Source organism: Olea europaea, unplaced genomic scaffold (genome assembly GCF_002742605.1).
Source record: "Olea europaea var. sylvestris unplaced genomic scaffold, O_europaea_v1 scaffold3229, whole genome shotgun sequence".
In the NCBI taxonomy this organism is placed as follows: domain Eukaryota; kingdom Viridiplantae; phylum Streptophyta; class Magnoliopsida; order Lamiales; family Oleaceae; genus Olea; species Olea europaea.
This window is the reverse complement of record NW_019251153.1, coordinates 1-52,045: the sequence shown is the minus strand read 5'-3', so window position 1 is coordinate 52,045 and position 52,045 is coordinate 1. Positions and strand designations below refer to the sequence as shown.

Sequence of the window (52,045 nt, the reverse complement as noted above, 5' to 3'; positions counted from 1 at the left end):
TGGATGAAAAAGATTGTTTCCACTATGAAAAGTTCATATAGACACGTCAATGTTAAGATTCAAACTATAGGTCCAAATTCCATAGATCAGCAAGCTGGGCAAAACTTCTGAATCGAATCGGACCCCAACCGAACTGAACCAAACCAAATGGTTCTTCTTAAATTAAACATTTGAATGAGTATCTGAATCAAGAACCGAATCCGTCGATTCTCGATTCTAGATCAAGAACCGAAAAACCAAATAAGAATCGAATCTCCCTAATTTTTTCATTTATTTTAAATAAGCCAAATTATTTTATTTTTGCTAAATAAATTTGTTAATCCAAAAATATGATTTTTCTTATTTTTAATTTTCAGTCAAAGCCTAACTTAATCAAATTGGTCTAAGTTTTATCCAAATATGTTATTCTATTGTAGAGCCGTTTCTACCATTCTGGAGAAATCGAATTGAAGCTCGATAGTGCCTCTCTTAATTGTTGTAAGCTCACTATCGTCCTCCTCCTATGATTTTCACAATCAAATCTACGAAGAACTTATCAAAGAGAGAAACAAACGATACATAAGATTGAACTACGTTACTTTTTATGAGCTAAGATTGAACATGTCATTAGTTAAATTAATGTAGTTTTGTAAATGTTAAAACAATTAATTATAATACAGAATTTGGGAACCGAACCGAACCAAAACGGTTCTGTAATTAAATTTGGACCTGACGATTTCACTTACTAAATACCAAAAAATTTCTGGTCCCGAAATCGAACCTAACCGGACCATACTTAGCCCTAAAAAGAATGAAGACCATTTCTGTAGAAACAACCATTCCCCTTTTTCACTACCAAATTCTCAAATCGATTATAGGCTTCATAGTGGGCTTTTTGCCCTATTTAAATGTCATTCTTACTTTTTCTTCATAATTACAGAGTATTTTGCATATTGGTAGTTACTTGTTTAATTTGCAATGGCCGAGTCAAGATGATTCTCTTCAAACTATTAGTCTGCAATTGAATACATCATCCATAGATTCACTCATGTTTGAGCATTTTCAGAATTTTCTAACAACATAGTTGCATACAACGCTGCCACATGCAGTATCTGCCTCTCCTATGGGTTTATCATCTTCTAGTTCTTCAACTATATCATCCTCTTTGTGGATCTTAGATTTTGGGACTTATTATCATGTGTCACCTAATTTATCATCCTTCGTTTCATTCTCTCCCAAGTCTCTTATGTCAGTTGTGATTGCTAATAATACTCTTATGTCTATAGCACGTGCTAGTTCTATTGATAAACATTTTGTCTCTCAATGACGTCTATCCTATTCATGGTCTTACTTTAAATTTTGTTTCTATTAGTCAATTATGTGAATGTGGACATTTAGTATCCTTTTCTTCTTCAATTTACTATGTGCAGGACCCGTAATCTCATAAGCTGATTGGGATCGACCATAGGTAGGGAAACTCTATGTTTTGGATAGTCTTAAAGTGTTTAGATTGCAGCTTCTAGTATTGATTTGTCATAAATTCATTTGAGTCATTTGTCTTTTATTTATGGCATTCTCGGTTTGGTCATGTTTCAGCATCTCATTTAAAGTTCTCAGTTTCTAGAGGAAATTTAAAAACAAATGATATTTCTGATTATATTGGATGTAAATTTGCAAAATTTTCTACGTTACCTTTTAATAAAAGTATATCTGTTTCCATTGCCCATTTGTTCTTGTTCATTCTGATCTTGTTTAAAATGGCTTATTGAATGGAGATTTTCCCTCTCATGGTGTTTTTCATCAACCCGGTGAAGGTTAACATTTCAAAAAGCTCTTTATGGTCTCAAATAGGCATCTCGAGCTTGGTCTAAAAAGTCTTCTACTGTGATTACTTCAATTGGTTTGCATTCTAGTCATCATGATTTGGTTTTATTTCATGGATGTAGAAACATCGGTCATGTTTTGCTCTCTTTATATGTTGATAATATAATTATTACTGGTGATGATACCGATGAGGGTTGCAGCATTAAAGGTTCTTTTTTATAATGAAAGATTTGGATTTACTCCATTACTTTTGGATATTGAAATTGCATCTTTTAAAAGGTTATCTTCTTTATAGTCAAAGTAGCTGATATATTTTAGCGCACTTGTCTTACTGATAATGAGACCGTTAATATGCTTCGTAAGCTTAATGCTCGATATTCTTCTTCTAACAGTTCTCCATTATCATAACATAGTTTATATCATATTGTTGTTGGTAGCTTGATTTATCTCACCATCACTCATCCATATACACATTCTGCTTATATAATTAGTCAGTTTGTTAACTCGCCTCTACAGTTCATTGTGATGCCGTTCTTCGCATTTTGAGGTTTCTTCAGGGTACTCAATTTTAGAGTCTTTTACTTTCCTCTACTTCTTCATTGGAATTGCGATCATATTGGTGGGAATGATGTAAGAAAAGACACGTTCTATCATGATATCGATCACCAAAGAGTTCGACCTCAATGTCATCTCCTTGGGATCCTGGTTGGTAAGCAAATGGATGTCAGTGGGTTAGACAAACGCTAAAGTTTTTACGATCTTTATGTGGTAAGTGCCAAACATTTTAGCCTAAGGCATCATTCTGTTCCAGCGATACTAGATACATAAAAGTTAGTGATAATAGTTTAAACTTCAATTAAATTAGATTAGACAAATTTTTCCTTGGAGAAAATTAGTTATTGAACATGTTTTCTATTAAAAAATAACATAAGCAATAAACATCTGTGTACTTTTTAATTAAAATTTTTCATACAAGTGACTAAGAAGAAACTCAAATTTGTTTGCTTTCTCAAATCATGACCGATTTCAATAAAGAAAAATTTTGATTTTGATTTGTTAGCCTACATATATACCAAACACTTACTTTCAACTAAACAAACTCGTATTTCCTCCAACACATTTCCACCAAATAAGCCAGGGGTACGATTACCCCTCTCAGATGTAAAACCACTCATAGATGCACGATTTTACAATGATCAAAGGTAGTCAGACCATAGAACGTTAGTAGATTGGTGGTTGAGAAGATCAATGTTGACTCAGAAGTTGTGGCTACAACCACATTAGGAGGGTGGTGTTTGTGGTTGTGATTGTGGTGGTGACTATTTGCAAACGATGGCGACGTTGGCAATTTAGAGTACTGAGTTGTAGATTGAGGTTTATTCTCTGTGTGTTCTCTTCTTTTGTTACATTGAATATATGAAATTTTCATTTTTTTGGGTTTTAGTCCAACGGGCTTATGCTTGGATAAAATTTTATGGATATTTCCTTTTTCTTTTCCTTTTGAAAAATAAGAATAGTAAAAATGAAAAATGAAAATGGTAATGAATGGATCGATGAACTACGGTGGGAATCTTGAGTAGGTTTTGATAATGACAAATAATAGTAATTCTGAAATTGAAAATGATGTTACACCCCATCCAATATGACTTCGAGTATTGATCATGTGACAACCAATTAGCAAGATAATTAAACTCGCACTCGTGTCACTCTTTTTCCTAGCCTAACTACCCTAACTGAGGCCATATAATATAGGTAGTCGAAATGATGCACCACCTTTCCTCATATGCCATGTAGAGGTCGATCTTTCATGGTTTAGACAAGGTGTCGTAATTTGTTGCGGAGTAAATTCGAGATTATTAGCCTCTCAATGACATCTTCTTATTTCATCTCTTTCAAGGGATTTTTCGTACAAGATCTCCTAAATAATATACTGGTGTAATATCTCTACTGCAGTCCCTCACAATTAACTTGTCAATTTACTTTTTAGAGGTGAGACCTAAGTTATAGGATGACTAATTTTTAGAATCATTAACTTGTAAATTTATTTTTCAGTGGATTTTGAATAGATGTTCTTTGGTTACTTCATATGCTTCTCTAAACTTCTCTCGACATGAATAGCCATAGTTTTTGCACCACATCACAATTTTCGAATACATGTTTTTGATCACTTTTTTTAAATTGTACATTCAAACTTGAAACATAGAATACATTAGGCATGCAGTCACAAATATGATAGGTCACAGTCATAAAATGAAATAAGTAACAATTACACTGAAAATTGTAATAAGTCACAATTAGAAAGTTATAATTGGTCTCACTCATGTCTGACCTCCCTATAATAGGCCAACGTTAATATAGACCATTGCTGTAAAAATACCAAAAGAATAGTAAGTCACCAACAAACATTATAATTTGAGTCACAATCACAAGAATTTTACAGGTCACTTGAATGTATATGCTTAGGTCCTAATTAGATAACATAACTGATCATAGTCACACGATATCATATATCACATTTATATAGCATAACATGTCATAGAATAACAAATTCATAGGTAACAAGGTAATAAATTTCTAGATAAAGCTCACAGTAAAATAAAGTAAGTCACAGTCCACACTAAAGCAAACTAATAGATCACATATAAATTAGGTCACAATCAGTCATCGTGTTAAGTTACAATCACATTATTTATAGAACACAATCATTTATCGAAACATGTCATAGTAACATAAATTCATATGTCACAATTAAAGAACATGACATTAGGTCTTATTAAATTGACGAAGATATTGTGACTTTGAAGGTGGAAAATTGATTACATTCATGTGATAATATCAACGGGAAGTGGAAAATTGTGAAAATCTGTTGGAGGTGACAGAAGATTGATTATATTCATGTGACTTTGATATCGTAATTTTGAAAGTCAAAAATTGTTGATGGTGAAAGAAATCGTAAACAGTTAAAATAAAAATTTATTGCTATATTTTTTGATATGATAATATCTTAAATTAGCCTATAATATTTCAAAATTTAATTCATAATAATATATGTTATAAATTCATATATAAATTATATATGAATTTATGCAAATACAATTTATTACGACTTTTGAAATTCTTACAAGTATGTTAAATTTGAAATTATATTTTTTTAGACTATTATGAAATTTTCCCTTGTAATAAGTTACTATAGTACAATTAACATGATAATCAAATTGCATGGATACGTGAATATAGTATGGACTTGTTTTAGGAAAAAAATAATTAACGATCTATCTAAGTGTATTGGTTAATATTCTCCATGATTTTAGAGATTGACAAAGTGGTTACAATGGGATAAAAATAAATGACTAAAATCCTTAGCTTAGTTCATGTTTCTTAGTTGTGAAATAGACTCTTTACTCCACACAAATTCTTAAATATTTTCTATTTTCTATATTTAGTACTAAATATATAATGCTTTGGTGTATTAAAGTAGTCTTAATCGTAGTTATTCATCAATTTAATTTTGTGGTCTTTCTTTCTTGTGTTAGTATTTCTTGTGCAAGATTGAATTAAAATATATATTGATTGTTACTTTGATGAAAATTTATGTTCAGTTGCTATCGTGGTTAAAAAAAAAATTACATTTATGATAATATGTAATGCAACAGTAATTATAGACGAATATTCGTGAAACATTGGCCGTAATGGTTGCAAATTAAGCATAGAGGTGAAATAACTGTATTTTGTAGTAGACTTGCACTGAATTTAATTTTACATTGATTGTTATTTGCTTATTTTCCTTGACCCGCTGGTTGTCAAAATAGAATCAAATCTGTAATCCAGTTGTCTTAGTTCCCTTAAATAACTAGACAATGTTATTTAAGTCGATGAGGCTGTCAAAGCCAGAGCATTCTTTTCAAATCATTGAGTTTTGCATTTATATTTCAGACTAAGACCCTGCTTGATGGCCATTATTTCAAAAAATTAATATTTTGAATATTGATTTTTTTCAAAGAATATGAGATTAAAAAGTATCAAAAATTTTGAATTTATGTATAAGAAATTTTATTGTGTAAATATGTGAGTGAATTGAATAAGAGAATTAAAGAATTCTGGAATAATGATCGTCAAACAGAGGTGTGTTGTGGGGTAAATTGAGACGGCTATGGACGAAAACGACTGTTTCCACAATGAAAAGTTCGTTTAGGCACGTCAATACCAAGATTCAAACTATAGGTCCGAATTACACATACCGGCAAAAGAGTAGGGACCATTTGTGAGTAAAGCAAAATTTAGTTCCCTTTCCACTTCCAAATTCTCAAACCAGTTATGGGCTTAACATACACTAAATCACCTTCATTGAAGTGGACATCTTTGCGATGTTGATTGCCCATCGTCTCATCTTATTTTGGGCCCTCAACATATGAGACTTCAATTCCTCCAACATGGCTTCTCGATCTAACAGCTCTACACTCAATACATTGGTTGTTATACCCCACCTGATTTTAGACAAAGTCAAGCAAAGTAATTGGTCAAAGTCAAAGTCAGTAAGGACTTATATTGAACAAATGATTTTCTTGGGACCTAAATTGTAATTACAATTATTTGAGGGTTAGAAATGATATATATAATAAAGAAACATAGGGATTTAGTTTCTATTATTGGAACATTAAGGGTCAAAGGTAGAATTGTATTAATTTAATTGTCTGATTTTAATTTGGGTAATTATACCGTTATTTCAGGTATGGACATGAAAGCTTGGGATGACTCGTCAATTTAGCCAGATTTCTATCCATGGATTTGTGGGTGGAAAAATATAAATATTTTAAAAGTATTTATGAATTAAATATATTATCAAAGTATGTGCAATTATGTATTCGAATTATATGGTTATTAGGAAATATCTTTTATTATGATACATGTGAGATTTCAAAGATTATATACGATACATTGTCAATTGGAATATGAGATATGATTTTGAGATCGACCAGAAAAGTACCCGTGATTATATATTTCTTCTAGTTCACTGAGGGACCTTGGCCTTATTTTATACTACATTGAAAGGTCGACTGGGGATGAAGGGGTCGTGACTGTGTACATATAGTTTACTGAGGGGCCTTGACTGTATTCTAAAATTGATTATTAGAGGTCTTTGAGACTCCCTTTGTTCACAGAGGAGGGCCAAAGGCCTGTGGCCAAAGTACTTGGCCTGAGGGGCAGAATTCAGATTTTAGTCAAAGGGTACATTTTTTTGTGGATCACATTTGATGTGACAAGATTATGAGATAGATATCAACAAATGACGATATCGTGATTATGAGATGATATTTATAGTGTTATGAGAATGTCTCAATTCTTGTCTATATGTGTATGGGTCTATCATGTAAATATTCTGTTGATAAAAATGTTTAAATGAGAAACTATAATTATTTTCAAATTTTTCCATTCACTGAGCTGTTAACTCATATATTTTCCACGATTTTCCTACAGGTAGCAATTGATTCCTCTTAGTTGGAAGAGACTAATGATTTCGGAATGAGATTCACACGATATGTTGAGTGTTATAACTCATATTGATGAAGTACCAAGTAAATAATTTGGCCCATCACATTATGTTTTACATAAGCATTTGATTTTGATACATTTTTTGAAGTAACTCCTAGTCAGTCTTGGCGATAGATTTGACATATAGTCAAAATCTATCATCAGCGCACATCACGTTTCGGATCCACTCGTGTGATTTGGGACAGGTCGTGTAAAAGTGGTATCAGAGCATAATTTTGAAAATTTTTATGGTTCATTGATTTGTATATCATGCATGTTCAGTGGGTATGATCAGATGTCGTGTTGGCAGAAATCACAAGCTCTTTAGCTCGAATGTATAGAACCGAAAATGATTGAAAAGTATTTTTATCAGATCCAGAAATGACTAGTATGTGAGTATGATATTTGCAATGATATGGTGGTTGAAAATGTTATTAGTTGTTGGGTTGGAACTATGGTGTATGTAACATATTAAGATTTGAATAGATCTTGATATATAGGAAAATTTTAGTTATAGCTTGCACAATAAATCCTGGGAATCGATATAATGTGTGTAATTGTGATAATCAGTGAAGGATTTTAATTATTTTGGAGAGCTAAATGGACGTTACTGCTATCGAAAATTGCGGCCACTTGGTTGAGATGAGAATAGAAAACATGTTGGTGTATACTTATTCTATAAGATAAGAATTTGTTGGAGGACAAAATGATAATATTATGTAGATTGTTGATTAATAAAATACAATGTTTTATTATGTATATTATGCATTGAGGAGATTAACATGCATCTGTACTTCGAGAAAAATCTAGGATAGGATTATGACTGCCTTAACCAATTAAATGATGTGTTACAAAATGAGAAAGATTAGTCATAAATGAGGTTGGAGAAGAAAAAAAATTAACTCGGTGGGTTACTTATTGGCGTGGAACTTGGGGTCAAGGAGATAGAAAATGATTATTTAAAGAGAATATGAAATGTTGGATGAAGTGGAATTATGTATGGCAGTACCGCAGTTACGGAAAATGGTGAAAAAAAATAGAGGGAAGGATTAAAGTTTCATTCAAGGAAATAAAATTTTGATAGGGATATATATTTGGGGATATGTGTGGTCGGAAGTGAATGAGAATAGAAAGATAAGAGTAGGAATTAGTGTTAAATTATTGTGTATAGGTTATATGCAATAGTAGCATAAATTTAAGGATAGGAGGAAGAAATGGCATTGGGTTTTGTATAAGTAGGTGTATTTATCGAAAGAATGAGAAAGGAAAGAAAACAATAAAGAGAGATGCATGGATATCCATTAAGGTTGTTAATTGGGTCTACAATGTTATCGATATTCGATCGCTAAATATGGGTACAAGGATTTTCAGTTAGTAAAGGTCAACCAGATAAGTACAATGAATCATTTTGTTCAACTTGGGAGATGAGACATGATTAAATTTTGTGGCCATGTGATACGATGATGTTCACTTAATAAGGCTATTTTATTATGAGAGTCATGTGAATAGTGATAAACAAAAGATATGACAGTTTGATGTAAACATTATAATGTTATAGTACAAGTTAAAATGTGAATTGTTTTTTCTCTACCCATCATTGGGTTTATTGTGTTGGTTTATAATTTATCGAGGACGACGTGTTAAATTGGAGTCAGTAAGGACATATCATCACATTGTACTATAAGGAAGATGGAATGCTAGTTATGGTAAACAAGTTAGGTGGTTGAGATGATGCACGATAAAAAAGAAAAAAAGAGAAGGAAATAGAGAGAAAGTCTAGGTGTTGTGTTTTTCTTTCTTTATTTAAGAAATGGGTAAGCTTAAGTTTCTTAATTTAGTACGGCTAAGCACATTTGGAATTGTGCAAAACTTTGAATTCTCTTTACATACAGATGTAGTAGGGCTTGAAGGAATTAAATTAACAATGAAACTTTGAAGCACGGAAAGAAACGAATGAGGAACGCATTGTATATGGGCATAATTGAAAAGTGAAATTAGAAGAGGAGAAGAGGATAAGCAGAATATGTATATAGGTATTACAGAGGGTGAATATTTATAGAGAAGAAGAAATGTGAAATGTAAGCTGAAAAGTTGAGAATATTATATATTGATTCTTAGGAAAGTTATTCAAAGTATGGGTGAGGAAATAATGAACTTTGGGCTTAGTTAAAGGTTGTTGAAGAAATCATTCATTATTTTTGCTTCATTTTCTAATATGTTCGAACTCTAGTAGAATGAATTTCGAGGACGAAAGTCTTTGAAGGGGGCAAGATTGTTATACCCCACCCAATTTTAGTCAAAGTCAAGCAAAGTAATTGGTCAAAGTCAAAGTCAATAAATACTTAAATTGAACAAATGAATTAAATTGGGACTTAAATTGTAATTACAATTATTTGAGGGTTAGAAATGATATATATAATAAAGAAACTTAGGGATTTAGTTTCTATTATTGGAACATTAAGGGTCAAATGTCATCTTACATAAAGAGGGGTGACATGACTTGCAATTAACCAATAGTTATCCATTTAAATTAAACATATCCATTCACTTTCTCATATTTCTGGGATGAAACTGACAGGAGAAGCTGAGAACGAAGTGGGGGAAAGAGGAAAGAGAAAAAGAAAAAAAATGAAGGAAGAGGTAGGTGCCCATTTTTCGAGTTTGTGTTCTCAATTTCTCCTTGTATTCAATAGGTGAGTGAAAGATTTTAATTAAATCTTTAGGGTTTATGAAATAGATATTTATTCATTGATTTTCTTGGAATTATATGATGTCAAGCATTTCTACACCACCATAAAAGAGAGAATGAGGGTTTATTGTTCATTTTTGTCACACTCGTTTTCACACTTAACTGGTTTGGGAACAGGAAGAATTCTATTAAAAAACACTGTATGTATGTTTTTGCACGCCATTTGACTGCAATATTTCTGTGAATCTGATACACAATGCTATGATATTTTATATTTTAAATAGAAATAAAGAATCACTTTTATATAAAATAAAATTATTTCAACAAACATGGTTGATAGTTGATAGCATGAGAAAATGGAGAAAGAGCATGATGTGTCAGATTCAAAGCAAGGAAAAAATATAATTTTAATAGTAATAAATAATTTTTTTTTCAATAAATTTTTTTTGACATAAAAGTGATTCTTTATTTCTATCTAAAGTATAAAAAGTTACTTATAATTAAAAAAATCGCCTTGGACTAACAATAAGATGAAAAATATTTCTTAAATATAAAAAATTACTTATATATAGGTAAAAAAATTGCTTAAAGTTATAAAATATAAAAAGTTACTTATAATTAAAAAAATCACCTTTGACTAGTAACAAGATAAAAAATATTTCTAAAATGTAAAAAATTACTTATATATAGGCAAAAAATTTGCTTAAAGTTATTTAAAAGTAAAAATAACTTGTAATTGTAAAAGCTACTTGTAAACGAAAAATATTAACTCCAAATTTTTAATATATTTCTAAAATGTAAAGAGTTAGTACAAAATTTGCTTAAAATTATTTTTGAAAGTAAAAAACAAAATAGAAATTTGCAAAAAAAAAATTAAATAAAATAAAAATATAGAAGACTCCGTGCATGGAATTCGAGTCTCCGTTTATAGGTGAAAAATATTAACTTCAAGTTTTAAGTATATTTCTAAAATGTAAAGAGTGACAGGTAAAAAATTTGTTTCAAGTTATTTAAAAGTAAAAAAAATTAAAATAAAAAAAATAAAAAAAGCCTTCATGCACGGAGTCAAGTCTCCGTGCACGGAGCAAAATTGTTTCGTGCACCGAGCTCAAGTAAATTTTATTATTATTATTATTATTTTTACTTATGTTTTTGTTTTCATTTTAAGGCTCATTATGGAACATCAAACGAAGTCGAAATATTACATTCTTAATATCACTTTGAAGTACTCACAGCGTAGTACTATACGTCGTTAACGGTGCACAAAACGACCATTCGTAGCAAATATTACGGGGCGTCAAAATAGTTATTTTGAAACTATTATTTCGAGAATTTTGACAATGATCTAACTTTAAAAATTCATTGATGATTGTACGGTAGTGAAATCCATAAATCTTCTATATTATCTTGAAGCTCATTTCGAGAACTACATCATAGACACATCGAATGATTTAAATGAATATCGAAAATAGTTAAACGTACATCAAATGTGAGGGTTAAGAAATGTATATAACTCGTGTTTTTTCTTTAAAAAAATCAAATATTTTATTGATGTTTATTATTTTTCGAGACAATTTTCTTAATATAATCTGTTTTTTTTTTTACTTTTAAATAACTTGAAATGAATTTTTATTTATAAGTAACTTTTTACATTCTAGTTAGTGTAATCTTTTTATTAATATTTAATTAAAAAATAAAATATATCAAAATATTTATACTTAAAAAATTTAAGTTAATATTTTTTACTTATAAATATTTCTAAAATGAAAAAAATTGCTTATAGGTAAAAAAAAATTGCTTAAAGTTATTTAAAAGTAAAAATAACTTATAGTTGTAAAAGCTACTTATAAGCGAAAAATATTAACTTCAAGTTTTAAGTATATTTCTAAAATGTAAGAAGTATATTTCTAAAATGTAAGGAGTGACATGTAAAAAAATTGTTTCAAGTTATTTAAAAGAAAAAAAAATGAAAATTGCAAAAAATAAAAAATAAAAAAGCCTCCGTGCACAGAGCTCAAGTCTCCGTGCACGAAGACGTCAAACTCTGTGCACTGAGCAAAATTGCTCCGTGCGCGAAGCTCAAGCAAATTTAACTTTTTTTTTTACTTATATTTTTGTTTTCATTTTAATACTTATTATGGAATTTCAAACGAAGTGAAAATATTACATTCTTAATATCATTTTGAATTACTCACGGCATAGTACTATACGTCGTTAACGGTGCACGAAACGGCCATTTGTAGCAAATGTTACGATGCGTCAAAATAGGTATTTCCTAACTATTATTTCGAGAATTTCGATAAAGAGCTAATTATAAAAATTCATCGATGATTACACGATAGTCGAATCCATAAATCTTCTATATTCTCTCGAAGCTCATTTCTAGAACTATATCCCAGACACATCGAATAATTTAAATGAATATCAAAAATAGTTAAATGTATATCAAACGTGAGGGTCAAGAAATGCGTATAACTCATTTTTTCTTTTAAAAAAATCAAATATTTTATTGATGTTTATTATTTTTTCACGACAATTCTCTCAATATAATCTGTTTTTATTACTTTTAAATAACTTCAAATGATTTTTTACCTATAAGTAACTTCTTATATTCTAGATAGTGAAATCTTTTTATTAATTTTTAATTAAAAAACTAAATATATTAAATATTTATACGTAATAAAATTTAAGTTAATATTTTTTAATCATAAGTAGAAACGGTCAATCGTAGCAAATTTTACGGAGTGTCAAAATAGGCATTCTTCGATTTTTAAGTATATATTTGTAAAATGTAAGTATACTTACGTGTAAAAAATTTGCTCCAAATTATTGATGAGAAAAAAAATGATGAAATCTGAAAAAGAAAAAAAAATATCGTCGAAACCTCCGTGCACGGAGCTCAAGTCTCCATGCACGGAGGCGTGCAGGCAGACCGTGCACAGACCTTGCAAGTCCTCTGCACGGGCCGTGCAAGCTTCGTGCACGGAATTTTTTTCTTTTTTTTTTTTAAATTTAAATTGTGTTTTCATTTTCAATCTTGGGGCTCATTATGCAATATTAAATTAAATGAAATCGAAATATTATTTTATTAATATCGTTTTGAAGTACTCACAGCATGGTACATCATGTCGTTGATGGTGCATGAAACAGTTAATCGTAGCAAATGTTACGGAGTGTCAAAATAGGCATTTTGAAATTATTATTTCATGAATTTCGACAACAAGCCAATTCAAAAAAAGCGTCGACGATTGTACGGTGTTCGAATTGAGAAATGTTTTATGCTGTCTAGAAGTTCATTTCGAGAAGTATATTATAAACATATCGAATGGTTGAAACATCGAAAATAGTCAAACGTACCTCATACGCTTTGTTAAAAAATGCATTTATAGAGATTAAAGAGATAAAAAAATTTGCTTTTTCTTTCCATGGAAGAAGAAATTTCTTTTATTTTCAATTTTGTCAATATTTATAAAAAAAAATTCAACTTTTTTAGAAAATTTACGTTTTTTTTCCCATTCTTTGCCCTTTATTTATGGTTCACTTTAAATCTTTCAATCACTGCCTTTATCACCGTGAAAAGAGATTCTCTTTTTAAAATATTTTAAATTTAAATTTATTCTTTGTATAAATTTTTTTCATCCTTTTTTTATTATTTGTGAATTGCTCGATTAAAATGATTTCAATTTAAATTATTTGTATTTATTATATTTTTTACTTTTTTTTCCGGTGGATTGGTGGAAATTTTATTGCTTTTTATTACAAAAAAAAAAAGGTCAAAATGATATTTTTGTCATGTACGTTTTCACATTGAACTGGTTTGAAATGGGTTTGGTTAAAATGGTTTGTCTTTTTTATTAACATAAATAAAATGAGATATAAAAAAATATATAAAGTAATGTAGCATCTATCACTTTCTCAAGTCATCCATTTTCTTTCCTTCCTTCAATTGGATTGATTTGTCTCCAAAAGCTTCAAGCTTCCGTCTACGAAAGAACTTTCCATATTCTTGTTTCGTAAAACTTTCGATGTTCTTGTTTCCTTCCGTAGGAAAAAATTCGTGTAGTTCTCATCTAAATCTTGGAGAAGAAAATCATGAAATTTGCAACAATTATGTTTGGGTATGTTCTGTCAAATTTTGATTTTTCTTTGTGCTTTTTATTTTTTAGTTTTTCAGATTTATTTAACGTATATGTTGTTTTTTATCCTGTGTACAGATGAAAATTTTACTTCCCTCATCTTTTTCTACGTAGATGTGACGTTTATTATTGTTTTTGTATATACATGAAAATCTAACTAAAAATTTTCTTTATTTGTTGGATATGGCTATGAAGTCTTTTCATTTTTATTTTTTATGTTTGCTTTCATATGTATTTAAATTTCTTATTTTTTTTCAGCTTTAACTAATGTAATATAATTTTTTTGTTTTGTGTATAAAACTTGTCTACATCTTTCTTTCTTTATCGTTATCTACATGAGAAGTTTAAGTTTTTCGATCATTATTTTTTATATTTAATGAAGATTACAACAGTTTGTTGTATGAATGTTTGGTTGTTATGATCCAGTTAGTACTGTTTATAATTCTTTTCTTACCTGCTTTTCTAAAGAGGATTGTTGATTTGCGAAAAGTTTCTTAACATGTATTTGAATTCATTAAATTTAGTTTATAATGTGTTAAATCTAATATTATCATTATTTGTTGGTTTTTAATTAAATTAATAATTTCTTCTATTATTGAAATTAGAGGTCAGTTCATTGTTTTCATGGATTCTTTCGGAAAAATCTATGAATGAAGAGCCTGATCGTTTTGACCTTCAAACTTTGTCCTAAAGCACAAGTCAATCATATAATGCTTTTATTCCCCAACAACAAAATCGAAGGCAGGCAGATAGGAGATATCGACATGAAACTGTAAGTATTGATCGTCGTAAAAGAATAAATGATCGTATGTTATCTACAAATAATACTTCTGAAATTGATTATGTGCATGCATATATAATACATTCCGAGGCATCTACTTCGAATGAAGAAACGACAAATATTTTTTATTCTGAATTACATGGAAGTTCTAATTTTTTAAGTGTACCAGCAACTGCATATATATTACCAACTTGTACTTAATGTAAGCATTGAGGTGCAGACAAATTGTATAGAGAAACTAAAGGTTTTTGTTGCTCTGATGGAAAGGTGATACTTTTTATGCCCAATTTATCGGATGAATTGTATACTTTATTTACGTCTAAAGAGCCTGTATGTATGGAATTTAAAAAATATGCACGTGGATATAATAATCACTTTACGTTCACTTCATTTGGTGTAAAGTGTGACAAAGAATTGTCCAAAGCATACAAATGTATCTACACATTTAGAGTTCAAGGACAAATATATCATTATGTAAATCAATTTATGCCAGATAATAATACGCCTTGTTATATGCAATTATATTTTTATGATATAGCTAATGAACTAGAAAATCATATGAAAACTTCTGAACACCTGGTAGAATCTATTTTATTTATTCCAATCGAAATCTTGAAGGTAAATCCGTATAGTAAATTTTTTAGGCCTTTAAGCAATATAACTGATCTGCATGAGCATAAAATTCAAATAAGATGTCACCCAGGACTCGATCAGATAGTCTTTAATACTCCGTCGACGTCTCAAGTAGCTGCTATATGGGTCGATGATGATGAAAATGCAAATATTCGCGTTCGTGATATTACTATATATGGTCATTCTGGTGATTCGCATAGGGTTCATTATTATTATGGTTGTTATGATCCTCTACAATATCCTTTGCTCTTCCCATTTGGTGAATGTGGTTGGATGAAGGCATTCTAAGATACGAACAAACATCTTCTCGACTCGTACAGTTTGTAGACCATGTTGCTAATCCTAATGTGATAAATTCTACAGCTCAAATTATCGAAAAAGAGGCTGCAAGTTTGCTTATATACTTCCTTGTGTCTATTATAGCTCTACAAATGTGATATTGAAAGTAAATATAAAATTTTATTCATTTTCGCTTATGTAGTGTTGAAGGATACGAAGAAAAGGTCTCAGGTATCATGTCGTGAGTACTACTCATACAAGTTACAGATTAGGCCTTCTGTTAAGTTTGTGTTGCTTCACTCTGGTAGACTTTTCCAACAATATGTTATGGATATGTATGTTAAAATAGAGACATCCATATTAGATTATTTTTGCAGTAATCAAAAACAAATTCGTGCTGAACTTTATCAAGGTATTGTAGACAATATACATAATGGAGAAACAAGATGGTACAAAATTGGAAAAAAATTTGTTTTACCACAATCCTTTACATGTGGACCTAGAGTTATGTTAAGGAGGTACTTAGATGCTATGACTCTTGTCCAACGTTATGAAAAACCATATTTATTAATAACTATAACATCTAATCCAAATTGGCCAGAAATTAAGTAAGAATTAAAACATAATGATGAGGTTCAAAATCGACCAAATCTAATTGTACGTGTATTTAGAGCAAAATTAGAAGAGCTTAAAAATGACTTATACAAGAGAAATATTTTTGGTCCTATTATTGCTCATATATACGTGATTGAATTTCAAAAAAGAGGTCTCCCTCATGCACATCTATTGTTGATTTTTAACTCTGACCATAAAATTTCTTCCACTAAACAAGTTGATAGGATAGTCTCTTGTGAAATTCCTAATAAAAATATACATCCTTATCTTCATTCAGTTATTGTAAAGCACAACATGCACGGTCCTTGTGGAAATCTAAATCCTAAAAACACATGCACGGAGAAAAATAGTTGTTGTAAAAATAAATATCCAAAGGATTATTGTAATAGTACTATGTTTGAAGATAATTCGTACCCACTGTATAGGTAGCGTAATAATGGTATTTATGTTAAGGTGAGAGGTCAAATGTTAGACAATCAATGGGTTTTGCCATATAATCCTTATTTAAGTACAAAATTCGACTGTCATATCAATGTTGAGTATGTTCTTCTATTAAAGCTATCAAATATTTATATAAATATGTATACAAAGGACACGATCGTATTAATTTTTTGGTCGGCAAAAATAACATAGACAAAGACATTGATGAAATTTCTACTTACCAATCTGCTAGATGGATATCTCCACCTAAAGCTATGTAGAGGATTTTTGCTTTTAATTTATCAGAAATCTATCCAGTTGTTTGTGCTTTACAACTTCATATTGAAGCTCATCAATGTGTAACTTATAAAAATATGGACAATTTATTTTCTGTTATTGAGAATGAAAATATGAGAAAAACAATGTTAACTGAGTTTTTTCGAGTGAATAAAGTAAATGAATTTGCTCGAATGCTTTTGTATCGAGATTTCCCCATACATTTTGTTTGGAATGCATATAACAAAACATGGACTCCTAGAAAGAAGTAGATTGTTGTAGGACGAATTGTCTCGATAAATACATCTGAAGAAGAACAATATTTTCTTCGTCTTCTTCTTAATCATATTAAAGGCCCAACATCGTTCGATGATTTAAAGACTTTCAATGGGGTAAATGTTGGTACATTTTGTGAAGTTACGCTTCTACGTGGTTTATTAAATGGAGATACTCGTTGTGAAGAATGTTTATCTAAAGCTATTATTTATGAAATGTCTTCTTCTTTAAGACGTCTTTTTGCTACGCTTCTTACAATGTGCAATCCAAATAATCCTAAGTTACTGTGGGATGAATTTAAGCCTTATATGACTGATGGTTATGTAAATTAAAATATGCCAGTTGAAATTGTTGAAGTACGAGTTTTAGAGGATATAAGTTCTATTTTAGAATCATTATGGAATCGTGTTATTTAACGTAAAAATAAACGATCATGAAAGATTGATGAGAATGTTTGCAGAGGAAACAACCAATTTGGATATTGAAAGGAGCTTTAGTTGTGCAACGACGTTAAATAAAGAACAACAATTTGCATATAATACAATTATGGAAAGAGTACAAGTTGAATCAAGTGCAATTTTTTTTATCAATGGTCTAGGTAGGACAGGAAAGACTTTTTTATATAGAGCACTTTTGGCTGCTGTCAGATATCGATATTTCATAGCTTTAGCAACTGCATCGTTTTGAGTGGCTGCATCTTTATTGCCCGGAGGTCAAACTGCTCGTTCGAGATTTAAAATCCCTTTAGAAACTATAGGTGAAGTCAACTGCTCTATTAGCAAGCAATCGGTCTTAGGAACTTTGTTGAAAATGTGCAGGCTAATAATTTGGGATGAAGCACCCATGGTAAATTGTTGTGCTATAGAAGCTGCAGACAAAATGTTTAGAGACATTACTGATTGTAACTTGCCTTTTGGTGGAAAAGTAGTAGTTTTAGAATGAGATTTCAGACAGATTCTACCAGTTGTACCTAAGGGAAACAAAGAAAACATAGAAAATGCTAGCATGATTTACTCGTATTTGTGGCCTTTTTTTGTACATTTGGCACTGGTTGAAAATATGAGAGCGAAGTCGATCCCAGGTTTTGTGAATACTTACTTAGAATTGGAGGTGGAACAGAACAAGGACATACTTGTAATTGTATTAAGCTACCAAATAGTATAGCTCTACCATTCGAAGATGAAATTACGTCTTTAAAAAATTGATACATTGTGTGTTTCCCAATATAGACACATATGCCGATCATTTATATACGATGGTCAATCGTGTTATTCTTGCGCCTACAAATGAATGTGTTGACTACATTAGTGGACTTTTGCTTGAACAAATTCCTGCTCAAAGTATCACATACTATAGTTTTGATGTAGCAATTGAGAAATTAGAACAAAGCTTACAGGAAGACTTCTTGAATACTTTGACACCAAATAATATTCCACCTAATGAGTTGAAACTAAAGGTCAATTGTCCCGTAATGTTATTACGAAATATTAATCCTTCCAAGGGATTATGCAATGGAACACATCTTACTTGTCGAAAATTTGAGAGAAATGTTATTCTTGCTGAAATCACAACTGGTGAATATCGTGGAAAACAAGTTTTCTTACCTAGGATCCCTTTCATACCTCTTAAAACTGATCGAACTATGATTCCATTTAAAATGACTCAATTCCCAATTAGACCATGCTTTACAATGACCATAAATAAAGCACAGGGTCAGAGACTTGATTTCGTGGGTTTATATCTTCCAGAACCAGTTTTCTGCCATGGTCAATTATATGTAGCATTGTCAAGAGCAAAAACAAGTAGATCTATTGAAGTTCTGCTCAAACCATCCAACGAAGATCATACGCACAACTCGTGTACTAAAAATGTTGTGTACAAGGAGGTTCTTTCGTTCATACATTCATAGAACTGCACCTTCTTTATAGGTATATTTTCGATTTATTGCAATTTATTTCTTTGTCTGTGACTTTTCTGTCGGCTATGCTAAATGAAATACTTCTTTTTTCAACTAATGTAAATGTCAGATTATTTTAACTAAGTTTTATCCACTATCTTTTATGAAATTTCACATTTTATTAAGTTCCAATATAATATTATGATTGTACAATTGTTTTTAATGACTCATACTTTACATATTGCAATGACTATCAGTGAGAATTTAGGTGAGACAACCTAATATATCTTTAGTTGTGATGTGATTCGGGATGCCCCAGAAATGGCCAAAGCATTAATGGTTGATGAAGGGAGATTTAGGCCAATTTGTGAGCATAATTGGAGGCTAAAAAGGGCGTTAAAGCTGACTATTATTTGTTCCAATATTCATATGGAAACGAATCCAAAGATTGAGCTAAGTCCAAGACTTCGAAGAGTTAATAAAGCTGGTTACTTTTATGCTCCAACCAAGAAGTCCAGCATGTTAAAAATGACGAGCCAAGAATCAAGTTATAAGTTGAAGATTACAAGCCAAAATTCCAAGATTGATATTTGGGTTGAAGGCCAATTTAACTTGCTGCAACCAGCTGGAAAACAAAGGCAAATGAGGTGGAGGAACTTGGTTGTAGGAAATGGAATGAAATCAATAAATGATGATTGAAGAGAGCCAGATCAACCTAAGGCAAACCACAAGATCTGGGGAGCTTGGGACAAGCTTAAGGGCTAAGTTACAAAAAATTTATTTGCCATTATTTGCCTCATTTTGAAAGAGGGCATGGCCCCATGTGCCATACCGTTCATGCTGCACTCCTACTTTTACAAAGAATTACCCATTGCACTATTTTTTCGCATGTATTTGCATTATTCAACCTTCTTTTTAAATTTGGTGGGGTCCATCTCTGCAATGTACCTTACACTTTACAGAGATTCTTTTTCCAAAGCCAAATGTTGGGCGAAAAGGATGAAGAAACCCTCTTGTTTTTTTCACTACATCGGACAAAGAGAGGGGGGGTAAGATCGTCATTTTGTGCTGCATTAATGACTGCACGTTCCACTGACACGGCAACAATGTCTGAATTACATGCTCCATGCAGAGAGTGTTCTTATTCTGTGTATTTCGTGTCTAAAGTGACATATCTTCTTTTTTATTCAATTTTTTTATTCATTTTTTGTTATTAATATTTTATTTGAAAATAATTTATTTGCAAAAATGAAATATGTATGAATATTTACTTAAAAATATTTATGTTCATTCTTTTACTACAAGTAACTTTTACAATTATAAGTTTTTGTTATTACTTTTAAATAAACTGAAATAATTTTTTTCTTATAAGTTACTCTTTACATTCGAGATAGTGTAATTTTTTATCACTATTTAGTTTGAAAGATAAAACATATTTAGATATTTATACTTCAAAAAATTTACGTTCGTATTCTTTTAAGTATAAGACAAAAACAATTATCGGAATTTTTACTATTTTTAAAATTTTGTTTAAAAAAAACTAAGAATATGCAAATATTTATATTTAATTCAATAAATTAAATATATTCAAATATTTGAACTGTACGTAGCCTTTACAATTAAAAATTAATTTTTTCTTCTAAATAACTTTATGTGAATTTTATACTTATAAGTACTTTTTACGTTTTATAAATCAATTTTATTTCGTTATCAGTATTTTCAGTTTTTCAGACTCTTGTTTGAAAAACTAAATTATTTTTTTAGTTATAAAAAACTTTTTATATTTTAGAAATAAAAAAATCACTTTTCTTTAAAAAAAAAATATTATTACTAATAAAATTATGTAATCTAATTCACAGTTGATAATGTGAAAAATGGAGAAAAAGTACACATTCAACTGTTTTGAAGTTGGGTTTGCCAACAGCCAATTTTTCTCACGCCATTTCAGTTTACTGTCATCTCCACTGTAATATTGATCCATTAATTTGTCTATTTCTATCTAAAATATTAAAAGTTACGTGTAACTAAAAAAATCACGACTAATAATGAGATAAATTTAATTTATAAAATGTACAAAAATGAGCTATACACCAAAATTTTTTGTTAGATTTCCTTAAGATTAAGAAAAATTATAATTGTAAAAGCAACATATAGGTAAAAAAAATTTATTTAGTATGACGTCATTTTGGTTTTGATGTTATTTTAACAGTTTATTTTCATTTTTTTTCGTAATTTCAACATGAATATTAGGGATTCTCAAAATATTGAACAGTGGCTACCAAAATTACATAACACTTGAATAAAATACATTCTTTACAGTCATTAAATGACTACATTCTATTACTCGATTATAATCTGGCAAATTACATTACTCCATTACAATCACGAAGACAGAAGTGGATGAAGGAAATATTCATTATTTAAAATATCAATTGCAATTTTTCGTCTATATAAACATCATGTCTGGTGAAGCCGATTCTATCGAATATCCTAGAACAAAGCATTCTATATATTTAAGCACGAAAACTCCACAGTTTGGCTTGTAAAAAAAATTCTTTTTTTGTAATTAGTACGTACGAATAAATATCTATTATAGTAAACAAGAATTATTTTCAATGATTACTCATTGTTTGCACAGGGTAGATATGGTATAATCTCTAGTTTTATTTCTTTATTTTTGTATTTGCTTATATCCCGTCTCCCTGCAAAACCTTTGTCGAACAGTAAAGAATTAATCACAATAATTGTTGCATTCGCATGTGCCTTCACTTAATCTGGTGTATGCTCATTATGGCTGCAATCATATATCTGAAATTTTCACTCCGAAATATTGACCAAAAAAAGGTACCAATTATTTCCGAAAAATGAACATGGAATTAATAAGTACTTACACCCTACCCATGGACGACTCTTTATAAGCATTTTGCCGTTCACATGTTTGTTTAGAAGAGTTCCATCTGGTTGAGCTTTAATAATTCTCGCCTTTCGCTTTGCCAAGTCATCATGTTAGCCACTCATTTTCAAATTCAAAGTCCACGATTGCATATTCTTTAGACACGCGGGTGCAACCATTAATAATTAATCATCTCAACAACTTCAACTCCAACTCAACTGCCTGATGGAATAAATTGATAAAATTTAAATATGTTTAGTATGAAATAAAATTGATTGTAATGGCTAAACTGTACTCACCGTAATATTTATATCTTTTGTTCTATCCAATAAAGTTTTCAACTAATCTCTTCCATAGACGTTCCCAATGGCATCTTCCAAATATGCACGGCATAGCATCGTTAAAATTAGCACTGAATAAATCGAAATAAAATTGTAGTGTTTAAACCAATAATAAAAAATCATCTTTGTAACCCTGATTCGTTCTCCACTATTTAGTCTCTAATAGTCAAGTATTTTTGCATAGAATAGTCTTCCAAAGGATGTCTTTAAGACGACGAAGGTTGTATTTGTTTTTCCTTCTTTTTCTTCTCTCTTTCTGATGTTTCAGAACTTTCGACTTGTTGAGACGTTAATGCATCCTTCGGTTGATCATCGGGAATTGGACCTGTACCAATAGGAATGTCTTCTTGCGTACAACTAATAACGGCTGCCATGTTTGATTTCTATTCAAATAATTTCTGCAGCATATTCGTATTTTGTTCATCAACATAATATCGCATAGAATCTAAACTAATATCTACATAAGAGAGCATGGTCCGGTAATGGTCTTCTTGCCATTTTTTTTGTTGTTGGAATAATTGTTCATCTTTCTCCAAATGTGTATTCAAAAAACTTGATAATGAGTTATCCATGTAGAAACGCATACTAGATTGATGTAATCCTCCTGCCATTTTTGGTGTTGTTCGAACAACTGTCTTTGATTATCATAAACTTCTGTTCTCGAGTTGCTACATATATCAAACACCTCTTTTATTATGTCTTGCTTCTGGACACCCAGGAGTTCGATCATCTTGTCTTCAGTTACATAATTAGAGGTGCTAGATCCAGAATTAGGCCCCATTACTGGTTAAGTTCTTGACGTACTAGGAATGGTCGTCTCTGGCACATATATATTATCCCTTTCTTCCTCAAAAGTATTATCTGGGATTTGTCGTGCCACATTATCTAATTCTTCACTGACGATGCCATCTAATACACTATGTTCATTGTCAGCTGGCAGTGAAAGATTTATATACCAAGATGTCTCCAATTCTTCCTCCGTAGGATGTAACGTTGAAATAACCTGAATCTGTAATTTTAATAAAATATCAAAATATTTTTTTCATTTTTGTTTTGAAATAATTAAACACAAATGTAGTTATATATTCATTAAAAGAAATCGCACCTTTCGAACAGCTAGAAAGTGCTTAATCATTTTTTCAGCCAACAGTTTATTAGGCCTCCACTTATACATTCGTGGACACTGTGCTGTTTTGTGTCAACGCCGTCCAAATTTTTGTCCAATTTCTGGAAATGCCTCATATATCCAATACTACATCGTAATTACAAATTACAATTATTCTTCTTTTACAAATAAATTAAGTCAACAAAAGAAAACAAAATATGAATAAAATACCTGAAATGCAAGTGGATACCCTCGTAGTGCATACTTACAATCTATTTGTTCGTTGTGTTGTACTCTTTTTGCTTTTTGTAATTGTGGTTCTTATAGTGAATTTAACAAAACAAAATATCCTTTTCGACCCCAAGGATATCCAAGAAATTCATCAAGGTGCTCGACCATACCAAGAGTTTTGTAATCAATAATTCTTCCAACTGGTTTTATAACACACTCCACCAACATAACTAATCCCAACTTAAATTTATCTACTTCGTCTTCACATTCATGGAAAACTTCAAATAGCATTCTCATGGTAATTCTTTGACTACCACTGAAATAATGATTTCTAAGACGATTATTGCTATGATCAATCTCCATGACCGATTCATGACAAGGTAGTCCAGCGATAAGACAAAATTCTTACATACCAAATCTAGCAATACGATCATCAAATTTTACCCATACTTCATTATTTTTGTTATAGTCTATAAGCTGCATTATAAATTCATGTACCAATCTACTACTAAATAACTCATCCTCTCCTCTATAAATAATTTCAGAATAAAATCCATAAAAATTAATGCACATCATAGAACATTGTTGATTTGCATCTATAAATTCTATAAATTCTTTAAGCTATTTCTGATTTGGGTATTGACTAATAGTAGCAGAAAACCATTGATTTGGAGAGAGTATATATTCTAAAGATATCTGCACAAATAATTTGAAAACAAAATATTATTTAACAATTCTAAACAAGCAGAAAACTAATATTTATACAGATTCAAAAATACATGAACAGCAGAAAAATTTAAATCTTCGTGCATAGAAATCCAAGGCTCAGGTTGCCACGCACGAAAAATGAAGGATCTCCGCACGGAGACCTTGAAAAAAGGCCTCCATGCATGGAGGTGTGAGGTTCACAATGGTTTAGACCTCCGTGCAAGGAAGTTATAAACCTCCGTGCACGGAGGTTATAGACATCCGTGTATGGAAATTATAAAACCTCCGTGCACGGGTTTCTTAGCTCCCGTTGCCGGAATCCTCCGTGCACGAAGGTTTAAGTAAGGCAAAAATCAACTATATTTCTCAAGTAAATACTTGCCTTGGTTTGCTATGGATGGTGCTTGCTTCACTGTAGTTGGCTTTGATTTTAGGTAGAGGATGAATATTTTGGGATATGAAAGGAATGGTATAGATAAGGATAAGATATCAATTATATGTGTGATAGTAAAAAGTCTTCTAGACAAATAAAATAATTTTTTTCACTATTTATTATACATATGCATATTTGTCTATTTATATATTATTTAAATTAAATGAATTAATTTATAGCATGATTTCTTTGTTCTACAAATAATTATAAAATGTATATATTTCTTTCGATGTACTTTAAACTAAATATTATCTTCATTAAAACAATTCAAAACAATTTTTATACTATAAGTAAAACTTCAATTTTTCATGTTATATATTAAACGTCCGAGTACTCTTCATATGTTTGTCTATTCCAAACTGTCACACTTTTAATTTTAATAAAATAAAATAGTAAGAACTAAGAAAATAATCCTATATTCCATTGCAGCCGTATTTGTACTATAAGTGAAATTTCAAAGCAAACTCCATATCTTATGCCAGTGATTTCACAGTAAAATATGGCTATTTAGATAATAAGGTATGACTATTGATGAGATTTTACAATGTAAATAATTTTATTTGTTTTTTTAGTTTATCCCATCTATGCTTCCTTTTTTACAATTGACACATGGACACATAAATACTTTAACATCGTCCTTCCAACATCGTCTACCCAACATTAAAATATTTATTAAGCCACTATGTCTCAGTTTTTATTTTATAAATAGGCTAACACAAAGTTTCAATTTCACATCTGCAAAATCTGCAAAAGCACAAAAATTATCGTTACGAGTTACAGCTTCCATACTGTAAGAAATTCTAACTTCTATTCATACCGTCTTCTTCTTCTTCTTCTTCTTCCAACATATCAACAATTGCTATACTTATTTACACTCTAACTTATCGCTCATATCATTTACAGATAACAAAATGGTTGTACCTCATAAATTCATTCCACAAATTTCAGCTTTAGAAACCAATTCGTTAGCAAAAGTTATCCTCGCAGGAAAACAATCCACAAAGACTGCTCAAAATTCCAATAGTCGTTACCAAAATCCTACTCTCATGGATTTAGAGGTACAAATATAACTCTCGTTTCAATAAATTTTTACCTGTCACTATACTTGTATACTTTCTAAATGTTTTCATCTTTTTCTAATTTTCAACAGGGAAATAAAATCATAGCAACAATGTATAATGCCAATACCACCGCACTAAACGATGAGTTCGAACTTGGAAAAACATACATTGTGTCAAATGCAATAGTTAAAGATTTCAAAAGTAAATTTCAGAGTTCTCATGGACAAAAAATGTGGAATATAACAAGAAGAACAAAGGTTCAAGAATTAAATGAACAAAATTTGAACTTACTGCATTTGATCAACTAGAGAGGCATACGGACAAAAATACAGACATAAGTAAGATTTCTACTGCATTAAATTTAAACAAATCATTTCATATAACATTTCATAATTCATTTTTACGTTCAAATTTATTGCATGCAAAATGACATATAAAATATTTCATCATTTATTTTTACGTTCAAATTTATTGCATGCAAAATGACATACAAAAAATTTACGTAACCTTGTAGGCGTGATCGATGTTGCTATCGCTGTTCGACAGAAACGCCTTATTCAAACTAACTTTGGTACACAAGCTTATCTACAAGATGTAGTCTTGATAGATAAAGAATTCAAAAATGTGATACTGACATTATGGGATACCTTTGTCGAAAGAGAATGTACTTCAATAATTGAACATCTTCCAAATAGACTCGTGATATGGGCTACAAATCTCAAAGTTTCTTCGTTCAATGGTAAATTTCTTTTACAAATACAGTTCCATGTATAATATTATTCTTTTTTTTTCCAACAAAAATAATAATCATGTATGATATTCCTAATTTCTTTTATACAAGCATCACACTTTCGACCAAAGTAAATAACAGTTTTTTCATTAATGTCCAACTACAGGCTGTTGCAGAGTACAAAGAATGGAAATACAACATACCTAATATACATATTGCTTATTTACGTACCTTTCATACAAAAAAACAAACGTTCTATTTTATAACTAAATATATCATTATCTCTTGTAGGGTGGAAGCTAACAAAGAAACGCTTGAAAAACTGACGGAAAATAAACCTTTTGTTACTGTCAGCCCACCGAAACTTTCTCCTCCTACTGATAAAGAATTGACACCGATTGAGGATTTAGTAGGGGTGTATCTAACGGTACTTCTATACTACTGAACTAAATATAATTAACAGAAATACATGAGCTCTAATTTCACAATAAATATTATAGTAACATCACTCATTTTCCTCGGTACTATCTTTTTATCTAATTACATGAAATATCTCCTATAACAGAAAAAATTCTATTGGGTGAATGCACGCTAGAAAATAGCATAAAAAAATCAGAATTTTTGGTATATGTCTTGCAGCAACTGCAAGAAAACTTACAACGCGAACTTTGGAGAAATTCATAAATATTGATTCTGCAAATACGAACACTCAAAAGCTATCCCAAGATAATTTCTTCCATTAAACATAAGATCAAAAATTTACTAATTATTACTTCAGGAACATGGTACATAGTACATAGCTAAAAAAACACATTCTTTAGGATAAATGCTTTTGTACAACTTGAAGACAAATCTTGTTCGTTAGATGCAACTGTCATAGGAGATGCAGCAGAAGTGTTACTGGAAAGTAGCGCTAATGACTTAATGAACCATCTTCAAAAGGTAAAACATCATTTTCAACATCCTTCGACAATGCTTTCTTTCTTCACAACAAAGATGCCACTCTATTGAAATATATTTTGTCGACCACAGGAAGGAAATAAATAACTCAATAACATTGTGAAATTGGAAAGTGATATAGAGCTACGCTTTTACCTAAAGGCAACAGAAAAACGCTACGATCCACCTGAGTATCGCTTTGAAATCATATTTGTGTTCAACTCCTCCACATCAAATGAAATAGATTCCTCAATTATTACAGAAGATGCAAACAAGCAAATTGAAATGGAAAAAAGTTCCAACAACAAAGATGTAAAAGGCAAGAACAACGTGTTCGGCCGACCTGTCAACATTTCCATCACCACTGAAGAAATCAATCCACCGAATGAAAAAAATGTCTCTTTTCCAACCATCAAATGTACCTATTGAATTAGATTCAAAACCCAAAAAAAAAAGACTCACACAGGCTCCAAAACTGATGAACGAACCACTGCGATCACCTCAAAAGAAAAACATGAATGAATAACATCTATATTACTTTTGTGACAATAGACAGTAATCAAATGTTTTATTTTGTAGTTCTAGAAAAAGTAAAATAATCTATCTATATCTTTGTCTATGTACACGACCCTAATCGTATGCCTTCGGGGTAAAGAACTACTATTAAGGTTCCACCGAATAGCAATAAATTACTACTTTTGAAATTAGAAGTTTATTGTACGCGTCTTATTGTTATCTTTTCAAACCAAATAGTGAAGAACATGGTGGTGGTGATTCTTTTATTGATGGAGGGTTCTCAAATTGGAAAAAGAAAGGAAGGCTTCAAACTCTTGTCGGGAAAAGTGGTAGTGCACACAATCGAGCTCGGATTAAGTATGAGGCTTTTGTGAATTAGAAACAAAATATTGATTGTGTTCTCTTTAAGAAGTCGAAAAAAAACAAAAGATAAGTATCAAATTCATTTGAATGCGTCAATTGATTATGTTCGATTACTTCTACGACAAGGGCTTTCATTTCGTTGACATGATGAATTAGAAAATTCAAGAAATCAAGGAAATTTTCTTGAATTTTTGCAGTGGTTATGTGATCATAATAAAGAGATTAAGGATGTTTATTTGAGTAATGCTCCTGAAATCCTTCAATCAACATCACCTAAAATTTAAAAGGATATTGTAAGTGTTATTGCATTTGAAACACTTGATGTTATTATGAGGGATATCGGTGATAGGTTATTTTCCATTCTTGTTGATGAATTTCGTGATGTATCAGTGAAGGAGCAAATGTCCGTTGTTCTACGTTATGTGAATTAGAAAGGACAAGTAACAGAACGTTTTATTGGAGTAGAACATGTCTCTAGTACCACAACTCTCTCACTTAAGGATTCTATTGATCACTTATTCTCTCGATTTAACTTAAGTATATCTAGTTTAAGAGGTCAAGGTTATGATGGGGCAAGCAACATGTGAGGTGAGTACAATGGTCTTAAAGCACTTATTTTGAAAGAGAATCCAAGTGCTTTTTATATACACTGTTTTGCTCATCAACTACAATTAGCTCTTGTAGCTGTGGCAAGCAAGCATGCAGAAATTGAAACATTTTTTACTTTAGTGAATAAAGTGGTAAATGTTGTTGGTGGATCGACTAAGCGATGTGATCTTCTTCGAGAGAAGAAGAGGCTTGAAGTTGTTGAATCATTAAATCTTGGTGAAATCTCAAGTGGAAAGGGCCTTAATCAAGAAACTACTCTTAAGCGACCTGGTGATACTCGTTGGGGCTCTCCCTATAATTCTTTACTTAACTAGATTATCATGTTTTCTGCTATAGTTGATGTCGTTGAGATGATTGCCACGGATGATACTAGTTGTGGAAAGCGAGGGGAAGCACGTATTTTGTTGGGATCTATGTTGACATTTGATTTTGTATTCCGTTTTCATCTCATGAAAAAGGTATTGGGTATTTCAGATGAATTGTCAAAATCATTACAAAGGAGAGATCAAGATATTGTCAACGCTATGAAATTAGTGAAAATAAGTAAAGAATGACTTCAAGCAACGAGGGACAATGAATGGGAATCATTTTTAAGAACAGTTTCCTGCTTTTGCGAAAGGTACAATATTGATGTTCCCAATATGGACGATATGTTTATACCTCTAGGCCGTTCACGGCGTAACACTCAAGAAATTACAAATCTACATCATTTTCGTGTGGATTTCTTCTATGCTATCATTGATATGCAAATTCAAGAATTGAATGATCGTTTCTCTGAGGTAAATAGTGATTTACTCCTTTGTGTTGCATGCTTGTGTCCGGATAATTCATTCTCTGCTTTCAACAAGGATAAGTTAATTCAATTGTGTGAGTATTATCCCAAAGATTTTAAACCAATAGAGATCTTGGCACTTGAAGAACAAATTCAGACATAGATTATTCATATGCGCTCTCACAAAGATATTGAAAGGTTACAAGGCCTTAATGATCTTGCAGAAACCTTGGTTGTGACGAAAAAACATGAGGTGTACCCATTAGTTTACAGGCTTGTAACATTGGCTTTAATTCTTCCAGTTGCAACTGCTATGGTAGAAAGAGTATTTTCTGCAATGAAGATTGTCAAGAATCGACTGCGTAATCGAATGGGAGATCAATGGTTAAGTGATAGTTTGGTTGCATATATTGAGAACGATGTACTTGAAGATATTGATAATGATGTAATTATACGACGTTTTCAAAGTATGAAAACGCGTAGGCTACAATTGTAGTAGCATATGAATTTATTTTCATTAATGATACGTTGTTCGAAAAAAAATTCTTTTTTGACCCCACAATCCGAAGTCTCTGGGTCCGCCCCTGTGCATGGTGGACAAGCTACTTGGTTATTGTTGTGGATGGCAGTCTCCAAAATATTGATCCTGAGGTTTCATTAGTTTGGCTACTCCGCAGGAAAATGGTGTCCAATATTAAGTTTATTCCTATACAACTTATTGAATTTCCATTTGACACAAATGCATTGAACTCCCATTCCCTGTATTATTTGGCATGGTAATGGTGCTCAATGCATTTATTAGAATAAGACGAACAATGGCAAAGGTCTATAGTGAGGTCCTACAGTTTTTGCAGGACTCTCACAAATTAGAGCTATAGATTTTGTTCCAAAAATGTAAACTTCTAGGTCCAGTTAACATAGAATCAAATATTCCCAAATAAAGTGTATATTTTATTCCAAGTAAATAGTAAACAATGATTAAACTTTTCTTTTTCTTGTTGATTGCACACCATTTCCTGTCTATATGTTATTAGATGAACAAGGATCAATAGCTATTAACACCAAGAATTCATGCTCCTTGATTGCACTCAGTTCGCTATGTTTTTTAGCTACATAAGAAGGGCGTTGAACCTCTGTTCTAAATTCTAAGAAAACAAAAAATGGCAGGGAGGAAAAAGGTTGAATTTGATGTGGAAACTGTTTGCGAGGTTGTTCACGGTCCAAATCAGTTTTAAAGTGATATTGGGGTAGCGTCTTTCTCAATTGTTTACAAGTGTGTGCGCCCTGCCATTTTGGCAAACTTGCACTCTATTTGGTAGCATGGAATAGAGTATCACATTCTACTAAAGTTTTTGAAGTTCATGGAATTCAATATTCTTTAAGGTTATGCTTATTTCATCTAATTCAAAAAAAAAAAAAAAAGCTATGCTTACTTACAACAAGATGTTAATTTTATTTGTTAATGATATTTTCAGTATTAAATTATCGAATTACGAGCTAGTCTTTTTCTATTGAGTTCCTAAGCATGCAATCGTACACATACTTACTCTAGCATTTATGTCATGATTCCAGTATAAAAATGCTCACTCTCTCTCAACATATAATAGTTTATACATGCGATTACATAACAAGTAAAAAAATGTAATTGAAAATCGTATATTGTACCTCGAGATTTTCTGAAAAGACATATTGGCAGTCTTCAAAGATATTTTTTTTACAACATAAACTTTTTTGTCCAACTTATTTTTGCATTCTGCCACAACACCAAAGCCATCAGACCCTGCAAAAAATATACTCAAGAATCACAAAACTAATTTAGGACTGTGAAGAAAAAGAGATTGTTGCACACAAAAAAAATGTAAATTATTACCTATAGGATGAAGCTCAGTAAAGTTTGTCTGATATCTCGACTCTTCTCCATTAAGTAGCTTAATTGAAGCTCATATCATGTCCCCATTATTAGGACATAATATGTCGGAGCTTAATGATGAAGACATCTACACACGAATTCATTATAAAAGTTTCAGTGTTTCATAGAGCTCAAATTACCCGTTTTAAGAGTTATATTGTCAAAAACCATTTAACTTGTATATGTAAACTCAAAGTGAATCCCATTCAAGACCTAGTTCTCGTAATAGATTATTACATATCCATTGCAATAAGTTCTAGAGTAAAAAATTCTAGCACAAGAGAAATTCAGAGGGAGCCAGAAGTTCAATCATAATGCTATACTATTATAGTTTCAACTAACAAAACAGAATCACCCAGACAAGTTAGAGACTTAGAGTCTCTTAAAAAGACCTCCTTGTAAAGAAAATTGTACAACATTGGAGGGAGGCTGTTTCAGAGGTAAGTTGTTTGACCAGATTGATAGCCAAAATCTGCCCCTAAAAAACCATAAGGACCTTCTATCATTTTATTATGGATACCGTAAGTTCTCCAGGAAAGTGATTGGCAATAAATTCAATAGACGGTTCTTGGAACTTCACTGGCGAAAATTGAAAATAATGTTTGTCTTTAGCAAATAACTTCTATTGTGGAACAGAGTATGGCTCAACTATTTTCCAATAGAAATGAAGAGGAGAAAAAGAAAGGGCAATGTTATTTGAAACCTAATAAGTTCACACTCAACAAATTACTCAGTCATGTTATAAGTATAATAGAAAATGGACAATCCTGTAATCATTGATGCAGAGAATTCTACCAAATCTACATTCTGGACACCCCTCATTTGGGCTCTTTTGTAACCTGAATTTTATGTAAGTTTAAACTTCGGGGGTTTTTGCAGGGGCGATTTGTGGTTTTTACGGTTGCGGTTGCGATTGTAGTTTGGCGGCGTTTGCGGTTGCAAATTACGATGTTTGGTGGCTATTCGGTAATTGTTGTTGGTTGCGATTAGGGTTTGGTAGGGTTTGATAGTGTTTTTAGTGGTATTTTTCGGCGTCTGTTGGCTTTGAATCTACATCGTGGTGGTTGTGGGAGGGTAATATTTCTACCTTTTTCCGGCTGTTTTTGGTGAAGGAAGATGTGGCGACGTTCACTGTTGTTGATTGGCAATAGTCGCTGTTATTTCACTATGGTGGTTTCCTGGTGTTTGGGAGCGGTAGTGCTTACATCGGCGATTGTGGTGGTGGCTGGCTGCACAAGGCGGCGATCAACGATCTAGAGTTTGGTACTAAACTGATTTGGGCTGGTCTGCGGGCCGAAATTTGGGTTAGGGTTTATTTCTGGTGTTTGCATTTCTGTTCTTTTGTTTGGCTAAGATATGATATGGAGTAGGTTTTGGGTCTTAAAAGGATGATTTTTTTTTCAGTTTTTGGGCTTTAGTTTAATGGGCTTCTGCGTGGACTGAATTTTATGGATTTTTTTATTTATATTTTTTTTATAAGAAATAAGAAGCATAAAAGAGGTAAACTGAAATAATTCAAGTGTTTATGACCGAACTAATTTTGAGTAGTTTTAGGAGCCATTTATAAAATAGTCCAATTCGTGCTTGTGGGTTTGTTATCCATTGGTATTGAAAGCTTTTTAAAATGAATAAAATTTCAACTATGTTCCTTAGTGAAATTTTCAATTTATAGTTTCTTGCATGAAATTTTTTTACTCATAAGTGATATTTTACTTATAGAAATTTTTTTTACATATAAGTTAATATTTAACTTTAAAAGTTAAATAAAATTAATTTAATTAAATTTTAAATTATTATTTTTACTTATAAGAGAAGTCTATAGTTATAAGTTAGTTTTGTATTTTTAAATAATTTTCAAGTGAATTATTTTTCTAATTAAGAGTTTACAAACAAATTTTTTAATTAGAGTGATTTTTTTTCCTAATAAGTAACCTCTTATATATTTTTTTAAAGTGAAATTTTTCTTATTAGCAGTATTTTCATTTTATATTTTTTAAATAAAAGTGATTTTTGTCATATAAGTATTTTTTAATTATAACGTAATTTTTTTTATAAATAATTTTTTAGTTAATTTACTTTTATTTATAATTTAGTTTTGAACCAAATATGTTGTTTGTAAAAAATTAATTTATTAAGTAAATTTAGAAGAAAATATAAGAAATGGTTGACAATCATTGATACGGTGAGTTGAGAGAATCGATCAAAATTACACTATATCGATTTTGGGTTATAAAAAATTAATGCCCTAAATGAAAAACAAGTATCGATTTTATCAACTTCTCATAAATGTCCAAAATCAGTCAATATCGGTGAGAATAAAACTCCTAAGCAGGCCATAAGGTATGCAAGTTGTGATGATAATAAAATAATAGCTTCACACAAACTGGATACTTTTGAAATGAAAAATGACATCTCGATATCATTGAGAAATCTTTTGGATGTTCTAAGCAAGGATCGCAATCCAAAGTTGGAGGGAAACAGGTTTGTACAAAATTTGGTCAATTGGCATCCATATGTGCGCCAGAATCGTTGACTAACTTGAGATGTCAAGTGGAAGGATACATACAATGAGGAAAGAGATACAATTGATTAAGATACATTATCACTGGTGAATATGAGAACTTAGGGGTATATTCAAGGATTATAAGTACTAATATTTTTGATTTTGGTTTGATTTTGTATCTCGATATTGTGTATTTTGCATATTTGTAGTTATTTGTTTATTTCGCAATAGCTGGGAGTCAACATGCTTCTCTTCGGTCTGTCAGTATGCAATTGAATGCAACATCTATAGATCCACTCACATTTGAGCAGTTTCAGATAAATACAACGCCATCACATGCAATGTCTATCTCTCCTATAAGTTTTCATCTTCTAGTTCTTTAGGCATTTCATCCTCTTTGTGCATCTTAGATTCTGGGGTTTTTCATCATATGCCACCTAATTTATCATTATTTGATTCCAGGGGCTTCCTTTGAATTGAAATTGAGATACTAATGTAAGTTCTTCCTTTTTGAATCAAATAGATTCATATATGAAAGTGGCTAACAATAAGTTTTTTAAAATTGACCATTTATGATTTTATCCCTCCGTTAGATGTCCCAGGAATGTCTACAATTGAGTAAATAGCTCTACAAATGAATGGATCGCATAAATTTGAAAAATGGTAAGATTTTTACAAGTTGTACATTTAGTCTCCGCTTTGTGAAAATTGTTCATACAAGTGAATAAGAAAAAACTCAAATTCGTTTGTCTTTTTAAATAATAACCTATTTCAATAAAGTGGAATTTAGATTTTGATTGTTAACCTACATATATTCAAACACTTACTTTCAAGTAAATAAACTCGTATTACCTTGGATACATTTCCACCAAACAAGTCAAGGGTGTTATTACACTCTTAGATGCAAAGCCACTCATAGATACACGATTTTACAGTGGTCAAAGGTAGTCAGACCATAGAAGGTTAGGTGAAGAAGATCGATGCTAACTTAGAAGTTGTGGCTACAACCACATTAGGAGGGTGGTGTTTGTAGTTGTGATAGTGGTGGTGATTGTTTGCAGACGATGGATGCGATAGCAATTTAGATTACCGAATTGTGGACTAGGGTTTATTCCATTGTGTTATCTCTTATTTTATTTGGCTGAAGATATGAATTTTTCATTTTGTACGCTTTAGTCCAGTGGGCTTATGCATGGATAAAATTTTATGGAGATTTCTTTTTTCTTGTCCTTTTGAAAAATAAGAAGAGCAAAAATAAAAAATGAAAACGATAACGAATGGATGGATGGATGAATTACAGTGGGAATCTTGAGCTAGTTTTGATAATGACAAATAATAGTACTTCTGAAATCGAAAAATGATGTTACACCTCATCCAACGAGACTTCATGTATCGATCATGTGATAGCCAATTAGCAAGCATAATTAGACCTCGCACATCGTGTCACTCTTCTACCTGGCCAAACTGAGGCCATATAATATAGCTGCTGATGCACCGCCTTTCCTAATATGCCATGTAGAGGTCGATCTTTTATGGTCTAAACAATGTGTAGTAATTTGTTGCGAAGTAAATTTGAGATGATTAGCCTCTCAATGACATTGACATATTATGTATACATTTAAGCACAAACCTGGTAATAACGCACAATGTTCGGATGGCTCATTGATGAAAGTACTTTCACCTCTCTAAGGAATGGCCATAAAAAGACTAGAATTGTTAAAAAAAAAAAAAAGCTTGAGATCCAAGTAGAGAGTATGAACAGAATATTAGAAACTACGTGAAACACAAGAACATGCCCTGCAACTAACAATATAAAAAGGCCATCTTTTGATAAAATGTAAAAAGATTAGTAACTGATTACTCAACCAACAGATAATTGAGCCTCAACTAAGAATAACTCCAGGGCAACGTTAAAAATAAAATCCCCAATTAAATTAAATAAGATCTCAAATGAAGTGACGATTAGATCCACCAAGCAGGTTCTAACATCCATCGCATTGACAACTTGCGGACAATGGCACAAAACTATTTATGTTCGCGTGCTCATAAATAAATTTAATCATAAAGATAAATTGCTGTAACAAAAGTTGTTGTGCAGGGTAGTTAGCATGTGAAATTAACAGAATGTGGTGTATTTTAGGGGGTTTAAGGAAATGCACTCACAGGGAAAATGCGTGCTTGGTGGTCAAGCTACTTGGTTATTGTTGGGATGGTGGTCTCCAATATATTGATTCCTTAGGTTTCATTAGTTTGGGTACTACGCAGGAAAATGGCGTCGAATACGAAGTTATTCCTATACAACTTTTTGAACTGCCATCTGATACAAATGCATTGAACTCCCATTCCGTGTATTAATCGGCATGGTGATAGTGCTCATTGTATTTATTAGAATAGGACGAAAAGGTGGCAAAGGTCTACAGTGAGGTCATACAGTTTGTGCAGGACTCTCACAAACTAGAGCTATATTTTGCTCCAAAATGTAAACATCTTGGTCCAGTTAACATAGAATGCAAATATTCCTATATCCAAACATCTTAGTCTACGGTAATTGTTGTTATTTGCGGTTGTGGTTTGGCGGCGTTTGGTACTGTTTTCGGTGGTATTTTTCGACGTTTGGTGGCTTTGAATCTACACCGTGGTGGCTGTGGGAGGGTGATGTTTCTAAGTTTTTTCGGCTGTTTCTGGTTAAGGTTGATGTAGCGGCGTTTGTTGTTGTTAATTGGCGGTATTCGCTGTTTTTTACTACGGTGTTCCCATGTGTATGGTGGCGGTCGTGTTTACATCAGCGATCGTAGTGGTGGTGGCAGCAGAAGGCAACAATCGGCGATCTAGAGTTCGTTATTAAGCTGATTTGGGCTGCTGTGCGGGTCGAAATTTGGGCTAGGGTTTACTCTGGTGTTTGCATTTATGTTCTTTTGTTGGGCTAAGATAAGACATGGACTAGATTTTGGGTCTTAAAGGATGAATTTTTTCAATATTGGGCTTTAGTTTAATAGGCTTCCCCGTCAATAGAATTTTATGGAGATTTTTTTTTAAAAAAAATAAGAACAATAAAAAAGGAAAATTCAAATGTGTGGATAGACTACATTAAGGGCATGCTTGGGAGTTTCAAAGCAGTGGTTATGAACGTTTTCCAAAGTAATGATTTCAAGTGATTATGGGCGAACTAATTTTGCGTGGTTTTAGTAGCGATTTATAAATAAAACAGTCCAATTTGTGCTTGTGAATTTGTTATCCACTGGTTTTGAAAGTTTTAAAATGAATAAAATTACAAATATGTTCCTTAGTGAAATTTTTAGTTTATAGTTTCTTGTATAAAACTTTTTTACTCATGATATTTTAATTATAGAAATTTTTTTTTACGTATAAGTTAATATTCAACTTTAAATGTTAAATAAAATAAAAATTTTAATTACAATTTTAAGTTATTATTTTTACGTATAAGTGAAGTTTATGATTATGGGTTAGTTTTGTATTTTTAAGTGAAATTTTTTCTAATTAATAGTATTTTTATAATATAAATAAAAATTTTAATCAAAGGGATTTTTTTCTTATAAGTAACCTCTTATATTTTATAAGTGAAATTTTTTTTTCTTATTAGAAGTATTTTTATTTTATATTTTTTTAATAAAGGTGATTTTTATCATATAAGTAATTTTTTAATTATAATGTAATTTTTTTGTTTACAAATAATTTTTAGTTAATATATTTTTATTTATAAGTTATTTTTGAACAAATATGTTTGGTGGTAAATTAATTATTGCGAGTAAATTTAGAAGAAAATATAAGAAACAGTTAAAAACCATCGATTTGGTGAGTTCAGATAATCGATCAAAATTACACTACACTAATTTTGGGTTATTTTTAAATAATAAAAAATCCATGCCCCAAAAAACTAACAAGTATTGCTTTTATCAACTACTGATAAACGGCGCCATCCATAATCAGTCAATATCGATGAAAATAAAACTCCTAAGTTGGCCGTAAGGAATGCAAGTTGTGATGATAACAAAATAATAGCTTTCTATGAATTGGATAATTTTGAATGAAAAATGACATCTCAACATCATTTAGAAATCTTTTAGATGTCCTAAGTGAGGATCGCAATCCAAAGTTGGATGAAAACAGGTTCGTACAAAATTTGGTCAATTGACGTCCATTTGTGCCCCCAGAATCGATAACTAACTTGAGATATCAAGTGGAAGGATACATAAAATGAGTATAGGGAGATTATTAAGATACATTGCCATTGGCAAATAAGAAATTTAGGGGTTATATTCAAGGACTAGAAGTACTAATAATTTTGGCTTCTTGATTTTGGTTCAATTTTGCATCTTGATATTGTGTATTTTGCACATTGGTAGTTATTTGTTTCATTTTGCAATAGATGGAAGTCAAGATGCTTCTCTTCAATTTATTAGTGTGCATATGAATGCACCATCCATAGATCTACTCATGTCTGAGCAATTTCAAAAGTTTCTAGTAACACAGTCAAATTTAACACCACCATATACAATGTCTTCCTCTCCTATAGGTATTTCATCTTCTAGTTCTTCAAGTATATCATCTTATTTGGGAATCTTGAATTTTGGGACTTCTCATCAAATGTTTCATAATTTATCATCATTTGATTCTAGGGGCTTCCGTTCTTCCTTTTTGAATCAGATAGATTCATATATGAAAGTAGTTGACAATAAGTTCTTACAAAATTGACTAATTGTCCTTCTGTTAGATGTTCCATAAATGTCTACAATCGAGTAAATAGCTGTATGAACAAATGGATCGTATCAATTTGAAAATTGGAAAGATTTTTATAAGTTATACATTTTGTCACCACTTTGTGGAAAATAGTTAGGTATGAGATATTTTCTATTCCCAGTACTGTTTAATTAATGTTTTGGTGTATTAAAGTGGTCATAATAGTAGTTGTTCATGTATTTAATTTTTCAATAATTTAATTTTTTGTTAGTCTTTCATATGCCAGATTGAATTAAAATGTACATTGACAATTATTTTGATGAGAATATGTTAGGATCTTCCTTAAGCTGCTCAAAGTGATTTCCGGGCTCAGTTAACCATTAAACATCGAATTCAACACCAAACTCAAAGTGACCGATTCCGCCGGCGCCTTTTCTTCCTATGGTTGCTTTCCTCTTTTGCTTGTTGATTCAATCCACACACTTAGGATGGATACCACATAGGGAAGAGTCACAAAGGCTCAAGCAATTGGCATGGAAGACAAATCACGAAGAAGAAGGTAGAAGAAGAACACGGCAATCTCTCTTGTTGCTCTCGGGTTCAATATGGACGGGTTAGACTAGGGAAGAAAAACACCAATATATATATATTAAGTCAAGTGGCCAACATAAGGTAAGTGAAGATATGGTAAGTAGGCTCGACTAGGGTTAACTTCCAATGGAAAGAAACAACAAGCCACAAAGAGTATTAGCCGTCCAATAGGTAAAGTAACATTTGGTCGGTTCATCCATTATTCGATGTTGAATTATCGTTCAGTCATTCATGTCGACTGATAAAATTGGCTCTCATCATCGCCCAGGAGGTCGTTTGACAACATCATGTCTAACAACCTCCACCTTGGTATCAAAGGACCTGCAAAGAAAAACGTTTTTCCATTAGTGATACCTCTAACAGAAAAATCGATAAAATTGAAATCATTTACCTGTACCGATGTTTAGAAGCTCTTTGTAACTTCTAAACTTTACCAGTGGCAGCACTTTCGTGCCCATATCTGAAGGGTTATACTATGTGTGAATTTTTTCAAGTCTTACTACTTCTTGTGATATTATATCCCTAATGAAGTGTAACCTAACATCGATATATTTAGTGCGTTCGTGAAAAACAGGATTCTTACACAAATGTATGGATGACTGACTATCAGAATACACAACCACATACTCATTCAAGACACTCAGTTCATGAAGTAGACCTCTAAGCCATAGAGCCTCTTTAATTGCTTCAGTGGTGGCAATATATTCTGACTCTGTAGTGGATAGTGCAACTATGTGTTGTAACTGTGATTTCCAACTAATACATGAATTTGATAAGGTGAATACATAAGAGGAAGTTGATTTCCTACCATCCCTATCTCCTGCATAGTCAGCATCTACAAAACCCTTTAATTTCACGCCTTCTTTATTAGCACTAAATTTTAGACCTACGTCACTTGTACCCTTCAAATATCTTAAAAGCCACTTTAATGCTTCCCAATGTTCAGGACCTGGATTAGACATGTACCTACTGAGAGTACTAATAGCGAATCCTAAGTCCGGTCTAGTGCAAACCATCAAATACATTATGGAACCAATCACATTTGAGTATGGAATTTTACTCATGTATTCCACTTCACGTTCATTGCAAGGAGCTTGTTCTTTTGATAGAACAAAATGGTTTGCAAGAGGCAACGTGACAGGTTTACAATCACTCATATTAAACTTTTTCAACACTTTTGATAAGTATGGAGACTGATGCAAGAATACGATGGAATTTGACCTATTTCGTTCTATTTCCATGCCTAAAATCCTTTTAGCCTTTCCTAGGTCTTTCATGTCAAATTCTCCATTAAGATCTGCTTTTATATTGTTTATCCACTTAGGAGATGATCCAACTAAAAGCATGTCGTCCACATAGAGCAACAAAAACAAATAATTGTTATCAGTCTCGTTGTGTTGAAAGTATAGGCAGTGATCGAATTTACTTCTTTGAAATCCTATAGTGAGTACAAATGAATCAAACCTCTTGTACCACTGTCTAGGTGATTGCTTTAGACCGTATAAGGATCTTTTCAGAAAACACACATAATCAGGTTTTAACTTGTCTTTAAAACCTTTTGGTTGATTCATAAAGATTTGTTCATCAAGCTCTCCATGTAAAAAAGCGGTTTTTACATCGAGTTGTTCAAGTTCCCAGTCAAAGAGTGCAACCAATGCGAGCATGACCCTAATAGTAGTGTACTTGACAACTGGTGAGAAAATCTCGTTATAATCAACACCTTCTTTCTGTGTGTAACCCTTTGCTACTAACCTAGCCTTAAACCTTAAGGGTTCTGAACTACTAGTACCTTCTTTAACCTTAAAGACCCACTTGCAATCAACGATTGATTTATTCATAGGTCTCGGTACTAACTCCCAAGTTTGATTCTTTTCTATAGAACTCATCTCTTCTTTCATAGCCTCAAGCCACTCCTTAGATTGACCACTATTCATAGCCTCTTCAAACGTTTCTGGCTCCCNTCACTCGAAGTACTAGGTACTAATGTGTTAAATTTTCCTAACTCCACCTTAAACCGATTTCTTTCTTCACTTGATTCAGTTTCGCTTACTGGTTCGATTTCGTTCTTTAGACAAGGCATCTCATTCTCATTAAATGTGACATCCCTACTCACGATGATCTTAACTCCTTTTTGGCTTCTATCCCATAGCCTATAGCCCTTAACCCCTTCGGGATATCCTAGAAAGACACACTTCTTGGCTCTAGGTTCTAACTTTCCCTCACTTTGATGAGAAAAGGCAGCACAGCCAAACGCAAGCATTGAGTAGTCACCCAATTTTCCAGACCATTTCTCATGTGGAGTATCACCATTTAATGCAGCCGATGGAGTCAAATTTATTAGATAACAGGCAGTGACAACGGCTTCACCCCAAAATGACTTAGGAACCCCAGAACTTAACATCATGCAGCGCACTTTGTCTAGTATGGTCCTATTCATTCTTTCTGCTACCCCATTTTGCTGGAGAGTATAAGGAACTGTTTTGTGCCTCGTTATTCCACTTTCTTTACACATCCTATCAAATTCAGCATTACAGAATTCTAGGCCATTATCTGTCCTTAAAAATTTGATCCTCTTGCTAGTTTGGTTTTCCATTTGTTTCTTCCAATTATTAAAGTTATGGAAGGTTTCAGTTTTGTCTTTCAATAAATAGACCCACACTTTCCTGGTGTAGTCATCTATGATAGATAGGAAATACCTATTCCCACCCGATGTGGGATTACTAGCAGGACCTCACAGATCAGAATGCACATATTCAAGCATGCTTTTAGCCTTATGTGTACTAGTGGAAAACGACACTTTATGGTGCTTACCAAGCACACAGTGATCGCAGAACGATAGGTCAGACACACAGCCATTACCAAATGCACCTTTTTCATTAAGTAGCTTAAGTCCTTTAATGCTTACGTGTGCAAGCCTACTATGCCACGTATGTGTGTGATCGATTTTGGCGGAAGAAATAGAGGAGTTTAATCCTCTAATCACTTCCCCAGTAGTGATATAAATGTCATTTTTCTTGATTCCCTTAATAGAGATTAACGCACCCTTCATCATTTTAAACATACCGTTTTCAATTTTACCGGTGAAGTTGTCTTTCTCAAGTCTTCCTACTGAAATCAAATTCCTAGATAATTCCGGAATGTATCTAACTTCCTTTAACATGTACACAAAGCCTGTGTTAAATTTTATCTTTATATCTCCAATTCCAGCAATTGTATAGGAGAAGTTATCACACAGAACTACTTGCCCATCATTAGATTCTTGCAAGTTTTCAAACCAGTTCTTTTCAAATGTCACATGAAAAGATGCACCAGAATCTAATATCCATTCATGCATGTGAGAATTAGTAGTTAGATTTAATTCAGTAGTGTATGCGACTGGACTAGTGATCACATAGATTTCATCGTTTTCGGTATCGGAGGTAGAGGATAACACATTTACCTCATCTCTTTCCTTAACCTTCTGTTTTCCTTTTTCTTTATGACAGTCTTTTATAAAATGCCCTGTGCCTCCACACCCATAGCATTTTCTACCCTTAGTTCTAGACTTTGATCTAGGTCTACCATTCCCCTTTTTTTCCAACTATTACTACTTGATTCGCCACTACTTTGGTATCCATCATGACTGGCTTGCCTAAATTGTGTTCTACCCCGCATCATATGCAACTCTCCACTCCTCCTATCCTGTTTTTCAGCCCTCATTTCCATTTCCTTACTCCTAAGAGAATCTACGACAATTTCAGGTGTTAACGTGTCCCTACCATACTTAAATGACATTTTTAACTTCTTTATAAGAGTCCGGGATTGAATTGAGCAAGATAATGGCCTTATAGGTTTCAGACACGGCTTCGTCACAATTGACAATATCTTGCACCAATTTATTAAATACATCTAAATTGTCGTCGAGATCCTTTAAAGGATCCATTTTAAAGCTGAAGAATCGTTTGAGTAGGTAGAGTTTATTCGGTGTAGATTTAAGCAAGTATAAGTCTTCTAGTCTTTTCCAAAGTTCTTTGGTGGTTTTTAGTTTTCCCACTTTTCTTAAGACAGCGTCAGACAAGTGTAATATTATTGAGATATAGGCAAGCTCATCGGCTTCCTCTTTTTGTTCTTTTGAGATATCAGGTGCAAAATTGCCTTCGATGGCTTTTGACACCTTTTGTTGGACTAATATGCCTCTCATCTTTTGTTGCCAGATAGATAAGTCTCCTTTACCGTTAAAAATTCCCAAATCAAAATTATGTGTTGTCATTGGTTAACACACTAATTAAACCACCGAAGTAGTATTGGGAAACGTGATAAAGTAATATCTTGTTAATTCTTAGCAAAAGTAACAATGAACCTAAATGCTACGTCTACCAAGAAATTCCAAGCACTTTAAATTAAAAGAACAAACACTCAATTACCGCAAATAATCCTAATTCTAGCACAAGCAATGGTTACCCCTTCACGGTAACCCCAAAACCTAACGATCACCCCACACGATGATCTTGCTATTGCTGAATTTAAATGGATTAAGCCAATTTACCAGAGCGGACCTATCTGAGTCCGTAGAGTGGAGAAAAACGAGCTTGCTGTTGAATTTCAGTCGGCGTCGTACCAAAGGGCAAAATCGTCCAACTTTTTCTGTGTAACCTGAAACACAAAACAAAGTATATCAACGCGTTCAGGAGATCGAAACAAGCAAGTTACCTGAAGACAGCGTCGCCAAAAAACCGCCCACGCGCCGCCTCTCCGGGAGCGCCTCGACCTGCTGATGATGGGTATGGCCTTCGTTTGTCCAACCGAGCTTTGGTTTATGAGTAATTGTAAATTTCCAGATTCGGGTTCTAAGTTGAAGATGCGAAAATCAGCCGATTTTGAGCCTTTTTTGCTACCCAAGCTCTGATACCAGATGTTAGGATCTTCCTTAAGCTGCTCAAAGTGATTTTCGGGCTCAGTTAACCATTAAACATCGAATTCAACACCAAACTCAAAGTGACCGAATCCGCCGTCGCCTTTTCTTCCTATGGTTGCTTTCCTCTTTTGCTTGTTGATTCAATCCACACACTTAGGATGGATACCACACAAGTAAGAGTCACAAAGGCTCAAGCAATTGGCATGGAAGACAAATCACGAAGAAGAAAGTAGAAGAAGAACACTGCAGTCTCTCTTGTTGCTCTCGGGTTCAATATGGATGGGTTAGACTAGGGAAGAAAAACACCAATATATATATTAAGTCAAGTGGCCAACATAAGGTAAGTCAAGATATGGTAAGTAGGCTCGACTAGGGTTAACTTCCAATGGAAAGAAACAACAAGCCACAAAGAGTATTAGCCGTCCAATAGGTAAAGCAACGTTTGGTCGGTTTATCCATTATTCGATGTTGAATTATCGTTCAGTCATTCATGTCGACTGATAAATTTGGTTCTCATCATCGCCCGGGAGGTCATTTGACAACATCATGTCTAACAGAATAGATGTTCAATTGTAATTGTAGTAAGTAATTTTTTCCGTCCACTTCCTCTCATAACATTGGTTGTATTGCAAAATTATTTGTCAATTGAATATTGAGTTAAAATGATTGTATTTGGTAGTAGACTTACGTTAAATTTAATTTTATGTTGATTGTTATTTTCCTAAAAGCTTATATCAATTACAGCTATGGTAACATTTTGTTCAATTGCAGTAGTGGTAACATTCACGTTAATGAATAATATAATTTTTGGATATCATAGTTGTTCAAGTACCAATGTTTGTAAATGCTTGGATATTATCTAATGATTAAATCTAGAGTTATAATTTGACGTATTGTTGTGTAACATTTTAATCAAGTGATATTTCGTTTCAATCTAGTAATTAGTTAAACTCTTCGATTCCAAGCTTAAATAGCTTCTTGCCAAGATAGAACCAGATTTCTAATTCCGTTGTCTTTGTAAACTTAAAGAATTTTTTGACAATGTTATTTACATCGACAAGTTTGCTAAAGCAAGAACACTTTTTGAAAATTATTTTGTTTGGAATTTATATTTCAGACTACATTGTTAAGTAAATTGAACACGTACAAGCATTTAATGGAAAATTGAGATAGCTGTGGACGAAAAAGATTGTTTCCACTATGAAAAGTTTATATAGACACGTCAATGTTTAAGATTCAAATTATAGGTCCAAAGTTCATGGACCAACGGGCTGGGCAAAACTTCTTAACCAAATCGAACCCCAACCGAACTAAACTGAATCAAATGGTTCTTCTTAAGTTAAACATCCAAATGGGTATCTGAATCAAGAACTGAATAAGATTCAAATCTCCCTAATTTATTTATTTTAAATAGGCCAAATTATTTTATTTTTGCTAAATAAATTTGTTAACCCAAAAATATGATTTTCCTATTTCTAATTTTCAGTCAAAGCCTAACTTAATCAAATTTATCTAAATTTTACTCAAATCTGTTATTCTATTGTAGCGCCCTTTCTACCGTTCTGGAGAAATCGAATTGAAGCTCGATAGCGCCTCTCTTAATTATTGTAAGCTCTCTATCGTCCTCCTCCTATGATTTTCACAATCAAATCTATGAAGAACTTAGCAAAGAGAGACACAAACGACACATAAGATTGAACTACGTTGTTTTGTAAAAGTTAAGATTGAACATGTCATTAGTTAAATTAAAGTAGTTTTGTAAATGTTAAAAAAATTAATTATAACACAGAATCTGGGAAACGAGCCAAACCTAAATGGTTCCGTAATTAAATTTGGACCCGATGATTTTATTTACTAAATACCTAAAAATTTTGGGTTCCAAAACCGAACCTAACCGGATCATGCCCAGCCCTAAAAAGAATAAAGACCATTTCTGCACAAGCAACCATTCCCTCTTTTACACTACCAAATTCTCAAATCGATTATAGGCTTCATAGTGGGCTTTTTGCCCTATTTAAATGTCCTTCTTACTTTTTCTTCTTAATTACAGAGTATTTTGCATATTGGTAGTTACTTGTTTAATTTGCAATGGCTGAAAGTCAAGATGATTCTCTTCGGACTCTTAGTCTGCAATTGAATACACCATCCGTAGATTCACTCATGTTTGAGCATTTTCAAAATTTTCTAACAACAAAGTCATGTACAATGCCGCCACATGCAATATCTGCCTCTCCTATGGGTTTATCGTCTTCTAGTTCTTCAACTATATCATCCTCTTTATGGATATTAGATTTTGGGACTTATTATCATGTGTCACCTAATTTATTATCCTTTGTTTCATTCTCTCCCAAGTCTCTTATATCAGTTGTGATTGCTGATAATACTCTTATGCCTATAGCACGTGCTGGTTCTATTGATAAACATTTTGTCTCTCAATGATGTCTATCCTATTCATGGTCTTACTTTAAATCTTATTTCAATTAGTCAATTATGTGAATCTGGATATTTAGTATCTTTTTCTTCTTCAATTTACTATGTGTAGGACCCACAATCTCATAAGCTAATTGGGATCGACCATATGTAGGGAAACTCTATGTGTTGGATAGTCTTAAAGTATTTAGATTGCAGCTTCTAGTATTGATTTGTCATATTTTCATTAGTGTCATTTGTCTTTTGTCTTTTATTTATAGCATTCTTGGTTTGGTCATGTTTCTGGATCTCATTTAAAGTTCTCGGTTTCTATAGGAAATTTAGAGACAAATGATATTTCTGATTATATTGGATGTCAATTAGCAAAATTTTCTACGTCACCTTTTAATAAAAGTATATCTGTTTCTATTGCCCATTTGTTCTTGTTCATTCTGATCTTATTTAAAATGCCTTATTGAATGGAGATTTTAAGGAAGAAATTTACATGGTTCCCTCTCATGGCGTTTTTCATCAACCAGGTGAAGGTTAAAAATTTCAAAAAGCTCTTTATGGTCTCAAATAGGCATTTCAAGCTTGGTCTAAAAAGTCTTCTACCGTGATTACTTCACTTGGTTTCGATCCTAGTCATCATGATTTGGTTTTATTTCACGGATGTACAACCATCGGTCATGTTTTGCTCTCTTTATATGTTGATAATGTGATTATTGCTGGTGATGATACTGATGAGGGCTGTAGCACTAAAGGCTCTTTTTTATAATGAAAGATTTGGATTTACGCCGTTACTTTTTGGATATTGAAGTTGCATCTTTTAAAAGGTTATCTTCTTCTAGTCAAAGTAGTTGACATATTTTAGTGCACTTGTGTTATTGATAATAAGACTGTTGATATGCTTCTTAAGCTTAATGCTCGATATTCTTCTTCTAATAGTTCTCCATTATCATAACATAGTTTATATCATATTGTTGTTGGTAGCTTGATTTTTCTCACCATCACTCATCCAGATATTGAACGTGCTACTTATATAATAGTCAATTTGTTAACTCGCCTCTACAATTCATTGGGATGCCGTTCTTCCCATTTTGAGGTTTCTTCAGGGCACTCAATTTTAAAGTCTTTTACTTTCCTCTACTTCTTCATTGGAATTGCGATCATATTGGTGGGAATGATCTAAGAGAAGACACGTTCTTTTATGGTATCAATCACCAAAGAGTTCGACCTCAATGTCATCTCCATGGGATCCTGGTTGGTAAGCAAATGGATGTCAGGGAGTTAGACAAATGCTGCAGTTTTTACGATCTTTATGTGGTGAGTACTAAACATTTTAGCCTATGGATCATCATTCTGTTCTAGCGATACTAGGATACATAAAAGATAGTGATAATAGTTTAAACTTCAATTAAATTAGATTAGACAAGTTTTTCCTCGGAGAAAATTAGTTATTGAACATGTTTTCTATTCAAAAATAACATAAGCAATAAACATCTGCGTATTATTTAATTAAAATTTTTCATACAACTAACTAAGAAGAAACTCAAATTTTTTTGTGTTTTCAAATCATGACCTATTTCAATAAAGCAAAATTTAGATTTTGATTGTTAACCTACATATATACCAAACACTTACTTTCAACTAAACAAACTCATATTACCTCAAACACATTTCCACCAAACAAGCTAGGGGTACGATTACCCCTCTCAGATGTAAAACCACTCATTGATGCACGATATTTAAATGATCAAAGGTAGTCAGACCATAGAACGTTAGTAGGTTGGTAGTTGAGAAGATCGATGTTGACTCAGAAGTTGTGGCTACAACCACATCAGGAGGGTAGTGTTTGTGGTTGCGATTGTGTTGGTGACTGTTTCCAAATGATGGTGACGTTGGCAATTTAGAGTACTGAATTGTAGATTGAGGTTTATTCTGGTGTGTGTTCTCTTCTTTTTTTACATTGAATATATGAAATTTTCATTTTTTTGGGTTTAGTCCAATAGGCTTATGCATGGATAGAAATTTATGGAGATTTCATTTTTCTTTTCCTTTTGAAAAATAAGAATAGTAAAAATGAAAAATGAAAATGGTAATGAATGGATTGATGAACTACGGTGGGAATCTTGAGCAGGTTTTGATAATGACAAATAATAGTAATTCTAAAATTGAAAATGATGTTACACCTCATCCAACAAGACTTCAAGTATCGATCATGTGACAGCCAATTAGCAAGCTTAATTAAGCCCGCACTCGTGTCACTCTTCTTGCTGGCCTAACTACCCTAACTGAGGCCATATAATATAGGTAGTCGAAATGATGCAACACCTTTCCTCATATGCCATGTAGAGGTCGATCTTTCATGGTCTAGACAAGGTGTCGTAATCTATTACAGAGTAAATTCGAGATTATTAGCCTATCAATGACATATTCTTATTTCACCTCTTTCAAGGGATTTTTTTGTACAAGATCTCCTAAATAATATACTGGTGTAATATCTCTACAGCAGTCCCTCACAATTAACTTGTCAATTTACTTTTCAGAGGTCAGACCTAAATTATAGGATGACTAATTTTTAGAATCATTAACTTGTCAATTTATTTTTCAGTGGATTTTGACTAGATGTTCTTTGGTTAATTCATATATTTCTCTCAACTTCTCTCGACATGAATAGCCATAGTTTTCGCCCGACAACACAATTTTCAAATACATGTTTTTTTATCACTTTTTTAAATTGTACATTCAAACTTGAAACTTAGAATACATTAGGCATGACAGTCACAAATGTGATAGGTCATAGTCATAAAATGAAAAAAAGTAACAATTACACTGAAAATTGTAATAGGTCACAATTAGAAAGTTATAAGAGGTTGCACTCATGTCTGACCTCCTGTAATAGGCCAACATTAATATAGACCATTGCTGTAAAAATACCAAAAGAATAGTGAGCCACTAACAAACATTATAATTTGAGTCACAATCACAAGAATTTTAGAGGTCACATGAATGTATATGCTTAGGTCCTAATTAGATATCATAATTGATCATAGTCACACGAGATCATATATCACATTTATATAGCATAACATGTCATAGACAAACAAATTCATAGGTAACAATGTAATAAATCCCTAGATAAAGATTACAGTAAAATAAAGTAAGTCATAATCCACACTAAAGCAAACTAATAGATCACATATAAATTAGGTCACAATCAATCATCATGTCAAGTTCAATCATATTTTTTATAGATCACAATCATTTATTAGAACATGTTATAGTAACATAAATTCATATGTCACAATTAAAGAACATGACATTAGGTCTTATTAGATTGACGAAGATATTGTGACTTTGAAGATGGAAAATTGATTACATTCATGTGATAAATCAATGGGAAGTGGAAAACTGTGAAAATCTGTTGGGGTTGACAAAAAATTGATTATATTCATGTGACTTTGATATCGTAATTTTGAAAGTGAAAAATTGTGGATGGTGACAGAAATCGTAAAAAGTTAAAATAGAAACTTACTGCTATATTTTTTTATATGATAATATCATAAATTAGCCTATAATATTTCAAAATTTAAGTCATAATAATATATGTTAATAAATTCATATATAAATTATATGAAGGGAATACAAATATAATTTATTACGACTTTTGAAATTCTTACAAGTTTGTTAAATTTGAAATTATATGTTTTTAAACTATTATGAAAGTTTCCCTTGTAATAAATTACCATAGTACATTTAACATGATAATCAAATTGCATGGATTCGTGAATACTTTATGGACTTATTTTAGGAAAAAAATAATTAACGATATATCTAAGTGTATTGGTTAATATTCTCCATGATTTTAGGGATTGACAAAGTGGTTACAATGGGAATGATTTTGGCTAAAGTATTGCGACATAACATTATAAAAAAAGAAATAATAATAAACAAAAAACAATAAAATCCTTAGCTTAGTTAATGTTTCCTAGTTGTGAAATAGAATCTTTACTCCACACAAATTCTTAAATATTTTCTATTTTCTATATTTAGTACTAAATAAATAATGCTTTGGTGTATTAAAGTAGTCTTAATGGTAGTTATTCATCAATTTAATTTTGTGGTCTTTTGTCCTTGTGTTAGTATTTCATGTGCAAGATTGAATTAAAATATATATTGTTTGTTACTTTGATGAAAATTTATGTTCAGTTGCAATCGGGGTAAAAAAAAAAATCAATTACATTTATGATAATATGTAATGTAACAGTAATTTTGGACGAATATTCGTGAAACATTGGCCGTAATGGTTGCAAATTAAGCATAGAGGTGAAATAACTGTATTTTGTTGTAGACTTGCGTTGAATTTAATTTTACATGGAATGTTATTTATTTATTTTCCTTCACTCGCTGCTTGTCAAAATAGAATCAAATCTCTAATCCAATTGTCTTAGTTCCCTCAGATAACTAGACAATGTTATTTAAGTTGATGAGGTTGTCAAAGCAAGAGCATTCTTTTCAAATAATTGAGTTTCGCATTTATATTTCAAACTACGGCCCCGTTTGATGGGCATTATTTTTAAAAATTGATATTTTAAATATTGATTTTTTAAAAAATATGAGATTAGAAAGTAGCAAAAATTTTGAATTTATGTATAAAAATTTTTATTGTGTGAATATATGAGTGAAATTGAATATGAGAGTTAAAGAATTTTGGAATAATGATTGTCAAACAAAGGCACGTTGTGAGGTAAATGGGAGATTTGAGATGGCTATAGACGAAAAGGACTGTTTCCATGATGAAAAGCTCATTTAGGCACGTCAATACCAAGATTCAAACTTATAGGTCCGAGTTACACGTATCGGCAAAAGAATAGGGACCATTTGTGAGTAAAGCAAAATTTATTTTGCTTTCCACTTCCAAATTCTCAAACCGGTTATGGGCTTCAAATTGGGCTTTATTACCGATTTAAGATTAATGTTCCTTTTAATTCGTCCATTCCTGA

At 31.9% G+C, this 52,045-nt stretch overlaps 1 protein-coding gene across 1 annotated transcript; it reads left to right on the top strand.

The window, feature by feature from the left end:
* Positions 1-19,655: 19,655 nt before the first annotated feature.
* Positions 19,656-30,198, top strand: LOC111385625. Its single transcript, XM_023010038.1, has 6 exons — positions 19,656-19,972; positions 27,128-27,263; positions 29,086-29,215; positions 29,330-29,533; positions 29,600-29,744; positions 29,883-30,198. Exons 1-6 carry the CDS (start codon positions 19,656-19,658, stop codon positions 30,196-30,198), a joined length of 1,248 nt encoding a protein of 415 aa, XP_022865806.1.
* The last annotated feature ends 21,847 nt before the right edge of the window (positions 30,199-52,045 follow it).

Coding starts and splice junctions, on each gene's coding strand:
- LOC111385625 (XM_023010038.1), top strand. CDS start 19,656: ATGGCCAAAGCATTAATGGTTGATGAAGGGAGATTTAGGCCAATTTGT. Junction 19,973..27,127: donor CAACCAGCTGGAAAACAAAG/GCAAATGAGGTG, acceptor TATCTCTTGTAG/GGTGGAAGCTAACAAAGAAA. Junction 29,745..29,882: donor TTGGGTATTTCAGATGAATT/GTCAAAATCATT, acceptor CTTTTGCGAAAG/GTACAATATTGATGTTCCCA.